This window comes from Vespa velutina, chromosome 9 (genome assembly GCF_912470025.1).
Source record: "Vespa velutina chromosome 9, iVesVel2.1, whole genome shotgun sequence".
NCBI classification, from domain to species: domain Eukaryota; kingdom Metazoa; phylum Arthropoda; class Insecta; order Hymenoptera; family Vespidae; genus Vespa; species Vespa velutina.
Window position 1 is genome coordinate 287859 of NC_062196.1, and position 54014 is coordinate 341872.

Here is a 54014-nt window from a genome sequence, read left to right on the forward strand (position 1 = left end):
GATAAAGATATTGTATAATTCTTTTGTATAATTCGTAAAAATATTATAAGTATTTTATCAATCTTACGATACGTGTAGTTGTGGTCTGTTATGTTCTAAGTTTCTTAAACGCAATATCTAAATGTTAATCGTATGTCATCATGTTAACTGGCAGATCTTCAGAATTGACGTCCGATTTCTTCTCACCATTGGATCTTGGGCAATGAAAATTACGAATTAGATTTAATCGATTTTCAAACATAATTCTACGGTTTAATCGAACGAACAATAGATTCTATTTTGATAAAAGTAGAGAAATAATTATATCGGGAAGTTTTTAAAACTAAATTTAACAATAATACATTGAAAAGTGAAATAAAATATAAATATTTTATAGACTTCACTAAACTTAATAATATCAGTAATATATTAGAATTTTTGAACAAAAGAATGCTCAAAACCAGTAAATGGTACAAGTCCGATATTCCAGTGAAAATTATCAAAGTAAATATAATATTGAATCAGTGTTACTTCCGATTCCTATAGCAATGGTATAATTAAAGGTATCATTCATGAATTTTTTTTAAACGTTGAACCAAGATATAAAATATTTGAAACGCCTCCGAACATCATGTATTATATCTTCCGAAAATCGTCAGAATCATAAATCGATTAATCTAGCGTGTAATCACTGAAGATGGAGATTTCATAAATTTTGATGAGGAAGAAGTAACGATAAGATTGCACATGAGAAAATGTTAATTTATAATAGTATGAAAACATCTAAATCAGTGCTATCGAATAATTTTAACATTAGTCGTTAGCGATTAATTGGAATTCTTCTTCGAAGAAGAAAGTGCTGTCCAAAGAAGAAAAAATAAAATTGCAAGAAAATTAAACGGTAAAAATGCTAAAATCTTTAGGTTTAACAATTGTAAAGAAATAACAATCTAATGACAATGGTCTATTCATTGAATATCGTCGAGTCTTTAAAATACGATAACCGTACAACTAATATCGAATTTCAAGCTTACAATTCGTATGTGAATTTATCGCTTAAATGATACGAATACAAAACCGAATACAATCTAATCATCTTAATATTTCAGAATTTCCTATATATCAAAGGTGAATCAATTGACAATAAGATAAAGTCAATTTCATACGATCTCTATCTTCTATGAAAAATAAACTCTTTTATTTGGCATCGCTTCAATGTTTAACAAGATACGATGTGGAATAAATGGAATTGAAATCAATCGTAGCAAAAATAACGATGGCGTTAAAAAATCTGTCACTATCTGTCACTCGACAACGATAAAAGCAAGGAGTTGAAAAAAGCAGCACGGGATCTTGATAAGACGAATTTGGTTACCATGTTCAACTATTATATATCGATAAACATGTTAATAGAATTTTTAAAGATTATAATAAATGTGTTATATTCAATACACGACACAAGCTCATATTAATAAAAATCAAAGATGATAAAAATGCACTTTTTACAAAATCAAATAAAATTAAAGATCTGAAAATCGAATTCATTAAATACAATGGAGAGTGCCATATATTATGCTCGACGAATATATGAAATTACGATATTTGAGGATTTTTCAACAAGATAAATCGATCGCGATAAGTTTTTGCCCGTGAGTTTTATACAACTATCCTCTATCTTCGAAAATACAAAATCATACTTAGACTTAAAATGTTTATTTAATATAAATTATGATAACAGAATATCCATATCCTCGGTAGTATAGTGGTTAGTATCCCCGCCTGTCACGCGGGAGACCGGGGTTCGATTCCCCGCCGGGGAGCAGGATTATTTTTTCTCTTTTTATTATTTATTTTTTATTACTTTCATATTTTTTGTTTAGTTCTATTTTCTTAGATAAATACATTTATAAATTTACATAAATTCACAGCTAAATATAAATTTCAGAATATGTACATATAGCGCATAGCTGGAAAGAAATCTTGAGGGAGGAATGAGGGTCTAATTGATCAGAATGGAAAGAAACGCTTCCTCTAATGGGTATTTTCGATTCTATCATGTTATTTACGGAGGAAGTCATACATACTAATTAGATTAGTTGACAATAGTAACGTAGGCAATAAATAAGATTTATTGAGAACAAATGAGACAGAGCGAGCGATGAATTGAACATCAAACTATTGGCGTAATCTCGAATCACAGAGAGTTAACATAACGAAAGATTAACATAACGAAACGATATTCTTGCTTTTTTTTATTTGTTCTCAATATAAACTTTAAATACATGAATATTATTACTATACTAATCGTATTATAAGAATCGAATAGTAGGGATTATAGGAGTGTGATGTGCGTATGAAATAAACTTCCAGAGTACTTCTCTTAGCCATGTACCGTTTCTTTCCAATTCTACACAGTAGGTATATTCGTATATGTGCGTATATATGTGTAGGCATATAAATAAGTATGTACATGCATAGATATGTTTGTAATATGTGTATATATGTGAATCGAATTTATAAATCGAATATATATATGTCGGGTGCACGTCATAAATATATAATCTAAAGTTAATCTAATATCATTAATACAGTTTTTACGATTGCTTTTGTGTACTTTACTGTGACTAGATGTAGTCAAAGATAACTATTTTTAGTACCTATATATAAATCGTAGCAATAAGTGAAGCTATAAAATTATCATAGTCTTACGTCTACAAGATAGTCTAAATTTATATTTTTGTTTCGTTCATAATCTTCTTTTATTACATTTGTAAATTATTGTAAAATACTTTTTGTATCTGGCAATTAATAAACGTATGATAAAAGAAAAAAATAATTAAAGAAAAAAATAATTAGTATGTCCCCCTCTCACGCTATACACCAAGGTTTGATTTCCCGCCAGGGAGTTGAAAAACAATTTTTTTTCTTCTGTTTTTTTATTTTATACACAATCATTTTTATTTTTTATGGATATAGTGATTAGTACATTATAATAATTATAATAATCTAAAAGAAAAAAGTTTGAATAGTTTTTAATGTTGCTTCTATAAAGTAAACGGACCAAAACTTATCCTAGTTTTAATTACTATAGATCTTGTAGTATGAGTGCAATTCCATTATCTTAAAAAAATATAATGGAAGAATATTGATCAATATGCTATTATTGTATCTTCTTCTATTTCCTAGGAATTCTTTGTGGTTATTGCACACTAATTTTTATACTCCGTTTTTTATTCTTTATACGCAACAGATGTATTCGGTTTTCTTGCAAACTTTAAATATACGTACGCACATATAATTGTTGCATATATAACATAGTTGCAAAGAAATAAAATAGAAAAGAAAACTTAGATTATGGAATAATTGTTTGATTTTAGAGTATACTTTATCAAGCGAACTACACTGTTGTCGCTATCATTGTAACTCCACAATTTTTTAGTAAAATTTTAACTAAATATTCTTGAAATTATGTATAATACTTAACTGTACACTTTCAAAAAATATGAAAAATGTATATTTTTACCAAAAAAGGTCATGGATTCTTTTAAACAAGATAGAAGCAATTTACATCATATATATAACGATCATATAATATCATTATGACATCACTAGACATATGAAAAATTATGCACGCATACTTTTAAAAACGAAAATTTGATTTCTTAGTGAAAAATAAAGATGATGCTTTTTATAAAAAAACTCTAAAAATAGACTTATTTGCTATGCGATCACGTTGAGAAACATTATTTATTTCTAAATAATGTTTCTTTATTATTTATTTAAAAAATTTCTTTTTTTTAAGAAAAATGACAAATAGTACGATGAAAAAGTTAAAAATAAATAGTATAAGTATTGATTCTAAAGTTTTATAGAAAAGTAAAAAGAAAATGGAGAATAGAAAAATGTTATCGAGAAAATAAAAAAAAATAAAATTTTATATATCAAATAATAAAAGGCATTAAAATAATTAAAAAGAAAAATGAAAACTTATTATAAGTCAATAACTGAATCTTTGAAATAATTGGTAAATGTGAAAACTACTCTTATTATTAAAAAGAAAAAAAAAATAAAGCACAAGACTTTCAACGACGATGATAATAACGATTGAGTTGAAGTGTTTATTTCATCACTATTCAACTTTTACGTCTATTAATGAACGAACTTTCAAATAAAATAGATTATATACGTGACCATAATCGCATAATTATAATAATTACTCTACTATATACGAAATCGTAAATAATTCATTTTTTCAAACCAATATATTTAAAGAATTTCTCGGTTGCATTTTACAAAATATATTTAAAACTTATACTGATCAATAAAACCAAAGAAATTAATAATATATATGAAGTTCATTTCAATAATAATAATCAATTGATGTTGAGTAATTCTGTATTCAATAACATTGATAATTAGGATTTGTTTAAATATAAGAACTTATTATAACGTGTAAACATCAAACTTCATAAATAAAAGAGATTATGGGAAATAAAGGATATAAGTGTAATTTCGTTATCATATCAGTCACAAAACTAGTTAGTGATATCTTTTTTTTTAATTTATATTTCTAATATGCCAACCGAATACGTGCGCTAAGATGATCTTAACGAATTCGTTGACAGATTAAAGCTCTTGATCGCATTACGAGATGCTGGGTATATAGACTATAACAATGAGATCATTTCTATTATTGAAGAGTTTATCGAAAAAAAAATAGTGAAAGAATGGTTCTTTTTTCTACCCAAAAATCATATTCATTTTTAGAACACTTATACTATCATATTTAAATAAGCATTATCTTGAAACTAATCACTTAAAATTACAAAGCTATTCACTTAAGAATATTCACTTAAGATTACAAAGAAATTATCATAACATTTTGCATAAGTGTTCTGTAAATTTGTAATTCTAAAATTAGTTTGACCATTTCGTTAATATTTAACATAAAAATATTTTTAATCAAATGTATGCCATTTTTAAGCGATCAATCTGAAATTTTAAGCAACAATTTCTACGATGATACGCAAATTGTTAATAAAACTTTGTTATATTTGGTTCAATCAATTTGTTCCTATAATCTTACAAAAAAAAATGTACACCTTAAACCTAATACATTTAGATAATGTCATAATTCATGCGGGACTTCAAATAGAATTGAAAAATTGTATTTTTCATAAAAATTATAGCGAAACAATTCTGATTCACGATTGCTTAAGACACTTTCTAGTTGTCCGTCGAATTTTTAACAGATTTGCGACTAAAGAAAAATTAATTTCTGCACTCGTAAGTTCACAGTTGATTATGAAACGAGGTGAACGTATCTCCCTCGAGCATTGATCGATTTTCCAATTGTCGATCGCACTTATTGATAATTTTGATAATAATGAAATTCCATGCATTCCTCGTATAATCAATTTAACCATTTATACGCTACGATGTACAGTACTTATTTCATAATTAAACTTTAAAAAATTTCAAATATTTATGTATGTGTATGAGTGAATGAACTACAAATATATAAAATAGAAAAAGGCATTCTAATGCCTTTTATTCACGATCCCACTTATTCACTAATGCCACTTATTCACGATCGTTTTCTCTTTAATTATAAGAAAAAATATAAGCATGATATTATTTACAAGTTAATAAAATATATGTCATTTTAAATATAAAAGTGAAAGATGAAAACTTGTAATCTGATATGTTTGCGAAACGTAAAGATAAAATTATCGCATATTGATAACAGATTTTCCAAGTGCAGATTAGTTAAATGATAACTCTCTTTCACGTATATGTGATAAACTAAAAAGCAACTGAAGTCATGGGAAACTTTCGTTCTAATCATACTCTTACGAGCGAATTAATACAAGAATACGTCGAATTATCATATTTGAGCAAATCTGAAATATATCAGTAAGTATTATTCATATACATATTTTTGGATCAATAAATAAGAACATTATTCACTTTTTTTAGCATTTTCAACCTACTTAATGATTTAACACCAGGAATCTTGCACGATAATTTACATTATCGCTTTACGAAGAAGCAAATAGATGAAATATTACCTCAAGTCCGTGTAAGTAATAATAGAATGTTGACATATCTGATTTTTATTTCATCCGATTAAAGTCAATCACTAGACGTATTCATAATGTCAATTTAAAGATATAGCAAAGCTCATATTTGTCGAATAATATAGATATAGATTTCATTCGGTTAAAAAAGAATCCTATTACTTGTTACAAATAATACAGAACTATGAAAATTTATGATACCATTATTATGATATATTCGATTGCAGATATAGGTTGAAATAACGGTTGAAAAAATAGCGGTACGTATTGTTATACGCACGCCGTTAACTCTTCTCTTACTAAAAATGATTAAGATCACTCTATAAAATTCAATTTGGATTAAGAACTCTAGGTGAACATAGCATATCTTGATATTTTTATTCAGACATATATTCATTTATAATTCGTTTCATATTAATTTCATATAATTTTAAGAAGAAACTAATAATTTTGTTTATATATTACTTGAAATTAAAGATCTTTTGTATACAACAATTTTTCATAGATCGTATAATTTAATAGTCATATAGAGAGAGCTGTCTCATATATATCTCATATATTATTTTTATATTTTAAATATAGAATATATAATTCTATATATTAGATATAAATATGAACAAAAAGATAAAGAGAATCTATAATAGATATGATAAATATATGAACAATGATTTAAAAATTCAGTCTTATTTTTTCAGCATAGTCCTTTTCGCGATTCAATATACCGGATATTTTCTTCGGAACAAGACGAATGCTTAAGTTTCGAAGACGTTTTGGACCTTTGCTCCGCCTTTTCGGAAAATTGTCCTTTGAACGTTCGTTCAGCCTGGGCATTTCTAATATTCGGTAAGAAGGCAAGAAGACATAATGTCTTTATTCGCTTACTTTAATTTTTTTAATTTCAACTTTAATTACTTTAATTTCCTCATCTTTTTCCGCAATTCGACTATTTGTCGAAAAATTATAAACGCGAATACTTTCGACCACTGTAATGTTAAGATGCGTATACATTTGTTGAGTATCATATCACCGTTGTATATCATCATTACATATCATCATTACATTTGTATCTATATAAAAACGGAAAATACAACCTATCTTTTGACCGTCTACATTAATAAGCAATAGTATTACAATATGAGAATACGTAACGAGTACAACGAGTGGATACGCACTTTTAAATGATTGCATACCTTAAAAGAAAAAAAAAAAGAAAAACAGAAAAAGCCAAACTTTTTCGTAATAGATATGATCAATATAGTTCTGTCACTCATTTATATTCATTTTATTTGCATTTATGTGTTAAGTATAATCTCAACTATGCTATATTTTAATATTAATACTAAATAGACGTTTATACTAAAATAGGCGCCAGTTTGAAAATAATTGTTCAACTTATATAAACTTTTACACAAAACATCTTCATGTATTGTTCAAGCTATATATAAAGTGTTAGTTAATGGAATCAATATGGCAATTTCATAAATTTTATTTATAATTTAAAAAAGTATTTATAGAAAATATTTATAATTAAATTGCCATCATTTTGAAAATTTTTTTGAGATTTTAAACCAAATGTTTTTACATCTTACAAAAATATTCTGCAGAATCGATTAGACTGTTTCATTAATGTTTAATATAAAATTATTTATAAAATTAAATGGACGCACTTTTGAATTTTTTCGAATAATTGGTCTGAAATATTAAAAAGCAATTTTCAAACTATATGGTACACAAACTTTATATAGTCAAAAAAATACATTTAGAAAACGTCACAATTTGTGCAAAACTTCAAGGATTGAAAAATTCTATTTCTTTCAAAAGTTATAGCAAGACAAGAATTTTTAGCGCTGATAATTACATAAGTAACTCTTGGTACCTAAAAAAAAAAATATTTGTCCGAGAGATTTTTTGTTCACCTGTAATGATGAACTTATACTATAGATATATTTATTATCTTAATCATTTAATTTCATGAAATAGGACACATTGGCGAGTCACACTTTACATTGTTTATAAACGAGAGTGTCACGCATTCGTTTTCAGACTTCGACGGCGATGATCAGCTTGCATTAGCCGATTTAATTGAAGCTATTCAAAGATTGACTGGTGTTAATGAAAATGAAGAAATCAAGAATGAAATGGATCGTGAACATGCCGAAAAAGTGGCACGTATGGTAAATGTCGATGAACTCTTATTTAGTGATATAATGAATTTCTTAAAGTTTCGCTTTTTACGATCTTAGGATATTTTGTTTAAATTCTTACATTTTAATTTTATAGATGATATCTGAAATGGATTTCTCTGAAAATGGAAGTATTTCGCCTCAAGAATTTGAACGACTCGTTGCGAGGATGCCGGACTTTGCTCACTCTTTTCGATTTAAGTTCTAATTTTAGAAGCACTTTAAATCCACTGATTTTAAGATATCAACGTATGTGTTATTTTTATATAATAAGTTAGCGCTTATATGTAATACAGTTTGAACGATCGTAAATGCCAGAAAGCACCAAATCGGGTATGCAAGGAGTTTCTATTTTTCTTTCATAAGTCAATGGAAGAATTGAAGGTATTTTGTATTTCGTATATGATGTCGGATACTTTTTTAAATACGACGGCATCAACGTTGATGCGCACTGATACTTGTACTTATTTGTTTTGAAAAAGTGTAATGGATGAAGTTTTGATGAATGATCCTTGTATTGATCACGATGAGCTTGTACCACCTTTTTATAAAAAAAAAAAATAAACATTAGTGTGAATATAACTCATAATGAAAAAGATTCGCTAAAAAAATGTAATAAAAATGATTAATTTTATAGTAAAATAATATTATATGAACAAATCAATACTGTGTATAAGTCGTCCACTTCTTTCATGAGTATCGGATCAATGGTAGAAATATTGTTCTGTGGAAATGCAAGAGAACGGAGTCGATCCTGAAAAGTCATTATAGAACTTGGTCGTGGAGTGTAGGATTTCTTTGAAACATTCCAACTATACGATGGTATCTTTATGAAAAATATTATAATAAATAAGAAATATAAGAAAATATCAATTATTGGAAAAGAAAAGTTTCTTAACTCATTAAAGATTTAATTTGAAACAATGACTACTAACAATAATTCGTGAAATCGTCCCATTTCTATAATTCCTGAAATAACCTCTTATATCAGTACCTTCCAAATCGTGTTTTGAAAGGAGTTGAGGTCCCATAAAACATGGTTTTAAAATTGGTGAATAGTATGTAGAGAGAGAATTTGACATGTTTAATTATATTTTTTATTTTCCTGAATATGAAAGAAGTGCTTATTTATCATTTTCATGTTACTTTTGAAATTTGACATGTAGTAGAATAATTGAATAATTATCATCTACAATGTGGCAATGATTAAGTCAATATTTTCAATTTCTAAAATTAATTCTTTCTCATACAATGCATTATTATATATATTATATTTATTACTATAATAAGACTATATTAAATAGTAAATATGAATAATAACATCAAAAATATATTTATATAAGTTATCTTATTTTCAACTTCGTTAATATCAGCATCTTGAATTATAACCTTTTAACTAACTTTCAGTTGTTTTGTGACTTTTCACTAAATATAATCACATAAAATCCATCTAATCTAGAAAATAATAAAGATGGCGTACTATACATATACAAACTAATACACTTGTAAATTACTATAAAATATAAATATAATTATAAAAAATAGAATATTAGATTAATTCAAGTATCATGATATATCTATAATTAAATCACTAAGTTTTTTATTGTCTCCTGTGTCAAGTTTAGGTTTCCTTGGCTTAGACAAACACTCTTTCGTTCTCTTTAATTTAGCACTTTGAATAGGACTAGGAAATTTATCATACTTCGAGTGACCTCCAAAACCATCATATGTGATTGAACCGTTTTTTACAGATTCCTATATATTACAATTTATAATAATTAATTAAAAATAATAAATTTGTAATAATTAAATACATATAAGACATAATTTCTACTAATTAAGAGTTACTGTTACACTTACAACAGAATTTTGGGAAAGTCTGGGTTTTTTCGTTAAAATAGAAAACGTAGATCTGGTAGCTTGTCGTGCAGTATATTGTTCCTTTAAAGCTAAAATACCTTTTGATTGGACTGGAATATTAGGTGAATTTATTTTGATATCCTGTAACAATATTTTACTAATTTCTACCATGACTATAAATGATTAATAGATCATGAATAATATCATAACATTACAGAATGTGTAAAATAAAAATATATTTTGATACCTCCATTATGAAATTTGTTTTTCTTTTCAGAGAGCTTTTTGTATCATTCTTGACACCCATCTGATCAGTATGTTTAACTTCTTCTTTAGATATTTTAATAGAATTCGAATAGCTCTCTTTTGTTTTCATTATATTTGATACATGTGTTTTGATATATCCATTATTTTCAATATCTTGGAGCTTATTTTGTAATACCATTTTTTCATTCTCACACGTTATTAATTCTTCTTCCAACTTTCTAAAAACACACATGTAGATTAAAATATTTATGCTAATCTAACTAATTAAATATAACATACTTTCGTTTTTCCTGCTCTTCAAGTAGATAATTACGTTCCATCGAAACTTTAGTGAGTTCCTGCTGTATGCTTTGCAATTTAGCTCTCATCTCTCTTCGTTTAGTTACACATTTAGCCATTTCTCTAAAACCAGAAAAGATTAAAAATAAGAATTTATTAATATTATAATATATTTTACAATATTTTACCTGATATACCTTTTCATTATAGATATATATGTAATAAGTGTGCTAGAATCATTTGTTTTAGAAACCATATCGTCTACTTCCTCAGCAGGAGCATCCATTAAAAGTTGTATACTTAAAACACAAATGATAAACTTCGAACTTTATTAAATTTGCAAAATATTAAAATAAATATTTTTTGAGTAGAAAAAGAAAAAACAAAACATACTTTTTTAAATCTTCAACTCTTTTCCTTAACCTAATGACTTCCTGATTAATAATATCCACTTCTGTACATTGTTGTCTAAAGTACTTTATTTGTTCTTTTAATGCATGAATGGCAGTTTCTTTCTCACGTACTTCACTTTCGGCCTTTTTGACTTCACTTCTTAACCCAGTATTTTGTTTCTCCAAATTCTCATTTTTCTCAGTATAATGCTTAATATCCTTGTCTTTAAGTAAAATTTGAAATGTAAGTTTGTCAACTTTATCTTGCAAGAAAGATGTATCCTCTACAATAGTATCATTATTAGAGAAATTAAAATAGATTCTATGTATCTTATTTTGATTTGTTTTTTCTCGACACTGCGGACATGACTTTGATCTATATAAAGAAATGTACAAATATAAGGTTATTGTAAATATATTCAACAAATAATATTTAAGTATTTATGTGATAAAAAAATTGAAAAGTACTACCTTTCTAACCACTGTATTAAACATGTAAAGTGAAAAATGTGACCACATGGTGTATAAAACACATCATCTGATGGCATTAATAAATCACTGCATATAACACAAACAATATTCATTTTAATTCCTTTGATTTAAAAAATTAATTATCTGCACACGAAGTAGACAATAATAAAAAACAATAATAAAATCAAGGGACCTTATGTACTCCAAAACAGTCAATTTTGAATGAAAATAAATAATAAAATTAATCAAATTTCATATATCTTAAATATATATCTTATTTCTACGCATTTATCTACAAGTGAATTTAAATAAACATAATATATTTACGTCTACAGTAATAAACGGTCAATTAAGCAATTCGAAAATAAATGTAACATTCTTTATCCAATGAAACTTACTAATTTAAGATATAGATGGCAATACATACGTATAAAAGATATAGAAGGCTATTTATCTTTCGTTCGAAGTATGTACACACAAGAATGGACAAAATATGAACTCAACGCAAACGATGAACCGATTCCCATCATTTGTCTATCGTATCAATGTTTAAGCTTGTTAGACCTTTTCACGTGTAAAATAACAATCGAATTCGTACGAATTAGAATAAAATAATCTAGTAGTTTAGCTGTGAATTCATGCTTTTCAGTCTCATATTTATATTTATCTTTGATCTTTTTTTGATTATTATAAATCATCATCATATGTATTCTAGGATGTACAATAGCTCTCAAATCTTTTGACGTTAAGTTTCACGCATTACTTTGTAAACGTTTATAAACACTGCTATTTTTCTCTGTTTCTCGGCTCAATTATTCTTTAATCCTTATACAGTACAGAGGTTTTTTTCGTTACAACTCGAAAATATCGGATTGATGTTGAAAAACCTATTTCTTTAAAATTAAAATTTCTTGTCAATCGCCGAAAAGTCATTTGACATTTTTGATTCTTGCCAATAAATAATTATTGCTGTATACACATACGCTTGTAAACTTCTTTTAATATAATAAATTATGATGAAATAACATCGAAAAGAATATTCAATGAATTTTAAAGAGATTGTAATATGTACTTTAAAAGAAGGACCTAGTCAATTAGAAATCGTCTGCTGTTTTAGTATATCTCGACTGGTCAGTCGAGTTATAATCATTAATATAAAGTACAAGGAAATGTTAATCATAAATCCAGTCAAGGAAAGCCTTGTAAAACAACTATAAGAATCAATAAGATTATCAAAAGTACCTCAGTCGCTGATCCCCGCAAGTCTACACGTCAAATTATTAGAGAAATACAGCAAAATTATGGAATTAAAAAAATCTATCAGTGCAAAAAATAGGAAGACTAAAATTGATTGCTAAGGGCGCCAGTCCTTCATTCCATGTAGAAGATACAATTGATCGCTTTTTTATTGGGACATTTTAAGAAAATAAATAATACATTATGTTAGAAAAAAAATGCTACAGAACTGAATATTCCAATAGGATAATGATCAAAAACATTGAGTTAAGCTAATAGAAGAATATTTTACAAAGAGGAAGATCAACATTTCGCAGTGGTTTAATCAAAATTCAAACTTAAATCTTATAGAGTACTTGTGGAAAAAATAGGATAGACATATTAGAACACAGAATTACTTAAATCAGAATAATCTTTTTAAAGCTTTGGATAAAAATCTTTTCAATGCGAATGGATAAAAATTCCACAGGATCAAATAATGAAACTTATCAGATCCATGCCCAAATGTGAGACTATATTATCGGTAAAGAAATGTACAACTAAGTATTAGTATTTCATTAACTTATAAAATAATTATGATCTATTTTCTTTATGCAATTACAGTAAAATCATTAAACATAGTAATATCAAAAGACTTATGACCTTTGATAAAGTAAATTTTTATTTATATAATATTCATTTAAATTGAATACGATATATTTTTATTATAGATATGAATTACTATATGTAAATTATAAATTATGATGCTTAATATATGTATAATGTAATAGCATTAATGTAATTTATGTTATGAATAAAAAACTATTTGTCAAAAGACTTTTGAGCGCTACTGTACATGATGTATATAAATATATTCTTTTACTTCTACTTATTAATGTATTATTTTTGTTATTATATTATATATTATTATTATTATAATAGTAGTGTAAAAGTAATAATATAAAATGGACTACTCCTATAGAGAAACCATAAAAAAATAACACTGGGAATTCTTACCTTGTAAATAATGTAGAACGATACGAATTCATATTTTATCAAAAAAATATATAATATGTAAGTATGTATTCACTAATTATTATTTTTAATAAAATAATCGATAAATGTATATGCTTTCGAACGAAACTATATTGCCACTGTGTTCTATCTAGCACAGATCATTGCAAAACACATATCTACTATCAGTGGAGAGAATAAATATAAAAAATTGGATAATAACGCATTACTACATTATCAAATAAGAAAGAATTTCTAAAAAATGTCGACTTTCAGTATAGGAAATATATAAAACTATTATGCATTTTTAATCGCTTATTAATTTAAAATATATAGTTTTACTGTTACGTTCCAAGGATTTTGAAAAATTAGAAAAGATTTTTTTTGCTTATCATATGCACATAAACTTTACTTTTCCCAGTTTTAAATATTGTTCCTATTATTCTATATTTAGATTTCACTCTTTTGTCTTTACAAATCAATTTATTATCTATGTGAAAAACTAATTACTTATTAGTTTAAAATGTACGTTATCACTTTTATATTTACTTTTATATACCGTAGTATTCAACATATATATATTATCACATGTATATATATAACTTGTTATATATATAAAAACTTCTACATATATAAATATATGTAGAAAACTACGGTATATAAAAAAAAATATAAAAGTGATAATGTACATTCTAAACTAATAAGCAATTAGTTTTTTGTGAACCTGTATTTTAATTAGGATTTAAATGTAATTGCAAAAAAAAATAAAAATTAGTTGATTATATTTATTTACGTCGATAGAATAAAAAAAAACTGATCATCCAGTCTCGAACCTACCTCATTCCTGTAGTACGAATCTAGATACTTGCCATTATACTTCATATTGATTATAGGATTTCTGCATTTCTAGTATATAATATATAAAGCGAACTACAAATTTTTCTAAAATTAAATCTTAAAATCTTAGTTCCATTGATATAAACAAATATTTCCTTATTTTTTCCATAGAATCATCTGTTCAAAGCTCATTAAAATGCTTGAGTGAATTACCGTAGCTTCTCCGTGTGAACATCCTTAAATGCATTTCATTGCGTTTGAAATAGATTAGAAAATCGGAGCATCATCAGTTTACACAACAAACAGACAATCGTCAACTTCACGGAACAAACGCACACCGTTTAAGGGTTTATGTGAAAATCAGTAGTGAGAATATGAGGAATTTTCCCTTATGCTTCAAATTTCGAAAGATGCCACGTACGAAATATTTTCTTCGCGAAAAATATCGAAAACAGCGTTTACGCGAACAATGAGTTCAGGCGTAATTCTTGACCGATTTTGATGAATAAGATTTCATTTTGAAGGTGAAAGTTTAAGCGAGAATCCGCTTTTTCGAATTTTTGAAAATGCTTTATTCTTATGCAAAAATTATTCTCGAAAAGGCACCATTCCTTGACACGATTTAAAAAGAAATAAAGCTTTTTTCAAAATTTGAAAAAGCGGAGTTCTTATTTAAAACTTCATCTTTAAAATAAAATTTTGTTCATGAAAATCGATCAAGAATTACACTTGGATTCATAGTTCGAGTAAACCATTATAAAACCAAGAATGATGAACAATACAAAAATGCATGCAAAAATGGTTGCATCTACTATTTATTTACTAACACTTATTATATATTAATTGTTATACATACAATAAATTATCAAATTAGAATCCATGCCTTTATTATTACATAAAAGATTCATGAACATAAGAAGATAAATGCTTGGAGTTAATCAACAATGACGAAATATTCTATTGTGTTTAAAGAAACATTCAGGGGTCTAATATTTACAATATATACATAGCAATTCCCAATGTTTTGAAAATAATTATAAGTATTTATTCTAAAATGTACTATTATTCAACAAATATAGAATATATTAATCGCACAGCTTCTTCCGCCAAATAGTTATTGTTTACAATTTAAAAAATCATAAATTGAATCATATACAAATTATAGAAATAATTAATTTATAATAATACAGTCATTTTATAATAATACTGAGATGGAAACTAATAAATATATCTTTATAAATATTTAAATCTTGGCCGACAGTAAAACGATTAAATAAATTAATATGTTAAAATGTTATTACAAATTTCTAATAAATTTATAGCATCATAACATGGTTTATAGCAATATAATATCATAAATATGTGCATTAAAGATATTATTTATATTTTTATTACTTGATCAAATCTGTTTTGTCTTCATTATAGATATTACTATCTATGTTGATCATGATCTAGAAGTGCATTGAAATGAAATATATTATAATTTACTCCTTTATCAAAACAATAAAAGTAGAAAGAGAGGGGGAGAGAGAGAGAGAGAGAGAGAGAGAGAGAGAGAGAGAGAGAGAGGGAGAGAGAAAGAAAGAAAGAGAGAAAGAGAGATAGAGAGAAAGAAAGAGAAAGAGAGAGAGAGAGAAAGAGGTTGGATTAATTATAAATTATGTAACCAGTGGAAAAATAAATAAACATGATCATTTCTCTGAACTAATATTTACCATGATGTTGCAGAAAATTCGTCAAATGTATCAAATGCTATAAGAAGAGAGATTAATATTAATACTTAGCCTATTTAAATCAGTATATAAACGTTGCACAAGATAAATAATGGCGGGAAAAACCGATCAAAATTGAAATATTTTATCGTACTCACAAATATGTAATATATATGAATTATATCGATATTTAAACTTTGGTATCCTTTTCAGATTCATCGGGAGTATCTAGCTTCACTATCTTTTTCTCTTCAACTTCTATATTGGTTAAGTTTGGTGAACTCCTTGCTTGTGGTATGATGATTTGCAGAGAAGTTGGGACGCTGTGAATGGTTTTCCGACGAGCCAGCAACGAAGGTCGTCTCTCATCTGTTCTCCAATGAACACCCTTCTTATCGCTAGATCCGGTTGAAGAACGTTGTCTTTGAAGAAGATAGTTAGAAAAGCTTTCTGATCTCTGTTTTATAGTTTCTCTGAAACGCTGTAGATCTATCGCTTCTAGTTGCGCATCTGAACATTCCGAAGTATCCGCTAAAACGAATCGTTCAAATTGTTTAACGTTCCTTAACTTATCCATTGTATTATCGTCCTGATCCTCTATATAACGATCGTCAACGTCTTCATGAAAAAAAGCAGAGTTATCAAAACCTTCGCGATTCTCTTGATCTTCGGCTTCGTCGGTAAATGAAATCTGTAAAGCTGGTGGGACGCATAGTATTTTAGGAGCAGTGAATGGTGCGGGCGTGTCGGGATCTCGATGACGGTTTATTCCTGATAAGTTGGTGGCACTCGGCCAAGGTTGCAGCAATATCTTGGGTGTTTTTATTGCTGCAAAGAAAGGCTTTCGATTCGACTCAATTCGTGGATTCGCATGCCTAGCAATAGCTGAAAATTTTCTCATCGCACCAGTCAAACGCCTGCGTTGTTGATCGCCTTGCTCAGCTTCGCACTGTTGTTGTTGTTGTTGTTGTTGTTGTTCTTGATTATCTAATTGAAGAACCGTTTCACTAGAGTTACTAACCATCGATGGAGTTGTTTGAGGTGACCCGCTAATCTGGCTGAAACAAACGAATCTAACTTAATAGAGTTCGTATATAAAATCTTTAAAGCTCGCCCATAAAAAAATATCTACATTTTCATCTTGCACGCAGCATGCACACATACGCACATATTAAATTAATTGAAAAAATATATATTTGATAAATTAATTAAATTAACTAATTTCAACCTTACCGCTTTTCAGTCATTGGACTATCAGTATGCGTTACTAAACTAGCACTCGACGTACGAGGTGTGTTTCTGGGTTCTTCCTCTTCTTCTAATATTCCTGGTAAGAACATTGTTTGTTTTTCTTCTGGCACCCTAAACATCGTAAAATTTTTTGCTGTCATGTTACAATAATTTTTTTTCTCTCGTGTTCAACATCAAAGAATAAACAATCGAAAACCAAAACGAAAACTCACGGCATATCTGCAACGCTGCCACGATAAGTCTTTCTCTTGTAAGCTGCTGCTGCTTCGGTGTAAGGTAAGATAAGATTTTCTGCATCAAAGTAAATATCTTTTACGAGAGGCGGACAGCGAGTCATCAAAGTATCCACGCCCAAATATGATACCTAAAGCAAACGCAAACACTCGCAAGTTTTCAACTAGACAAACTATTGATGATCGAAAAACATGACGATCTTACCTTGACATGACGATCAATAAGCCAATTCAATTCGAAATCCTCGTCATCGTCGCCAAAAGGATTTATCAATTGTTCAGCTACCTGTAGTGAATTATCAAATTAGTTTCTATATCATTTTATTATTCATATTGAACTTGCCTTTAATAAACCCATGAAGAAAAAAAATTGTAGAATCGTGAATAGAGGACAATATATGTCAACTTTTAGCTGAAATTGTTTTTGATTTCCCTCGATATATTGACGACCAACAAGTGCAACTGCAAAGAAACTGTACGTTGCTAGGGTCACGACCTGCGTGTAAACCAAAGGTATGGAAACCCAGTCATAACTCCATAAGAGTCCACATTTAGAGCGAAAATCATTGAATTCCTACAACGTATATATACATATATATGTATGTATGAAAAATTTGAAGGGGTTTGTATACTTATTTTGCTAAAAGAATTTATCGGGACTAGAATCAGAAATTGTTAATTGTTAAAGCAATTATATGAGACATTACCAAGACAAGAAACGAAGTTGAGCCGATAAGTAATCGCAAAAGTCATTAAATCGCTCATATTTAATCTTGAGAAACAAAGTCATCGTTGATGGAGCATGACGATCTTTGCGTTTCGACGAAACAAATACTCGATATTGACGCGTAGCTACGTGTAAGGAAGATTATAAATTTAAAGAAAATTTTCCTCGGACGACAATTAGATCGCACTTGATAATTTTTAAGAAATTCGTTTCTTCCCATCAATGAAATCCAAGTAAACAAACCTCCATAATTATTTTTAAACCTTGCGCATCGGGCAACCTATGGTTTCGACGTGCTTCCTTCAACAGATTGATAAACCATGTACATGGGATCCAGTAGGTATTGAATTCGAGACTTGGTACCGATTGAAATAAATCCAATTCCAAGGAAGTCATGAAACCTGTGACATATTAATTACTGAAATAATAATAGAACGCTTTTGTAGACGATATTTTACTTTACCGGAATCTACCACGTGATCGAGAGTTGGAAACCGTCTTTTTACCGCCGAACTAATGGAACGTAGTACAAGTATTAGGGAGAGATTCAAATATCTCATAAGACCTCTCCGCAACATACGACCGTATTCATCATCTCCGCTAACATAAAGTGCCACTAGATGCATAACCCTAGAAATAAATAAAGAATTATCTTTAAAAAAAATATAATAATAAAATTAAAAACATACTTATCCGGCCAAGGTATCGCATTATATTGTTTCCACCATCTATCAGCTACGTGGGACACGTAAAATCCTAGCACGAAGCTAAGAGGAATTAAGTTAATGAACGTATCACAATATATCACGAATTTCTCAAATTCCCTGTAAAAGAAATAGAGAATTTTATTCATTGCAAGTCGAAATCTGTCAAATTCAGCGCATACCTCTTTTGTAAATCGGTCAAAGCATGACGATAAATAGCCGAGAGTGATGCGAACATAATCACAAAGAGTACAAGTTCTCTGTAAATAAGCTTGTAGAGCGAACCCCTCCACATAAGCAGAAGTCTGGTAAATCCTCCGCTCGTGGAGCTGGCAACTTCGTATTGATAAGAGACGGTCATCTTTTATCCATTTAGAAAAATCTCGTTTTCCCTTTTGATTTCATATAGTTATTCAATTCCTTTACGTTGCGCTTAAATTTTAACTTTTCGGTCTATGAGTCAAAATATAATTATAAGGTATAGAATAAGTAGAAAAATTATTCATAAAGAATCGATCGCACATTATCTTACATTTCGATATGCTGACATTTGCATAGTTCGAAATCCAACCATAATCGATCGTTATGATGGAGTACAGTGCACATTAATATTTTAGTGCTTAGTAAAGTAACGTACAGTCCTGCCATTTCATAAATAAATTGTGACGTCAGGCTACCCTTTATCTGTAAATTACAAGTGAAATAGCTGTCAGTTTCTAGGAAATAAGAGGATGAAATACGACCATCGCTCATTCTACCTACCATTTGCAAATGTATCGCATTCTTTAGAAATATCGAAAAGATATAATGTAGCTACCATGCTATGACCACAAACGGTACATACTGCACCTTTAAGGAAGAATCGGAATATAAGCTTTCTTGTCGAATATAAAATGTCCTTCAATATTATTCTATTAATTCTATTATAAGATTGCATTAAGATTTTTAAAGTTGAAACAAAGTCGCACGTTCTTTCGATGAAATGAAATTAAAGCAATCCTTGTAGGTTGGCGTACACATTCATCTTATCGTAAAATAGAATTTCGAAACTCTATTGACGTTTATACGTGTAGCTCCTTCGAGTGTTGGAATCCAGAAATATCGAATTTCTAGTCATGATACTTCGAGATCATTTCGTATCTTTTAATGATTTAAATAGCCACGGTCATCTGATACGAACGACCATTGCCTAAAGATAATGAAACAATGAAATTTGTCGTTTCGCCGGCAATTTACAAGCAGATCTACATAGAAGCAGCTAGAAATAGTCGCGTCGCCCGAAGGGGTAAAATCGGTTAGAACCGGAAAGAACTAGGCCTAGGTCTTTGCGCCAGACGTATCTACGTATATGTCTCTCTATAACGACATCATTTATCCTAAAACGTGTTGCAACTACTTATTGACAAATAAGTACTTAGAAGGTGCATATACTATCTCAAGAAGCATTATAAGAACACCCAAAAGTTCATTCCACTATAGGATAATGTTATTTATTAAATAAATTTTCGTATCATTGTAATAGACAAGAATTTGAAAAATATTGATGATGAATGAATACAAGACGATGTCATATAAATATTTTCTTGAATGGCAATATTATTTGAGATGCAAATTATGTCACGAACGAGACATCGTAGTTTCAACGCCAACGCAAAACATGTTGGCGTAACTGGAAATCTTTTTTTTTCTTTTTACAGTCGCGTCGCAAATAATATTAAATATTAGGATTCGCGCCAGTATGCACCGTCGTTGATAAATATAGCATCGGTCGTCGAAGTACCCACTGTCTAGATAAACATACAATTTACAAAAGATTTCCGGACGTGGGAGTTTTGTGGAACGTGCCGTATCTCGTTCGACTATCGTCACTTATTTTAATCATTCTAATGATTTTTTGGAAACTTTCATGTTCCGTCCTTGAATCTGAATTATTCTGGTGCTCACTGATCTTCAGGCACAACATTAGAAAAGAATAATTTTCTCATCGAGTTGTCTTAAATATTTAGTAGATAGTTTAATATTAATTTACATTTTTCTTTTAAACATTTAATTAGAATAAATTGTTATATTTCTTTCCATATATCTATATACATACGATCTATTGTCTCCGAAACTTAACTACGTTCATCGTTCAAACGACTACCGAATTTATCGTCTTGGCACAAGAGACGCTAGTAGCCACAGAAAGAGGCCTTCAAATTTCTCATGTCTACTCGTAGCCTGATGCGCTCTCTTTATTATTATTATTATTATTATTATTATTATATACCTAATATATCTGTAGTCCGACAATAAATAAGTATATAAGCTATATGATTAACCAGTTTTCGCATGTATTTCTGTCACCATGTTTCGCGAATATACATACGAGTAACAGAATGTACATACGAATTATGAGAAATTTTGAATATTCATAAAAGAGGTATATAAATACACGTAAGCCTTCAAATTTAATAGTTTCGTTATCAGTCAATCGTGACGAAGACTCAGTTCCTCACGAGTTATTATCGAGTGAATGTTTTTTAAAAGATTAATATTTTTATTTTCTTGAGAAATACTATTGATGATAGTTTTAAATATTTAACAATTAATAATCTTTTTCCTTTCTCAATCAATGTAGCATTATATTAAAAAAAGCATTAAATATCTTTAATCATCAAAAAATGCAAAACTCATCGAGATGTATTCTGTTGATAGATTCATAAAAGTCAAATATCTGCGAACGAGTTGCAGCATCGAAATACAAATTTTGAGACGTAAACCTTGAAATTAAATATATTTCAAACGTATATTTAAAACGACGAATTTATGTATCCTACGTTGATTTTGACACTATCGTGGGTGTAATTAAAATCTTGATATTAATATGGCTACGTGGAAAAATATTTAAATAAAAAACGCATCCTAAATTTTTTATCGATGTTTCGCGTATACGCCGAAATCGTACGTGAGATATCGATAAACAAATTTAAATGTTATTTCTCTCGTAAAGTATTACTGTATTTTAAATGACGATCAAAAATAAAAAAATATCCGGTTTGTCAAGAAATCACCTTTCTTCGATTTATTTTAAATAATATGCACTTTCTCGAAATCTTTATAAATGAAAGAAAATATTTTTGTTGTGAAAGTGCAATGATATAAAAAAAAACATAAAAGAAAGAGAAAAAACGAATAATTCAGTAGTTATTTTAATACAAGTCCATTAGTTTTTGGAGAGAATTGCAATACAACGTCGAGAACAATCATTAACGATCGTTCATTTTTATTCATATTGTTAAAAAGAGTCAATGTGTTTAATTATGGAATTCTTACCGTTCATACCCACGTAGCAACAAAATATGTAGACATAGAATATTTTAATTGACTCCTGTTCAGTTATGTAATTGCAAATTATTTACTTTGCTATCTTCATTCAATAGCAAATTATTCTAAATTTAATATAAACTCAATCGTGAAATTGTTAAAAGATTTTATGTGTATTTCGATTTAACGATATGTTTTATATATTTTAAATACTCTTGTTTTTAGTTCTTATGTCCAGTTCCATATTCATTATACGTATTTAACATAGTTCAAAAGTATTACACAATCTTTTTCTTATCTAAATCACTATAATTTTTTAATCTCAATATAGCTAACAATTACATCTATAAAAACTTATACCGATCTATTATATCACTTGAAATCACTCGATTGTATATAAAAATTCTAAATTATAAACTTTAATATACAGTAAACAAATCGACGTTAAATTAAAATTTTCACGAATACTAGCAAACCGCAGATTAAGCATCTCGAAGAAACCTTTCTTTTCTTTGGATGCGCACCTGACACTCGTCCGTTGAGAACTGCTTCGGTAGTCAGTATCATCCCTTCGGATATGTATTAACATTGAAGCCTGCTCGATGTCGATCCAATGGAAAGTATCCAAAATCTATGAGTTCGAATGTCAAGCTCATTTCGTATATTTTGAAAAGCAGATTTCTTACTTCGAATTTTTCTTACAAGGTACGATTTCGATACGATCCTTTAATACCTTTTAAAAGCGCGAAAATATAAACATGTTTAATTATTTCATTGTAATAAAGATACATATTCAGGTTCTTTCGAATACGATCGTTACTCTAAGTTAATTTAGAAATGTAAAAATTGTATAAACATATATACACGTTCGTTTATCATGTAAATTTTATTTTTTTTATTAACAAATTAAACATAAATATAAGATTTGTGTACAGCCCCCATTTCTAACCTCATAGATACGGTTCTGCGTACTCGATCGAACTGCCATATAGCGGAAAAAACTTTAACACTACAGTATAAAGTAAGTAAAAACCTTTATCGGGTAATGCGTATAGGTTAATATAAATTGATGATTTATAAGTTTTCTGGGACTTACGAATTGAATTTTTCTCTCTCTCTCTCTCTCAATAGTAATAAATTAATATAATTATTGATATATATTGTACGTAAGATACATGAATTTGTATTTTATAAAAATTAAAATATTTGACTTATATAAATAAATTGAAAGTTGCTATGAAAGATTTGATGTGTGAATCTTCTCTTAATGTATAAAAAAGTGAAATCAAATAAACTATATCGAAGTAATAACTATTCCTTGCTTCCAGAGCTTTAAGTATGAGCGTTGACAAGTCTGTTTTACTACAAAAACAAGTAAAAGATAATTCAGAAGATTTACAAACTGAATTTCTTGATTTGAAAAATTGGGAAAAGGAAATGAAACGCAAAGACCAGGAGCTCCTCAATCAAAATAATGATCAAGTAAATGTTGTCGTACTTTATAAAATAAATAATTAAAATAATTAAAATAATTATTGGGAAATAATATTCATCTTTTATTTTATTTAAGCTTCATGATAATTATGATATTCGTTATATAGGTTCTACCTCCAATAAGAAGTAAAAAGAAAAAGATAGTACAAAAGCCTGCTACAAAAGAAGAAAAATGTAATACAAATACAAAACGAATTAAATCAAGTGATTATTCTGCTTGGGATAAATTTGATGTAGTAAGTCCTTCAATTTTTTCGTTTTTATGATTTTTATATATTTAGATAGCACATATTATATCACAACTAAATTTTATATAAAAAGAATTAAGAATTATTATTTTTATATTAAAATTAATTTTTGATTAAAATATTTTAATGAAGGAAAAAGCTTGTAAAGAAATAGATAAAACAGATTCATCTGAAGAATCTGAAGAAGAATTAAACGAAGATGCATTAACAACAAAGCATGATTTAGCCACAGAGCATAAACAAAAAGGCAATATATTCGTACAGCAAAAAAAGTGGGATAATGCCATTGCATGTTATAGCGAGGCAATAAAAATTTTTCCATATGATGCAGTTTTCTATGCAAATCGTGCTCTTTGTCATTTAAAAAAAGACAAGTATGTCGTTTTTAATTTGTATATATTTTTGAATATTATATTATTATATATATAGTATTATAATATTATACTTTATTTTATTATAGCTTATACTCTGCAGAAGCTGATTGTTCTACAGCAATACAATTGGACTCAACATATGTAAAAGCCTATCATAGAAGAGCAATTACTAGATTAGAATTAAAACAATATAAAGAAGCCAAAGAAGATTTGGAAAAAATATTGAAATTAGAGCCTTCTAACAAGGAAGCACAAGTTAAACTTACTCAAGTCAATAAAAAACTAGAAGCTAAGGTTTAATATTTATATCTATTATCTTTTTAATTGTAAATCTCCTCATATGTATATTACCCTAACTTTTTTAGCCAGTTATTATATTCGAGGAAAAAGCATTAAAAGAAACGTCAGTAGTAAAAAATATTGGTGAAAAAATGTGGAATTCTAATAATAAAATAAACAAAGAAATAAATAATAAAAAAATAGAGCAAGATGTTGTAAATAAGACAATAAAAAGCAAAACAAAATATATGCAAATTCCAAAATGGTTACCAGAAAAAGATAATGTCGAAATTGTAGAGCCTATTGTAAAACCACCTCACTTACACACAAAAGTAAGGAAATAACGTGAAATTAAAATCAATAAATTTTTAATATTTATTATTAAAATATTAAATACTTAACTATATATTATTTATAGAGATCAATGAAACGTATTGTAGTACAAGATGCAGAATTTGGAATTGCAACATGTAAAAACGAAGCTATCTTAATTAACAGTACAGATAATGTTCAGCAAACTGAATCATCTAATATGGTTGATGATAAAATTGTTATAGAGAATAACACTTTAATTAAACCTTTGGAAGTTGAAAAAAATGTACCAGTAGATCTGCCTAAAGTCCCAAAAACAGCTGTACAATTCCTTATAGATTGGCGCAGAAATAAGTCATCAGAATATCGCTATCATTACTTAAAAGTATTAACTTAACTAATTTAATGTCGCAATAATATATTCACCAATATCTTTTTATGAAATTAATAACTTTGTATTTCAGCAATTACCTTCAAATAGTTTGCCAAGAATATTTCAAGATTCCATGGAATCAGATATTTTCAGTGAAGTTTTAGATATTCTTAGAATTGAATTCATACCGCGAAAAGATTCGATACATCAGTATTTGAAAGACTTAAGTCAAGTAAAGAGATTCAGAGCACTTATCATGTTTATTAATAATGCTGAAAAAGATGGTATGTATGTTATACACATTTATTTTTAACAATATTATACAAATTTATTTTTATTTTAGGAATAAAAATTCTTCTTGAATATTGTAAAAATACTGAAAACAAATCAGAAGAAAAAATAGAAGAATTATATAAAGCATACGAAATTTAAAATCAAAAGAGTTTTAGCTATAAACAAGTTCATAAATTTAATTTGGTATAAATTTTAATGTAAATATATATTTATTACAATAGCAACACAATTAATAACATACGCTTTTATTTTATTTCTATAAATGCTATTTATTTATTCACAATTATGTTACTTTCATGTTGTATTATGTGCTATATTATACTAAATCGATTCGAAGAATATTTTTTCACGTTTTATATATATTATATTTTATATTAAAAAATCATTAACGTCGTTTGGTATATTTACAAAACGTATATTTACAAAAGTACAATCTATATTTCTATTACATACATATCTTCAATATTTATCGCAGTAATGACGAAAATGTATATGTAATGTTAAAAATTTTATATATATAATATATAAAATATATTATTATATATATATATATATATAATTATATATATAATTATACTCCAAACATTACATAAAAATTGTTTAAAATAATACCTTTTATATGTCACCATTTAATAATCTTTGTATTTTTTGGTTATTTTTTATTATTCTTGCTTTTGCTTGATAAATTTTATTTAGTTGGTCCTGAATGTTATTGTCAATTTCTTTTAATGTCATCTGCATCGGATCTATAATCTCTTGCGTACGTCTGAAAATAATAAGTAATATATAAGTAGTATATGTAAAATATTTTTTATATAATGCAATTGCAGAAATTGTACATTTGTTCCTTTTCCAATTGTTTGCTTAGTTGGTTATACTGACTTCTCCAATCATGTAATTCCTTCTGCATCATTTCAATATCTTCCTATATAAACAAAGTACACATAAAACGAACATATGTTCAAATATATTAAATAAGTTTATTAAAGTTTATAGCAATATTCTAGCATACAATTAAAATGATACCTGTAAGTAATCCAATAATTTTCCTAAAGGATTTGTTGCACGAGTTAACATCTGTATCGTACTGCGTAATTTATCAATTTCCTTAATCGCTGCTTCATGCTCGCGTTTTGTACCCGCCTCCCATGCCTAAATTCATAAGAACATCTATATTTCATAAAATCCTTTGTAAAGCGTGTAATTAACATAAACATAACTAAGAACATCCTACAATATCAACTTTCTTTGGTAAAACATCCACATTATCAGTATTGACCAATTCTCTTTGAGTTTCCAAAATTTGTGCTACAAGATGTCCATGTTCTTGAGTTAATTCATAGTCAATTTTATAATTGCTAATATTCTCTAAAGTTGTTTCAATGCTTCCTTTGTTTTCTACAATCACCATATCTTCATTATCATTGTCTTTTATATTTGCATTTTCAATTATTACACTAATATTTCCCATAGGTGTACTAAAATCAAAATATATTATTTTCTATATAAATATTGTTTTATTAATAATATATATTTGAATGTTTGGTTAATGTATATATTTACTACCTTATTTCTTCATTAAGAATCAGGTCAGTTTTTCCTTTCATTTTAGGAGCAGCGGGTCTTGCACTACTTGGCCTGGCAGTAGGTGGTCGTAACAATGTTCTTGATTTAATCATATTTTGTTCTTGTTCACTATTAAATTTATGTTTCTGTAAATTTGATGCATGAATAATTGAATTGTCATGTTCTGCTTGCTGCAAATCATCACTTATATTTCCGTATGTTGGTTCATATTCTGTTTCTAACTTTCCCTCATCTGTAGTCTCTATTGATTTTTTTCTTGTAGATATTGTTTCTGATATTTTTATTGATTCTTTAAACTCACTTCCTTGTTTTGATAGGACTCGTTTTGTTCTACTTGTAGATTCCTTTCTCTGAGTGTATTCATCTGATTTCTTGTCTGTATTTATATTTGTTGAAAGTTTGCTTGTTTTTATTTCTGTGGGAACCACGGAAGATATATGATCCTGTTTCTGTTTAGTTATAGCAGAAGAATGTTTTGTTTTTTGTATTACGGAAGATAGCTCATCTTCAAGTGGCTATATAAAATAACATTGTATTTATAATTTAACATTAAATATAGCAAAAATATTAACTAGTTTAAAAAAAGATTACCTCAGCTGGTGGAATATTTACATCATTACTCTTTTCAATATTATTCTCTTGAATTTCTTGTTCTATTATATTGCTATTTTTATTGATGCTATTTTCTTGATTATTTTCTTCTTTTATTTTTGACTCAACTTTTCCTACGCTAGAAAATTTCTTTTGTAATCCAGATGCATGTTTTTCTTTTTCAGTTGATTTTCTTGTTTGCGATACCTGCCTAGATGTCTTTTTAGCAATATCATCTTTAGATGTTTTTAATTTTGTTCCTCCTTTTGACTTCTTTTGTAAACTTTTCTTATAATGTTCAATTGCCTCTGCGCTGTTTACCTAATTTAATTATATATATATATATATATATATATATATATATATATATATATATATATATCACTACAAAATATCATCCTATAAAATTAAATCATACTTAAATATGTTTAAAAATATTTTACTTTTTTATCGAGAGCTTTTCCAATAGCTTGTAAAAGTTCATTTGTTTTAGTCGCTTCTTGTCCAGAAACTATTTTACTTGCTCTTACTGTTAGATTATTTCCAGATATTAATTCTAAAATATAATTTTATGTATAAATATAATGTTTTCAAAATATGAATAAATTTTACTAAGTTTTATAGAATAGTTTATTTCTTAGAACTTACTAACAACGTCTATAAGTTTTGTTAAATATGCTACTTTTGACTCTTTGTCTTTTATATTGTCTGAATTTAATTCTTTTTCTGTGAATAAACCTTCTAAGAAACCAGTCTCTTTTATTATCTGAAAGAAAATAATCAGTACAATTAATATAATATTTACTAACGATCAAAGAAAACATAACAAGAAAAAGACAAATTATAAAAATAAAAAAGAATTTTAATAATGATTCTAAGAACACATACAATTGATATAATATCGTGAAGAAATCTAAAGGGCGGTTTCCTCAACAATTTTTCGGTTAATGGCGGCTTTTTAAAATATTTTCCAAGTAAATCTTGCGTTTTTTTTATTACTTCTGGCTTCACATCGTCTGCCATAGCTAAATATTGTTAAATTCATACGGAAAACTGTGAAAGTATTCAAACTATTCTGCTTAAAATCTTAATAAAACTTTTGTGGATATATAGAGTTGCTTAGCAACAACCACGTGGTTAAACGTCAAATAACTAATCTTTATGGCTTCCAAGGACTCTTGTAATTTGTTCCCGTTTATTTTTATCTTTCTTTAATATTACATATTTGCAATAGTATAGAGTTTAGGAAATCATAAAATATATACAATATATGTATATTTTATATTCGTATCGAAATATATCGTAGATTTTATTGGCCAATAAATTATTATAATAATAGACAGCAATCAATAAAAAGGATCACAAATGTATATAGTTTATTTATTAAAATCCTGACATACACTTTAATAACTATCACATTTTTTGTATTATCACCATATTAAAATAAACTATGTAGTTCTTCCGGATCCGCTTTTTCATAAATTAAAAAATTTGCATGGATCATAAGGATGTAATAATAAAAGCATTCTTATAAAATATATATGTATATATATATATATATATATATATATATATATATTGTTTTATATTAAATAATTATAAGATTAATATCTATTATTAAAAATAGCATGAAATATTGCAACGACTTACAACAATTATTAATACTTTTACAATCAAACGTATTTCTATTACCGTAGTTATGCTTCTAATTATTATTACTATATATTAAATTATTATTATTTTAATTTTTCAATATCTCGTTAATAATATTCAATAAAAAGCAAATTTAAACACTCTGCCTTTTATTTCATCAAAACAAAATACGGTATATTTTATTATGTATATAATGTATGTATGCATGACATATATATTATTAGCTGATGTAACTCGATCAGCTAACCTAACTCTAATAGAATTTTAAAGATTTTATGTGTACTTGTGATGTAATGATTGTTATTCAAAAGTATAAATTTTTATTATATACATTAATGTGATTCTCTTTATTTCTTTAGAATCATGACTGTCTTTAGTTCTAATAACGAGAAAATCAAAGAAAATTTATTAGATAATAAAGTAGATGAGCAGAAAGAAAATAACATAAACGATAAAAATCAAAATAAAAAATTTGATAAGAATGCTTCTACGATAGACAATTCAGTAGATGATGCGAATTGGGGTTATGATTTATATCCTGAAAGAAGGGGAAGATATAAACCCACATTTTTTAGGAAATTAATAGGCGAAGGAAAGGAAGAGTTAACCAGACTAAAATGTGAAGGAAACGTGTACAAATGTATTAAAAATAGTATGTTCTTTATGTCTTATGTTATAATTTTTGCTTCTGTATTATTTATTATTTATTGTATTATTTGTTATAATGTCTTATATTACTTAGGCCAATTAGTACAACTTATGATGGCAGCATTAAAAAGCTCGGGATGGTAGGTAATTTTATCAATATATACATTGAATTACTATAATTATTTTTATATTTTAACGCAATATCAAAATCTAATTTCATAATCACTGCGAAATTTAATCTAAATAGTGTAATCATAAAAGTAATGAATTGTTTCAAACTATAGTGAAATTGATATGCGTCGTCATATTTCTTGTGAAATATGTGACTATTCTGTAAGAGGTGGCTATGATGCACAACTTAATCAGGTAAATATTAAAATAATATGAACATAAAATTCTATAATTCTAAAATAACATTTAGCTCTAAATAGGTAAATATAAAAAAAGTAGATGTGTTTTTTATTAATATTTTGTGACTATGTATTACAATTTTAGATTGTTGTATGCCAAAATACTGCTCGCAGTGAATCAAAAGTACAAGGTGTATTAGCTCATGAAATGATACATATGTTTGATTACTGTCGTAATAAATTGGATTTTAAGAACATCGATCATTTAGCTTGCACAGAAATAAGAGCAGCCAATCTTGTACATTGTAGTTTTATGAGTGCCATGATTCAAGGAACTGCTTCTCCATTTCATATAAAAAAAGCTCATCAAGTATGAATTATATAATTACATAGTATCAATAACTATTTACATCACAGACACATAATACATATATTTTATTATGATTAATTTAATAATAATTTACGTAGGATTGTGTAAAGAACATGGCAACAGCTTCTATAATGGGAGTACGTAAAGTAACAGAACAAGAAGCTAAAATAGCAATAGAAAAAGTTTTTCCCATGTGTTATAATGATTTAGAGCCAATTGGAAGACGTATTCGTAGAAACTCTTTGGATATTAGTAGAGCATATATGGAAGCTCCACTTTATGGATATATACATGATCATTAATAGATTATCTTCAAAGAACTTATTTTAAAAGTACACATATAAAATAAATTCAACATATAAAAAGCAACTTCCACAGTTTCTTTAATATTATTATTTCTATAAGAATATATTATATTACCAATATTGTAAATAATTATAAATATATTATGTTATTATTAAACACTTCAAATTTCAAAAATAATTTTTAACCGAAATATATCATGAAATATTATTACGGGATCATATAATATGACATAAGAATTTTAATCTTTTGAATTGAAAAAAATCTTGCTAAGTCACGACAGTTAGATAAGTTGGTTTAATTGTAAAATATTAATCATTTTATTTTATATATATTTTACATTACATTTCACAATTATTTTAATAAAGAAATTTTGTCATTTTTCCACATTGCTTATCAAACACAAAAAATTATCATGAATAATTTGTTATATATTAAAGAATAACTATTTTTGTCACAATGTTAAAATAAATACCAATAATGTAGAAAAGAGATAATTTGTTACCGGTTGCTTTTTAAAACGTTTTAATTTAGGTCCCCTTGAAGAATCGGTTATTTACAGAACTAATGTACCAGACCATTTTTTAAATATATGTATCCAAAGGTACGAAAATTACATCTTCAAAACTTGCATTTATTATTCTATATACAATTTTAGCCTTTGCGAAGAAGATGTAATTTTTATGATAATTGACGATCTATTGAACAGATTGGTTGGTTGCTACTGATGTGAAGTGGAATAATTATTATGGAAAAATTTTTTTAACCGCAATGATAAATTATGTACTATATTGAAAATATGATGAACTTGATATCATCTTTCAGACTGTCACAAATATAACTGTATCCATATCGTTAAGTTCATATACTTTTAATCCTTTTGACTGCATATAACACCTGATGGTACTTAATTAAAAAACTTCATTAGCTAAACGAAAGATTGATGAAATAGTATACATTCTTAAATCTCACTTTTCTCTGCAAGTATCGTACATTTTGTGCTCAATATTTTGTATAGTAATCTTTTGTATAATTTGTACAAATATTGCTCCTATCATGCTTCAATACATAGATATGGCCTGCAAAAAATTAAAAGTGTTAAGTTCTGAAAACTAAAATTTTTAGAGAATTTGAATATAGAGAAAATTTTAGAAAAAAAACAATGGAATGTATTTCAATCTTATAAGAAGATAGTCCATGGCAATTTCCTGGAAGCGAGAAAAATTTGGTACTGTAATTTTACTTAGTTTACAAAAGTTTTCACATGGTTTTCAATCTCTATCTTTTCGGGTATCAAATATAAAGAATTAATCTAAATGTTCCAAAACGATCTACAAATTCATTTTGTTAGCATATTTTCAAACTATGTAGTTAGTTCTTCATAGAAAATAACTTGAGTAATCAATCATTTATGTTATATTCCACACAATTTTTTCCTTCCATCTTCTTTATTCGGTTCGTAATATTTACAAACTCCTTCAATATGTAAGCAAAAGAATTCAAGTAATTTATTATGAGCAAGGCAAATATCGGTGATTTATTCCATTGACCTCTTCTTGTATATAATTGAGAAACATTAGCTGTTTTTGATTTTTGAGTTTCATTAATTAATAAGCTTTACTAGGACAATTATGACTTAAAATATAAATGGAATAACTATATTTCGTATGTATTAATAGTGAGAAAAACAATTAAAACTTATTTGATTAATTTATGTTTGATCAGTTTTTTTGTAACGGTAGATATGTTTGCTCCTATATATATCAAGAAGTAAATACCCATTTTATAGCTTTTATTGAGAAGATGGCATCGTTTTTAGTTAATATTTTAAAACAACAAAACTATTATAGATTTACGATTTCCTAAATTTTTATGCTTTAAAAAATGTCAATTTCTACTCTTTATTAGCAGATAGTCTAGAAATCAGTTTTTTTATTAAGAATATCATACATATCAATTAATTGGTTATTTAAAATATCTGACACATCATCGGCATGCTTATTTTCAAAATTTCGTAATATATAGTACTATTTGGCATAGTCTTGAATGATATGGCTATAATGAATTATGATTTTGGTTACTGGAAATGTCACACCTGAACTATTTCCATGTCTTGAGTGTATAGTAAACATCTTTTGTTGTAAAAAATTTGCTTGTCTTATGATAAGAGCACAAATATATTGTTAATCAATTTAAATACTATAAATATTGTTATATCTTAAAGAGAATCACTGATTTTAATTTTAATATATAAACTATTACTAACATACAAGTATGATAATATTACAAGATGGATTATAAAAACCTTTGATTTTAATAAATTATATTGTATTGAACTTGATATATGAATAGAAGGAAAACGGATAAATGTTTATTCGTGTTTGACATAATCGCGCTTTATGAGTACTTGACTCGGTAAGAAAAGTTACAAAAACATTAACAAGATGACGCTGTAATAGAGTTTCCCTATTGGTAGTTAAACTTATGGTGGTTAAATAGTAACTGAAAATAAATATATTTGTTTAGTATTTACGAAGATATTTTCTTTTTATTAAGTTAACTAATAGAGAAACAAGGAATAAAAAAGATTTTCTATTAACATAGCTAGAAATAACTGGAATTAAAAAAAGATTATTTTTTGAGAAGAAATTCTTTTCTAAACATATATATATACACACGCACACATATATGTGTATATGGCAAGAGAATCAAACTGAATCCTCTTCTTCATTTTCAAATTTGAAAATACATCGTTTTGTCCAACAACAAAAATGATTGAGGAAACTCACCAATCCAATTGTGCGAATGTAAGCCCAAACACTGATTCTACAACATCGCCATCTACGAATATTTGAATAAAAAATTAAACAATCTTTTCTGTTTTACTTACATCTTTCATCTTATATTGTATATGGTTTTAACAGTCCTCCGGGAAAGAGTAGAGGAAGCCTTCTTTTTGAGATATTTTTTCATAAGAACAATCATGGCGGAAGTAAGTGTTTCTGTGTAAAAATCTATTAACATCTATGTCATCGTTAATATAAAATCATTTTATAATTCTTTTTGTAAATCCTTTTATCATTATATATGTTGTAAAAGAAATATTGATATATGATAACATGGGTGGATTGTACATAGCCAATTGTTGTAAAAAAATTTCTACATATTTTAGGCAGATGAAACCCAGAAGAAAAAGAGGACCTTCAGGAAGTTTACCTTCCGAGGAGTTGATCTCGATCAACTCCTGGATATGCCAAAGTAAGTTTTCATTATCTTATAATTTATTTATGTATTTCTCATTATAAAATTATAGTTGTTTAAATATCTTATTATTGTTTTAGTGAACAACTTATGGATTTGATGCATGCACGTGCTCGTAGACGTTTTTCTCATGGTTTGAAACGTAAATCTATGGCACTTGTCAAGAAATTGCGTAAAGCAAAGAAGGAGACACCTCCTAATGAAAAACCTGAAATTGTAAAAACACACTTGCGTAACATGATTATTGTTCCAGAAATGGTAGGTTCCATTGTAGGTGTTTATAATGGAAAAACTTTCAATCAAGTGGAAATTAAACCAGAAATGATTGGTCATTATCTTGGAGAATTCTCGGTTACTTACAAACCGGTAAAACATGGAAGGCCTGGTATTGGTGCCACTCATTCTTCAAGATTTATTCCATTAAAATAATATGTATTTTTAAGATAATAAAATATTAAAATACTTATTTAATGACTTATTTTATAGAGTAGATGCTTGAACTTTTTCAATATTTTCAATTTTATGTTTTAAATTTATCATATAAATAAAGTTAATAAAATCCATTAAAGAAAAGTTAATAAGAAGGACAGAAAATGTTTTAAAATTATCATATAAATAAAGGTAATAAAATCCATTAAAGAAAAATTAATAGAAAGGACAGAAAATTCGTTGACATCGAAAGGTAGTTAAGTAAATCTAACATTCTACTCATAAAGTTTATATGTAGATACATGTACGATGCAACAAATGATTTATATTATGTTTCAGTGATGATAATTTAAGAAAGATAGTGAGAGTAAAAATAAATCTACATATATAGTATCGGTACACGACAATTATAAAAAAACATTTTTAAAAAAATAGATTTAAATGCGACAGATTCTACACAGAAATAATTATTCTTAAATATATATATTTATGTGTATTATGCACACATTATAATGAACAATAAATGAAAAATAATATGTAAGTTGAGTGTTAGTCAACAGTCTCACAGTATCCACGAAATTATTGATATAATAACACGAAAAGAAATTATAAATTAATGGATTAAGTTTCTTATACATTAGTAGAATTGAATACAGAAAAAATCTAAATTTATTAAATCAGTATATAAAAATAAATATAAAATATATCAATATAATACAGTAATATTTTATAAATTATTTTATAAATACACATATTATAGTATTTACATTATATTACTGTTTTGTTATTTTAGATTCTATAAAAAATTTGAATTCTCAGATATAATAGAATTCATTCATTGTACCCACATTGCAATTTTTACAATAACACATCTTTTACTGAGACAAAAAACCATGTTTGTTATGTGTTTGTTAATACACTAATTGGAGTGTTAATACTCTATTATGCTGATAGATCAACATGTTGGTTTGCGTGCATTTATCGGAGAAATGTCAGTAACATCATATTGATGTCACGTGCAAAACTATCGGACAAATGCCAGTGATACCACCTTGATGTCGCAGGCAAAGTTATCGGACAAATGCCGTTAGCATATTGTTTATATCGAGTATAAGACAACAATTTAGTTATAGGCTACATTCAATCATATTATTATATTTTCTAGTTTCTAATTTATAATAAAATAAATGAAACTGAACCCTCTAGAACCCCCTAGCAAAGAAAGAAGAAGAAACGATATGCAAGGTGAATACGTCGATGATTTATTCGATGTTCCAATTGAATTTCTAAAAAAAATAAAAAAAAAAAAAAAATAAAAAAACTTGATATATTCAGAAGAAAAATTAAGTGATGAAGAATTGAAGAAGTATAATAACAAATTCGAAGGGGTCTAACTTATTTCTCATACATACATAAAAAGTAGAAGATATCGCAGATTTATTTATTGGAAATGATTTCTTTGAATTTGTTAGCACGAAAAGAAATAAATATTATGTACAAAATTCCGATAGAAAAAAGCAATATAAAAAAAGTACTAAATTTTTTGATGTTACTGTACGCAAACTTGAAAAATAATTCGCTTTCTCAATTTTTATGAGAATAATTAAAAAAAAACAAGGATAAACGATTATTAGTCCAGAAATTCAAATAAATATTATCATTTATACATTTTTCTGATAACAGCAATATGTCTGATAATGCTAAGCTAGTAGTACAAATCTTCAAAGTATAATTGATGACAGATCATTTTTCAAAAAAGTTTCAAAAAATTTTTAATCCTGAGCAAAATATTTTCATCGATGAAGATACGATATCATGACGTGAACGACTAAATTTTAAAGTTTATAACCATTCAAAAATGACTAATCTTTATTCGAATGCTATGATTCTACGGGATATATTTCGTGCTTTAAAATATATTCAGGTACTGGCCAGATCTTAAGTAACATTAAAATACGGTAATAGAATTATTGAGACATTCTGTGAGAAAGTGGCATCATCTCTACTTGGACAATTATTTCAACAGGATAGAAATCGTAACGAAGTTATTTAAAAATAAAATTTGGATTCGTGAAACGATTATGTAACAAAATTGTTCCGCAGATCAAAATGCCAAATTAGTTGATGCTCGAAGAATTTGTAGAATAACCAATCGTAGAATTAAAAAATCTAAATATCTAATGGATTACAATCAATATATGAAAGGATCGAGGTAATTAGTATCTCAGTTATTATTTTATATACAGAAAAATTATAAAATGGTCAAAGAAAGTAACATTATATCTCTTCAATAATGTTTTATTTAATGCATTTAAAGTATATGAACATCATTTCAATATAAATTCTAAAAGTCTGGACTTTTATGAGTTTTCATTGAAGTTATGTTTTACACTGAAGCTTAGTTAACAGATAATTTACCAAATATGGAAGAGAATATTGAAGTTTCTATAACATTGTGATTGAATTGAAAGGCTTTTCGGACATTTAACATATTACGAATTGATACAAATTTTACAGACTGATAAACGTAAAAGAATATACCGTATGTGCTCTACAAAGAAAATAAAAAAAAACAATAAATTTGATATGTAAATCTTAAGTGATGTGTAAGTTCCAACACCTTAGAGATTGTTTTGCTTAAAAAAAAAACTATTGAGAAAAGTAATAAAAATATATCTATTATAATAAAAAAGTTTACATTTATTTACATCTTTTACATCTTCGGAATTTCGCATAAATAGGATGACAGGATCAAGAGTTATTGAAATATTCATATTTTACTACGATATATTCTAATTATAATATACACAATTGCTCGAAATGTACCGGTGATAGACATTAAAATCTATGTCGATATACCGATGGCAGACGAAAGATTTTCTATTACACGTGTAGAAATCAGTGCTAGTAAAAAAATTATATAAATTTTGTGATAAAAATATTTTTTATACAATTTTATAATAAAAATATTTCCTTTTAGTTTTATTAATTCTATTAATTAATATAAAATTCTAAATATGATTTTTTCATAATTTATTTGTTTTTTTTTTTATTATTATAAATAATATAATATATTCTTAAAAATTGCTGTTCCTGTTCTGGTTGCGTTTTGTTAGCGACTTTTATACCTGCGCTTTGAGAGTTATTTTACGATCAACTATTCAGCAGGACGGTCGGAATAATTAATACAAACGTGTCAACAATATCGTGATGCTTGCAACGTCTATGAAGACGCGCATCAACATTTTTTGGTCCTTCGAACCGAGTAAAGTTCTTAAAGCGCAAGTAAAGAAACTTGTTCTGTCTAACATGTGCAGACAAATTCTTGGACAAACTTTTAATTATTTGGACCATTACCAGAGGTCTCTGTATGTAACATGCATGTTCCGCTGCCGTGTGAATAATCCATGAAATGTAGCAAAGCAGTGAATTGACATATTGCAAATCGTTTTGTGGGAGGTTAGAGGATCTTTTCGTTCCAATTAAAGGTAATAAAGAAATATATATTAAATAAAAATATTAAAAGATAGGGGAAATTAACTGCTACAACAAACTTTGCTTTGTATAAATAAAAGAATAATTGCATGGAAGTATTTATCGATAAATAGTTTGGTTAGCATGAACTCATTATATTTTTAAGTAAATATAATATTAAATAAAAACATTAAATTAATCATTATTTAATAGTGAATTTAAGTAATTACCGTGTTTCTCTTTATTGAAACTAATAGCATAATATAAATAGTTATAAATAATATCGCACACATCTTTCTTTGTTAGTACAATTTATTTAAACAAATAATATAAATAATTTCTTTTGATTTATTTTATGTACGATATTTATATTTCATTGACTTTTGGACATAGGTATTGAAACCAAAATGGGTGTGCTTGGAAGAAATACAGAAGCAATGGAAGTAGAAGTTGCAACCACTGATACTCAAAATGGAGAAGGCGATTCAGGAGATAAGAAGGATAGTGATCTTCTTACCATTCATGATATTCGGGAGCATACACGTCAAATTGAAAAAGCTGTACAAAATAAGGAACCACGTTTTATTTTGCGTGCTTTACGTACTTTACCTAACACTCGTCGTAAATTAAATCCTATTGTATTGAGAGGGGTTATTGGTGGATTTTATACAAAGTCTGCAGCAGAACGTGAAGCACTTTTAGCTTGGGTAGACGAACCAATGGAAGTAGATGAGACTCAAGCAGCTATTCAAAGGTTTAAAAGTTCTACTGCTACTTTGCTGCCTGAAATCGATGCTTATATTCACCTACTCGTACTTGTGAGATTAATAGATACTAGAAAGTATGACGATGCAGTACAGTGTTCCGAAGCACTTATGCAAAAGATCGTAATGCAAAACCGAAGGACTATAGATTTAATAGCTGCTAAGTGTTATTTTTATCATTCACGTGCTTATGAATTAACTAATCAACTCTTTAAAATAAGAGGTTTTCTACATCTCCGATTACGTACAGCTACTTTGCGCAATGATTTTGAAGGCCAAGCTGTCCTTATTAATTGTTTATTACGGAATTATCTTCATTATAATTTATATGATCAAGCAGATAAGCTTGTACTTAAATCAACTTTTCCTGAATCTGCAAGTAATAATGAATGGGCACGATTCTTATATTATTTGGGTAGAATTAAAGCCGCAAGATTGGAATATTCTGCAGCTCATAAATATCTAGTTCAAGCAATGCGTAAAGCACCACAGACTACTGCAATTGGTTTTAGGCAAACTGTGCAAAAGTTGGCGGTTACTGTAGAGCTTTTATTGGGAGATATACCTGAGAGACAAATATTTCGGCAGGCTGCTTTGCGTCGTGCTTTGGCTCCGTATTTTCAATTGACACAAGCCGTTCGTTTAGGAAATTTACAAAGATTTGGAGAGGTATTAGAAAATTTTGGACCACAATTTAGAACAGATCATACTTTCACGTTGATCTTAAGATTGAGGCATAATGTTATTAAAACTGCTATTCGTTCGATTGGACTTTCATATTCACGAATTTCACCGGCCGATATCGCACGCAAACTTGGTTTGGATTCTGGCGTTGATGCTGAATTTATAGTAGCAAAAGCTATACGCGATGGAGTAATAGAAGCTACATTGGATCCCGAAAATGGTTATATGCGTAGTAAAGAGACTACTGATATTTATTGTACTAGAGAACCATTATTAGCATTTCATCAAAGAATAACATTTTGTTTAGACTTACATAATCAAAGTGTCAAAGCTATGCGTTATCCACCCAAATCTTATGGAAAGGATCTTGAATCTGCGGAAGAAAGAAGAGAAAGAGAACAACAAGATTTAGAATTAGCGAAAGAAATGGCAGAAGAAGACGATGATGGATTTCCTTGAATTTATTCATCATTATTAATAATATGCTTTCATTGTATCGTTCAATCAATTTGGTATATAAAACAATTTATAGTTGTGTTATAATAGTTTAATATATGGTATACAATTACATTAAACTATCATGAAATGTAATTATTTTCATATGTTAGTCTTTATTTCTCTCGTCATATGTCTTATAATTAGATCATTTTTATCACTTGTGTATCTTATTAAATCACAAGTTTAAGTTAAATAAAAGATCAAGAAATTATGAAATAAAAACATAAGGAGAAATTCATCATCAATATTTGAGCATGATAAATTAATATTCATAGCATAATTATATAAAGTGTACGACACAATGTAATCTTATTTCAAAATATATTGTTTATTAACGAAGGTTTTATTGTATTTCCTAACACGTTTTTCATTAATGAATTAAATATTTTTTTCTAAAATGAAGGATTTAGTTTATAATCGTTAAATATTTATAGTATAATTTAGTAAAAAAAATTCGAATATTTAATTTATTTTTTCAATACATTTGATTATAACAGGTAGAAATTAAGATCAAATAATCATAAAGAAATAAATCAAAAGAAATATTCGTAAATAAAAGAATTACAATATAAAAGTAAACAAGATCAATCTTTGATAGTTTATTTCAAGTTGTGCTTACTATCAATTAGCTGGCCATGTGTCGTGTAGTAAGTTGTCAAGTAAATATCGTATTAGTTATATTAGTTACGAAAGAGTATAAATTTGTTTAAATTTATTACAATAAATTTAGAAATCGGATTTTTTTTTTTATGTAAAATTGATTATTTTTCATCTATCATATATTGATTACTATTTATAGCATTTTTTACTGAGCAAATGATATTGCTTATGATATGTAAATTTTTCATATTATTTTAATACGACATACGCGCTATTAAACTAATCGCTATGTTTACTTTTTATCTTATTTCAATATTTTTAACAATTTTATAGCTTCGAATACGCGTTTAATATTTAAGTTTGATATATTATTAATACAATTCTTTATAGTTTAGTTTCGATAAGCTTTATATACTGGTCGATGATATAGGAAGCGACATTAGCCAGCCGAGCAAAATTTCGTCGATAATCAATCCAAGCAATTAAGAAAATTTTTATTACATAGATGTTTTATAATAGTTTTTTTACTATAGTTTTTAATTAAAAAAACTATTAGAATATATATTACGCATTCTTTGAAATATTTTTTTATTTCTTTTACCAACAGTAAGAATATTAAAGTAAAACGAAAGAAAAATTCGATACGAAAATGGTGTATAGATGGCATGTCTTGTGCTTGTTCATTTATTGGAATATTTTAATTTTTATATTGTGCAGTACAAAACTTTAGGAGATGTAACTTTAAAGATATATAGTTAATTTTTTGCTCCGAACAATGTATACATACGCTTACGAAAAATGGGTCCTCAAATACTAAAAGCGAATATATATATATACATATATATGTGTGTGTGTCCATACAGTATACGTATAAAATTACATTTTATTTCACACTCAATACAGGATGCATCGGAAAGTTTATTATTAAATTATATAATATTTTGTAATTTATCAGAAAAAAATTTTAATATTTTAACATCTTATTATCTTTGAACATTTTTATAATTTTATCACTTTGTAACTAAAGATGTATTACATATAATTAAAAATATAATATTTCTCAGAGAAATTGATGTAAAATTAATAAAAAATATAATATTTTAAAGAATAATTAATATAAATTATGTTATTTTATTAATTAATCGAGCATCAATCGAAGCTTTCCGGTCATGGAAAACATGAGTGTACTGGAGCGCAAGGACTAAGAAAAATCGATTAATACCGATCGGAAAGGTGAACAACAAACAATTTAACAAGAAAATTAGACGCATATTTTCGTATGTCGAGTTTAGTGAAGTTTTCGATGATTGATGAAGTATCTGTTAAGAATGTCTCAATCGATGATCAGGTTCTACCGTGCTTCATTATAAACAGCTACAGTGAGTCGACTCAACTCGGCTTTATCTCGAATCTAGAGGGTTAGCCTTGTTAGCAAGCTGAACTATGGACTATTACATTTATCGAAGTCAATCCACCGAAATCGAAAAGTGACGTACGGGCAGGCAGTGATGGATATTTTCGAAGGAAGGACCTCACACTGTCGTAGATCGACTCGAAATCTTGTCTGGTACCGATCGCGAAGAGATAAAAGAGGTATGATATTTAATTAGGTGCCTTATTAAAAACGAATATCAATGTCATGATAATGTTTCGAAGTTATTTAATCTTTAATTATGTAAGTCTGATTTAATTATGTAAGTTATAGAATAAGTATTTACATCTTGAATCCTTAAAATTTTCAAATGAGAGCTAAGTTATTAATGGATATATTACTTGTATCTGGTATCAATTAAAATTAGTGAAAAGAGGATTACAAAACATACTTTTAAATGACTTTTTTTAAGAAAGTGTATAGTTTTATTTATTTACCTCAAAAATATAACTTTGTATTTTAACGATACTAACAAGATCGTTTAACTATTCATATAGTTGTTATTTATAGATATTTATGTGAAAAAATAAAAGAAAAATGGCGGATCGTCGAAGAATCAGTCATACGATCACGCGAGCTCGTGAATCCAGAATAAGGTATGTCAGAGGGCAAGGTGGGGATCTAAGAGAAGACTCGCCAGAGGGTTGTGGAGGGGATAGAAGCGGGACCGAGATAAAGTCAGAATTATGATAGTCTCCGTTTAAGACAATTAAGGTAGAACCGGTTCACAACACGTGTTACAAGCGAGGCCCTCCCCGTATCTCCTCTTTGGGCTCATAACCCGGCGTCATGTCTTCTAACTAGGCCCCGCTTAAGCTACCCTCGACGACGGTAAAAATATTGACTCGCACAACGAGTCTTGGTAAATGGATTGTAAGGACATTGTCTTTGCCAGACGTACGTTTTATCATGGTTTAAGTTTTGTCCGGTTTTCCTTGTATTCTATTACCTACCCAAGTAGACAATATTTTATCGTTTGAGTTTTGCACGAGATGAGAAGATAGAGACGATGCCAGTTCGTCGATGTCATTTGTTACGGTCGTATCAGATTGTGGTGTATGCGCGACACGTATGCATATATGTATATATGTATTTTAACTACATATACGCTCTCACAGAAGACGCTCATAGCTTTGCCCAAAAGTCACTGTCTATCGGCGATGCACCTTTTTTCCAGGTCTCTTTCTCTTTCTCTTTTTTAGGGATGACCGATACAGAACAGTGCTTAGTTGCAACGAGTCTGTACACACAAGTACATCATTATTATTAGATTTTAGCTGAAGGATTCTCAACCGATGAATATCCTTTGATGAGAACCACTATTTCATTGAGATTTCTATTAATCACTTCGATTGTATGGTTTTGTTATCCGAGATTTCGTTATGACTACTTGTAATCACGTTTATACACAGTGTGTTGGATTTAAAGGTATATATCGGGTTGTCCGGAAAGTTCGTACCGATTTGTGGTAGGTAACGTAATGACAAAATCGGCACGAACTTTCCGGACAACCTAATATTTGACGTTCAATTGTCTTATTTTATTATTCTTATTATTATTATTATAAAGTAAATATTATAAAATATATGATTCATATCCTAATGGAAATAATACAGTGATAGTGTAGATACATCTCATATCGTGCGAGGCAAAGAAAGTTTAGAAAAAGTCAAAACATTTTTACCAGAGTAGCGTTTAGTTTTCAACGATGATTCATTATTTTTCTTTCATATTATACTCTTCTGGAATTTTTTTCGTCACGTATTTAATATATAACTGTCCAATTTTCTGAGATTATTGCTACTATAAAAATATTTCGATGTTATCTAAACTTTGCTTTAATTTTTACTTCATTATATACCTACCTATTATTTGTTATTACATATTTATACCTACAAAGAATTGGATTTCTCAGTTCTGTTGTAAAAACAGTAGACAAAACGGCAGGACGTTTTGACATCTTAATTTGTAAGTAAGTACTTATTTACGTTTCATTGTCCGACAGGTGAACAGCTAAGACAAATCGTTCGGTTACGCCATCAAGCATTAAATTCATTTATCCTTTTATTCTCCGATCTTATCGATGGTTTCTCGATGGTGGCACGTCGTAATCAAAATCTGGATTCGACAAACAGAGTTTTATAGTCTTGTGAGTACTTAAAACTTGATCACAATTTCTCTGACATGTAAATGACATGTTCTCGTGTCAAATGTAATTAAATGTGTTCAATAATTATGAAGTAAATATCTATAAAAAAAGTGGATGTAAATAAGTAATAATATATTTAATAAATAAATAAGTAATAATATATAAATAACACATTCATAGATATTAGTCATTCAAATGGTGTAAAATATTTCGTTAGATAATAATTTTCAATAATGTTTTTACATTATAACAGAATAAATACAACAATAATTAAATGTAACGGATAATGATTACAATTGTTTAAGAACAACAGGTTCATATTCATAGATAAATGAAATTACATTAATAATTTAGATGTTCCCCATTTTCTTTTCACATTCAATTGTTTCATGAACCTTAAATTTTTTATGTTAGGACAGTAGGGTTTACGTAGGCGTTTTCAACACGTAATATCTAAGAGCTTACGACGATTAGGTACCTATTTATTTTTTTTTTATGCTTTTTCTTTTCTTTTTTTCTTTTCTTCGGCACGCGAAGACGTAAGGCACGTAATAACAAAGAGAATCATCGAGATAGGAACGAACGAATATAGTTAGCTTTCACGATGAACGTTGAAACTCGTGGCAACGCCATCAATGGTACATCTACTGGCTATTTCGCTTCTCCATTGCAGGTAATTCACTCTAGCACGCATATCTCGGTTCTGAGTTGGCCAAGAGGTCGACTTTAGTTCTATGCTTTTTCTTGGATCATCAGGGATCATCCACATCCGTAGACGTTGAATTCTCCTTTTGAATTCTCTTCTTGAATTCTCTTCTTGAATTTTCTCTTACCGTTACAAAAAGAAAGAGAAAGAGAAAGAGAAAGAGAAAGAGAAAGAGAAAGAGAAAGAGAGAGAGAGAGAGAGAGAGAGAGAGAGAGAGAGAGAGAGAGAGAGAGAGAGAGAGAGAGAGAGAGTAATTTTATAGCAGCAAAATACAGCACGTAAGAAAGACATAAAATTGAATGAGATCTCGTATCAATTGTATAAGCAATACCGGAATACTTTGATCGTTACGAGAAAGTCATTCTATTCGAAATCCTGGAATCGGTGTAATACTGAGATGCTGTACATACTGCTTGAAATTATTCTTCTCAGTGATTTACATTCATCTTCTATCTCGTTGTATACAAGGTAGAGCATTTATACATATAAAAATATTTAAGTAGTTATGTTTTTTTTTTCTTCTTTATAAATGAACAAGAAAAAGATTCTTCGAAATAATTGACTTATCTGTTACTATACTTATCGTTTGTGATACTAGAATTTTTCTTTGGAAATTATATATTAATTATACATTTAAATGTCCCACCCTGTATATGTAGGTATGTAAGTGATTTTTGTGAGAGTTGATTTTTGAGAATATTTATTTGACGTTAAATTAATGATCTTTCTCTTTCTCCCTTTCTCTCTTTCTCTCTCTCTCTCTCTCTCTCTCTCTCTCTCTCACTCCTTTTCTTTCTCTCTCTTTCTCTCTCTTTCTCTCTCTAAAGTCTATTTCTCGATAAATTATCATAACGATGTAATGATAATAATAACGTCACGTTTGTTTTCCTCAGAGCTCACGGTTGTCCTTCCAAAGGGGGATAAGTAGAGCCTCTTCATCGACCTCTAATTTATCATCGCCCCCGAAACGTTTAGCTAAATTGTGCGGCCCATAAAACACGCGTTTTTCCCAAGCGTCGAGTGCTACGGGCGTATAATTAATAGCACACGTTACGAAGAACTTTTATCGGTTCTTGACGGCCGCGTTTACGACATAAAAAAACAATCTTGTAAATCTTTCGAATAGATTTTATTTCAGTCAATTCTTTTTTTCTTTTTCATATAGTTATTATAAAAAATGAAATATCTTTACCAGAATAATTTAAAAGAAAAAAGGAAAAAAAAGCAAATAAATTTTTTCTTTTTTTAAACAATTTTTATTGATTACGAAACTTTGTAAAATGAAAGAGAATTTCGCAAATAAGGGTCAAATCAGTGCTGTTTAAATGTAACAAAAAGCGAAGAACAATGATGGCAAAAGAAGAAATGAAGGTAAACGTAGATTTGCTGGCCCGCCCTATTTGCTTCGGACTATTGGAAGATGTGGGAGCAGTTTGTTTAGACGTAGGTATGGACAACCTATAATTATCGCAGGAAGAATGGAAGGCAGGATCGAATATATATCATGGAAAAGAAAACGAAATCGGACAAAACAATGTGTACCATCGTCTATAGTCCTTAATTTCTCAAGCGGTTGTGGTATCAGTTCGAAGACATTTCGTGCCAAAAGCTTTGTTAATGTTACAGAATAATATTGTATAGATATATACTTATGTATATTTATTTTTTATTAACAATCTAGATTTTTTAATGTGTATTTTGAATAAACGAAAGGATTAGGTACATATTCTTTAAAGATTAAACAAAATTTGCTATCATTAATTATGATGTATGAAAATATATCATGCAACTATTAGAAGTTTATGTAGAATGCTAATTGTTTTTTTCATTTTTTAAGTTGCGAAATAATAGTACCATCTATGTAGATAATATCAGTGCGTTCATAGACTACATGTCTATATATAGACGAATTCGCATTTGAGCGAACTAAATTCGCAGACTCAGCGAATTCTGCTTTCGGCTACTTTGTAGTTTTGCCTACCTGGAGTTTACGAAACGATCGGACTATTCATTAATGGCCTGCTATTAGAGACTCGTGTATGATTACGTGCCATTCCTTTTAATAGCCGGTTCTACGGCTCACTTTTATTTCGATCTAATCTTCTTCCTTTCTGGATGCTCGAGGATCCTGACGTTTAGAGCCTCTATTAACTCTCGTCTTCGTCCTTCGTCAAAAGGTTTCATGACAGCTCGTGAGTTACGTTTAACGATACTCTCTCGTGATTGATTTGAAAGTATTTTTTAACAAGAATATATCCTTCTGGATGATCACATGATACTTTCTCGCTTGTCTAAAATGTCGAATTCCAAATTATTATACAGATATATTTAGATTTATTTTAATTTTTATAAAAATTGTTTGCAGTTGATTACAAGAATTCAAAAATATTTTTAATTTGAAGCTTCACGTTTTTTCATACAGTGAATTCAAACCGGTTTTCGAAGTTTTACTTTTAACGTATTTTATATACGAATAAGTTAAACGTAGATATCTACTTGCGAATTTTTATGGCGAATATCTCGTAGAATTTTCTTCTTCTTCTTCTTCATTTCTAGAAACGTAGGAAGATTTAGGATAGAAGCTGCGTCCCTGGCAATCGATGAAACTGCGTGCCGTTCGTAATCCGGAGTAACTATTAATTTATTCCCTACCGACAGAATCCTAAGTATGGTGTAAACGTGCTCCGAGTTATAAGGTCCGCTATGTACGAGGGGCGATCGGCCGATACGATAGCGAAAGAAAGAAAGAAAGAAAGAAAGAAAGAAAGAAAGAAAGAAAGAGAAAGAGAGAGAGGGAGAGGAAGAGAGAAAGAAAGAGAGAAAGAGACAGAGAGAACGAAGCACCGCGAGTGGCAAAATGAAAGAGAGAAAGATCGAAAGAGAAAAAGCGAATAGTCGATGGTTGAGCGATGGATGGTAAGACAAAAAGAGCAAAAGAAAGAGAGAGAGGGATGGAGAGAGAGAGAGAGAGCGAGAGAGAGATGAAGTGAGGGGAATAAGGGACAAGTAGTGGAGGTACATCGAGTAGTGTGTTGTATACGTTGATTGCAGGGTACCGCACGGTGTTTGCTTTATAAATCGTGCCCTGATCCATGAGAATGAGACAAGAAGATGAGGGAAATGAAGAAGGAGGAGGAGCTGGTAAAGGAAGAGAGAAAAGAGAGGAAAGAGAGAAGGAGAGAGAGAGAGAGCGAGGGAGGGATGGGGTAGAAAAATTCGTATCTGATTCTAAGAAGCAAGCTGCTCTCCTTGTCGTTGTATTCTCTTCGTATTATTCTTTTTGGGCTATTAAATAAGAAGGAACTCAACGATACCTTATTTGACTTGATACGATTAAAAATAGGTAAGTACCTATACTTCTCAAATTTCGCGGCAACTCGGATATCGAGAAATTTAATGCCATAATTCGAAAACGCGCGGACAACGCGAGAAAATTTAAAAGATCGCAATAAATAACCTATAAAAGCTTTCGTCGTCTCGATCGTTATTTAGGTGGACTCGAGATCGACTTTTAAACCGTAGGGAAGAATATATTCGATAAAATTTAAAGTCAGTGGATGTGGCATGAAAGGTAGGTATGTATCGATCTCCAATGGTCGAAGATATAAAATTGATACTACCTCATAAAGATATCATTTTCCTTAGAATCATATGCTCGATTGCTTGACTTTACGAGGTGATTTGCGTATGCGAATCAAATTTTATCGGTCTATCTAGCGTCAGTGTAGGTCTTTCTTGGTTGACTGCCACTGGTCCTCGTGGTACCGCCCCCTTGTTTGAGAAATCAAGAGACGAGGCATGCCTCTACAACATGCTTCTATCTCTCTCTCTCTCTCTTTCTCTCTCTCTCTCTGTCTTTCTTTCTCTTTCTTCATCTCACGTCTCACGTTGAGGCAGCTTCTTCTTTTCCTTCTTCAACCTCACTCATCTTTTCTTTTTCGTTTACCTTTACGAAGCTCCAGAGAAGCTGATCGAGCCGATCCGTTCGAGCCCTTTTCTGTCTGTCTGTCTCTCTCTCTCTCTCTCTCTCTCTCTTTCTCTCTCTTTCTTATTTCTTCCCCTTCTTGTTTTCTCTTCTCGTCCCTTCGATGGAAGGTGGTGCTGGTTCACGAAGTGGCTAGTAGTTAGCACTCCATTACACATGGTTACCTGTCATCAGAGCACGGGAGCCACGCGATTTGCTCCCCGAGCTCGAGTTCTGGGCCCCATGGGTATTCATGGCGCGTAAGTAACGCGTTTCGCGAACACCATGACCCCGAAGTAGATAGGTATATACGAAAACGGCAGACGTGACCATCGAAGCGCCGATCGATTATAATCGCTCGTGAATATCATCTTGCTTTTCTCGAGATTATAAAGGAGAGAGAAAGAGAGAGAGAGAGAGAGAGAGAGAGAGAGAGAGAGAGAGAGAGAGAGAGATTGTAAGGGAGCCATCGAGATGTACGTGATTTCTTGTCTGACGATATCAGATTTTTTATCGTAGTTGAACGATTACGTAAAGTGGAATGATCTTGAGAATGAGCGAGGAAAATCTTGAGATAAGTGAACTTTCTTATTTTGCGTTTTTTTATTTCTTATTTTTTCAATCAATATTATAGTCCAGAACTGACATCAGACTTTGTAAATAAAAAACTACGGACAGTTATATAGAGCAGACTATATAATTATTCATGGTAGTAAATAATATAATCTTCATAGCGTTTCTTATGAAATACAAGTTATGTTAATCGATTGTTAAATTTCTTTTTGTAGTTGAACAAACGTTTACAAATACTTATGTAACTATTCAGTGTCCTCATAATAAAAAAATGAATTTTATAATATTTATTGTATATATATATATGAATTTTATAAATATTTAGAAAACATTTTAGTTAGTTGAGGAAACGCATTAGTTTTTGTTAATTTTTCATATACATCCTTTTTCGTACATATGTAGATACAATATGTGTATATCAATTAGTTACTTTTTCTGGTAATAATCATATATTAAAATTTCAGCCCAATGACCTTAGTTAGAAAGGTCTCTGACCGATGGCAGAACACGGCGATGATGATCGACGGTTTCACGATCGCTCGCCCACCTCGAGCTTCCGTCTTCTTCCCGAGTTGCCGCGGCAACCCATCATCGTCGTCCACGATCGGTATTCCTTCATGGAAAAAAATTTGAGTGCGAACACAGCCGATCAATTTGCCCTAAAGAGCCGTTAATTTTCGGTCGATGCACTTTTATTCTTGGTTACTCGTTTGAAAATCATATTGACGATCTGTGAGAGAGTGAGTGTGAGAAAGAAGGAGATAGAAAGAAAGATGAGAAAAAGATCAGAGAGAGAGAGAGAGAAAGAGAGAGGGAGAAAGATCGGAGGAGGTCCTTGGCTGTATAAGGCAGGGGCTGGTCCTCTTTAATGAGCCATAATGGTCCAGCAAGTATGCGTAATCGTCGATGATGGCCAGGAGCACGATCGGTTCGCATTTTCCTTTAGGCACCTCCTGTTTTGTATATGTATTCCTTGTAAGTAGGTAGGTACTTATATATAAAGATACAGGTATAAATACACTTATAAAGATATACCTGCGGGTCTGTGTAAGAATATAAATATTTTCAAGTAATTTTAAGAAATTAATCGTGCTTGCTGAGGTTCGACACTTTTCATTTTAAATTCTCAAGAGGCACGATTTTTCAAAAAGATTTTTCTCTATCCTCTTCAGTTCACATTTGAGAGAAAGGGAGAGAGAGAGAGAAAGAGAGAGAGAGAGAGAGAGAGAGAGAGAGAGAGAGAGAGAGAGACAGTGTGTAAAATGAATGCTCTTGCGACGATCACGAAGCGCCTCCTCGTTTGTCCTGAGCTCGTTTAAACTTTACGTACCGCGTGCAAATCCGTGCCACGAGCTCGTTTATGTTGGCCCTTCCTTCACCCCTCTTTCTCTCTCTCTTTACCTGACCGTCGGTGTTCGGTTTAGCGAATCAATTTAATCGGGCCGTTGGTCGTTCCAAGAAAATCATCGCCGGTGACCGGTTATTTAAGATACGGAGATCGCGAATAGTCAGTGGTTCTCATCTTCTAATTTCTTAAATTTAATCTTTCTCGTTAACTTTCAGATAGGCATCTTAAAAAATTAAAGAATATATATATATATATATATATATATATATATATGCAGGATCAAAGGTAATTGCTATTTAATAATATCTTTATCTTATTTTATTTTTTTCTTATTTGTTTAAATATTTTCTCTTTTATTTTTTATTTTTATATTATTACATATATTTCTATTCAATTCTATGCTATCACCATTATACATTTTGGATGTCAAAAGATCCTTGCAAGTGTTCATAACCGTTTATAATTTTTTTTGTTCAAATGTATAGCTAGGTATATTTCACTAGAAACGAAGAAAAGAAGGAGAAAAAGATGAAAGGACCGTCCAGTTTTCTTCGACACTAGGCTTTGGTCCTTTCTCAACGGGACACCAAAATAGTCTTGTGCTTCCATTATATCGGCATTACGAACTTATTATAATTGTAACGCCGTAATCGATACGCACCGTGGCGAACTCTCCCAGCATTCATAGTGAGAACAATATATGGATATATATATGTTACCTATAGCAAGAAAGGGGAGTTTCGAGAGTACAAAAACCTTTCTCGTTTTTCGAGTCACAACGATTGTTCCTTGATTGGCGAATAAACGGGCTGATTAAGTGTCACGTAATTCGATCTATGGTCTGGAGAACACTTTTCAATTTGTCGCGGTATTATAATCGAATGCTAAAAAAACTATAGGTATGCTTTCTATACGACCTAATCTACCATTTTGAATTTAATTGAACGTTAGTTATAGTTGTATAGTTTTCACTTTTCTTTTTTTCGAATTTATGTTCTTGTTTTTTGATATCTATTGTTTATGAAAAAAGTATATTTACAAGTATATTTACGAAAGATAGTACACGACATTATTTTGTAACTAATTATTATTATTTCTTAATAATAGAATATGATAAAAATCTTAGAGTTAATGTAAAGTATAAACGTCAATATTAAGATAATTAATGTTATTATAATGTTAGTGTAAAAATGTTATTAAGATAATATCAGGAAATATTTATACAAGTAGCTATATAAGAAAATTGAAAGTGTTGTGTGCGAAGCGAAAGAAGAATTGGTATGGGAAGTAAAATTTTCAAGAAACGTCAGAAAGAATCACGCATCGCTTTCAATCGTCATACCGTCGCGACGCTTCGACTTAAAATCGGCGCGTGGCGCAAACAAACGGTCTCGTTAATCCATGCTTCGAACGTGAACATACTTTCTCGATCGATCAGAAATCCTTTCGTAAAAAAGTGTCGAAAAATGTACGACTGTGGTTGAACAATGCATCCCCCTATTTCAATTTCAATGGGCTTTCTGTTGAAACTTTTTTATGTTCGAACTTAACGACATTATTCAGAAAAAATGATTGCCAGTCGATTAGTCACGCGAAACGTTCGTTTGAAATGGTGTTGAGAAATGATGAGGGTAGGACTGACTAGTTCTTTCGATAACATACAAAATACACGATTTCTTTTATTTTTCGACCGTTTATGCGAAAAGTGGCGAAGCCAAATGTGATCTCGAATAAAACGAAACTGTACAGGAAACGTTTTTGAGACGTATTGAAAGACAAGGAAGGGGACAGAGGGAGGGAGAGAGAGAGAGAGAGAGAGAGAGAGAGAGAGAGAGAGAGAGAGCGAGACTGATAGATAGATAGAAAGACGGAGAGATAGAGCAAGAAGTAGACTGAAGAAGAGAAAGAGACAAGATACGAGAAGAAGCAAAGGAAGAAGCCGTTAAAAGAAGAAAATAAAAGAAGAGAAGAGAGAATGAAACGGGCGTGCTCGCTGCTTGCGCATTGGTGCAGCGTCGCGCGCGATGTGTACACAGTCGCCATGTTGAACATCCCCTCTTCGCATATACACGTGGCCGAGGGCACCTACACACCTGCTCTCTCACTCGTTCGAGAGAGACGGTGCTGATGCCGGCGAGGCAGCCTCCTCGGTAGGGCGAGAAAGCAAACTTCAGCAGCTCCGCCATGTGGGCTGGTTTCTTGCATGGAAAGGGTAGGGCTCGTTCGCGTGCGAACGAGAGAAGGGAGAGAGAAGCCGAGCCTCCATCAAGTCCAAATGAAGGCCGCGACACCTACGGGGAATCAGATTAAGAATAACGTCATATGTTTTACGTGTGTATCATGAAATCGAGTATGCTGCTGAGAGTAGATATCAGCTTTTGAGTGAATTAATATTTTTTTAAATTTCTTTTAGTGCAATCTACCTATATGATAATGTGATAAGAAATATATTTTAGATCATAATCAAGTATATGCACTAATATCTATATGTTATATGTTTAATTGAAAAAAATACTGTTCTATCTTTTACTCTATTTCATTGAAAACAAATTTCGTTTCGATGAAATATAAGTATTAATTTTAAAAATTTTATTACTTATAAGTGATATTGATAATCCGTCAGTTTTTTTTTTACTTGTGATAATTAATACGAATCTTACGAGATAATATTAAACGTAGCTATGTGTTTAGTTGATGGTTATCTATCTATCGTTCTAATGCGAGCATCCGTTCTGTCGTAACGCCT

At 29.0% G+C, this 54014-nt stretch overlaps 8 protein-coding genes, 1 long non-coding RNA gene and 1 other non-coding gene across 27 annotated transcripts; 6 read left to right on the plus strand and 4 right to left on the minus strand.

Annotated features, from left to right (window-relative positions):
• Nucleotides 1-1727: 1727 nt before the first annotated feature.
• On the plus strand, nucleotides 1728-1799 carry Trnad-guc. The gene has a single exon. It is a non-coding gene; the product is annotated as a tRNA-Asp (tRNA).
• A 3954-nt stretch (nucleotides 1800-5753) lies between these two features.
• On the plus strand, nucleotides 5754-8906 carry LOC124951639 (calcium and integrin-binding protein 1-like). Its single transcript, XM_047500349.1, has 5 exons — nucleotides 5754-5895; nucleotides 5959-6061; nucleotides 6755-6902; nucleotides 8103-8233; nucleotides 8340-8906. Exons 1-5 carry the CDS (start codon nucleotides 5804-5806, stop codon nucleotides 8448-8450), a joined length of 585 nt encoding a protein of 194 aa, XP_047356305.1. The 5' UTR covers nucleotides 5754-5803; the 3' UTR covers nucleotides 8451-8906.
• A 665-nt stretch (nucleotides 8907-9571) lies between these two features.
• LOC124951638 (E3 ubiquitin-protein ligase TRAIP-like) lies at nucleotides 9572-13796 on the minus strand. Of its 5 annotated transcripts, none has more exons than XM_047500346.1 (8): nucleotides 13744-13796; nucleotides 11512-11598; nucleotides 11042-11416; nucleotides 10846-10947; nucleotides 10649-10771; nucleotides 10350-10587; nucleotides 10103-10243; nucleotides 9572-9997 (listed from the first exon to the last, which is right to left on the minus strand). In XM_047500346.1, the coding sequence occupies exons 1-8, from the start codon at nucleotides 13773-13775 to the stop codon at nucleotides 9809-9811; spliced, it is 1287 nt and encodes a 428-aa protein (XP_047356302.1). In that variant the 5' UTR covers nucleotides 13776-13796; the 3' UTR covers nucleotides 9572-9808. The 5 variants fall into 5 exon arrangements, with proteins under 5 accessions (XP_047356302.1, XP_047356300.1, XP_047356304.1 ...); XM_047500344.1 differs by having other exon boundaries at nucleotides 10837-10947; XM_047500348.1 differs by lacking the exon at nucleotides 13744-13796 and adding an exon at nucleotides 11839-11856 and having other exon boundaries at nucleotides 10837-10947.
• Nucleotides 13797-15392: 1596 nt separating this feature from the next.
• Nucleotides 15393-23136, minus strand: LOC124951523 (bestrophin-4-like). 7 transcript variants are annotated; one of them, XR_007101626.1, is made up of 14 exons: nucleotides 22520-23079; nucleotides 19967-20053; nucleotides 19737-19888; nucleotides 19387-19657; nucleotides 19190-19324; nucleotides 18964-19130; nucleotides 18744-18901; nucleotides 18117-18347; nucleotides 17979-18059; nucleotides 17753-17904; nucleotides 17523-17651; nucleotides 16448-17347; nucleotides 16293-16329; nucleotides 15401-16028 (listed from the first exon to the last, which is right to left on the minus strand). XR_007101626.1 is itself a non-coding variant. In XM_047500043.1 (13 exons), the coding sequence occupies exons 4-13, from the start codon at nucleotides 19563-19565 to the stop codon at nucleotides 16480-16482; spliced, it is 2022 nt and encodes a 673-aa protein (XP_047355999.1). In that variant the 5' UTR covers nucleotides 19566-19657; nucleotides 19737-19888; nucleotides 19967-20053; nucleotides 22520-23079; the 3' UTR covers nucleotides 15393-16479. The 7 variants fall into 7 exon arrangements, 6 of the variants coding, with proteins under 6 accessions (XP_047355999.1, XP_047355994.1, XP_047355997.1 ...); XM_047500043.1 differs by having other exon boundaries at nucleotides 15393-17117; nucleotides 17196-17347; XM_047500038.1 differs by adding an exon at nucleotides 20173-20393 and having other exon boundaries at nucleotides 15395-17347.
• Nucleotides 17166-26293, plus strand: LOC124951525 (RNA polymerase II-associated protein 3). 6 transcript variants are annotated; one of them, XM_047500048.1, is made up of 11 exons: nucleotides 17166-17375; nucleotides 17533-17619; nucleotides 17720-17816; nucleotides 23839-23992; nucleotides 24112-24240; nucleotides 24385-24626; nucleotides 24713-24920; nucleotides 24992-25237; nucleotides 25324-25602; nucleotides 25682-25874; nucleotides 25934-26291. In XM_047500048.1, the coding sequence occupies exons 4-11, from the start codon at nucleotides 23849-23851 to the stop codon at nucleotides 26020-26022; spliced, it is 1530 nt and encodes a 509-aa protein (XP_047356004.1). In that variant the 5' UTR covers nucleotides 17166-17375; nucleotides 17533-17619; nucleotides 17720-17816; nucleotides 23839-23848; the 3' UTR covers nucleotides 26023-26291. The 6 variants fall into 6 exon arrangements, with proteins under 6 accessions (XP_047356004.1, XP_047356006.1, XP_047356005.1 ...); XM_047500050.1 differs by lacking the exons at nucleotides 17166-17375; nucleotides 17533-17619; nucleotides 17720-17816 and adding exons at nucleotides 21562-21626; nucleotides 22982-23215; nucleotides 23467-23531; XM_047500049.1 differs by lacking the exons at nucleotides 17166-17375; nucleotides 17533-17619; nucleotides 17720-17816 and adding an exon at nucleotides 23453-23531.
• Nucleotides 26294-26464: 171 nt separating this feature from the next.
• On the minus strand, nucleotides 26465-29499 carry LOC124951524 (TRAF3-interacting protein 1). The gene is made up of 9 exons (XM_047500045.1): nucleotides 28951-29499; nucleotides 28711-28828; nucleotides 28506-28618; nucleotides 28063-28383; nucleotides 27451-27986; nucleotides 27119-27362; nucleotides 26911-27036; nucleotides 26724-26809; nucleotides 26465-26650 (listed from the first exon to the last, which is right to left on the minus strand). Exons 1-9 carry the CDS (start codon nucleotides 29083-29085, stop codon nucleotides 26500-26502), a joined length of 1830 nt encoding a protein of 609 aa, XP_047356001.1. The 5' UTR covers nucleotides 29086-29499; the 3' UTR covers nucleotides 26465-26499.
• Nucleotides 29500-29756: 257 nt separating this feature from the next.
• LOC124951623 (mitochondrial inner membrane protease ATP23 homolog) lies at nucleotides 29757-31903 on the plus strand. Of its 2 annotated transcripts, XM_047500312.1 has the most exons (6): nucleotides 29757-29887; nucleotides 30075-30367; nucleotides 30458-30503; nucleotides 30648-30729; nucleotides 30859-31083; nucleotides 31182-31902. In XM_047500312.1, the coding sequence occupies exons 2-6, from the start codon at nucleotides 30079-30081 to the stop codon at nucleotides 31383-31385; spliced, it is 846 nt and encodes a 281-aa protein (XP_047356268.1). In that variant the 5' UTR covers nucleotides 29757-29887; nucleotides 30075-30078; the 3' UTR covers nucleotides 31386-31902. The 2 variants fall into 2 exon arrangements, with proteins under 2 accessions (XP_047356268.1, XP_047356269.1); XM_047500313.1 differs by lacking the exon at nucleotides 29757-29887 and having other exon boundaries at nucleotides 31182-31903.
• LOC124951624 lies at nucleotides 31080-33792 on the minus strand. 2 transcript variants are annotated; one of them, XR_007101655.1, is made up of 2 exons: nucleotides 33482-33792; nucleotides 31080-32465 (listed from the first exon to the last, which is right to left on the minus strand). It is a non-coding gene; the product is annotated as an uncharacterized LOC124951624 (long non-coding RNA). The 2 variants fall into 2 exon arrangements; XR_007101656.1 differs by having other exon boundaries at nucleotides 33337-33788.
• Nucleotides 33793-34275: 483 nt separating this feature from the next.
• Nucleotides 34276-35113, plus strand: LOC124951598 (40S ribosomal protein S15). Its single transcript, XM_047500237.1, has 3 exons — nucleotides 34276-34378; nucleotides 34559-34644; nucleotides 34728-35113. Exons 1-3 carry the CDS (start codon nucleotides 34298-34300, stop codon nucleotides 35074-35076), a joined length of 516 nt encoding a protein of 171 aa, XP_047356193.1. The 5' UTR covers nucleotides 34276-34297; the 3' UTR covers nucleotides 35077-35113.
• A 3311-nt stretch (nucleotides 35114-38424) lies between these two features.
• LOC124951597 (probable 26S proteasome non-ATPase regulatory subunit 3) lies at nucleotides 38425-40835 on the plus strand. Its single transcript, XM_047500236.1, has 2 exons — nucleotides 38425-38564; nucleotides 38944-40835. Exon 2 carries the CDS (start codon nucleotides 38958-38960, stop codon nucleotides 40455-40457), a length of 1500 nt encoding a protein of 499 aa, XP_047356192.1. The 5' UTR covers nucleotides 38425-38564; nucleotides 38944-38957; the 3' UTR covers nucleotides 40458-40835.
• The last annotated feature ends 13179 nt before the right edge of the window (nucleotides 40836-54014 follow it).

Coding starts and splice junctions, on each gene's coding strand:
- LOC124951524 (XM_047500045.1), bottom strand. CDS start 29,085: ATGGCAGACGATGTGAAGCCAGAAGTAATAAAAAAAACGCAAGATTTA. Junction 28,384..28,505: donor GAAAAGCTCTCGATAAAAAA/GTAAAATATTTT, acceptor TAATTAAATTAG/GTAAACAGCGCAGAGGCAAT. Junction 26,651..26,723: donor CAATTGGAAAAGGAACAAAT/GTACAATTTCTG, acceptor TATTATTTTCAG/ACGTACGCAAGAGATTATAG.
- LOC124951598 (XM_047500237.1), top strand. CDS start 34,298: ATGGTTTTAACAGTCCTCCGGGAAAGAGTAGAGGAAGCCTTCTTTTTG. Junction 34,379..34,558: donor TAAGAACAATCATGGCGGAA/GTAAGTGTTTCT, acceptor TACATATTTTAG/GCAGATGAAACCCAGAAGAA. Junction 34,645..34,727: donor CAACTCCTGGATATGCCAAA/GTAAGTTTTCAT, acceptor TTATTGTTTTAG/TGAACAACTTATGGATTTGA.
- LOC124951623 (XM_047500312.1), top strand. CDS start 30,079: ATGACTGTCTTTAGTTCTAATAACGAGAAAATCAAAGAAAATTTATTA. Junction 30,730..30,858: donor ATGATGCACAACTTAATCAG/GTAAATATTAAA, acceptor TTACAATTTTAG/ATTGTTGTATGCCAAAATAC. Junction 31,084..31,181: donor ATATAAAAAAAGCTCATCAA/GTATGAATTATA, acceptor TAATTTACGTAG/GATTGTGTAAAGAACATGGC.
- LOC124951639 (XM_047500349.1), top strand. CDS start 5,804: ATGGGAAACTTTCGTTCTAATCATACTCTTACGAGCGAATTAATACAA. Junction 6,062..6,754: donor AAATATTACCTCAAGTCCGT/GTAAGTAATAAT, acceptor TTATTTTTTCAG/CATAGTCCTTTTCGCGATTC. Junction 6,903..8,102: donor CTGGGCATTTCTAATATTCG/GTAAGAAGGCAA, acceptor ATTCGTTTTCAG/ACTTCGACGGCGATGATCAG.
- LOC124951597 (XM_047500236.1), top strand. CDS start 38,958: ATGGGTGTGCTTGGAAGAAATACAGAAGCAATGGAAGTAGAAGTTGCA.
- LOC124951523 (XM_047500040.1), bottom strand. CDS start 19,565: ATGACCGTCTCTTATCAATACGAAGTTGCCAGCTCCACGAGCGGAGGA. Junction 19,131..19,189: donor GCGATACCTTGGCCGGATAA/GTATGTTTTTAA, acceptor ATTTATTTCTAG/GGTTATGCATCTAGTGGCAC. Junction 18,348..18,743: donor GTTTAAAAATAATTATGGAG/GTTTGTTTACTT, acceptor TATACGTTGTAG/GAATTCAATGATTTTCGCTC.
- LOC124951525 (XM_047500046.1), top strand. Junction 24,241..24,384: donor CTTGGGATAAATTTGATGTA/GTAAGTCCTTCA, acceptor ATTTTAATGAAG/GAAAAAGCTTGTAAAGAAAT. Junction 24,627..24,712: donor TGTCATTTAAAAAAAGACAA/GTATGTCGTTTT, acceptor ATTTTATTATAG/CTTATACTCTGCAGAAGCTG.
- LOC124951638 (XM_047500344.1), bottom strand. CDS start 13,775: ATGAATTCGTATCGTTCTACATTATTTACAAG. Junction 10,772..10,836: donor ATAATGAAAAGGTATATCAG/GTAAAATATTGT, acceptor TTCTGGTTTTAG/AGAAATGGCTAAATGTGTAA. Junction 9,998..10,102: donor GACTTTCCCAAAATTCTGTT/GTAAGTGTAACA, acceptor TGTAATATATAG/GAATCTGTAAAAAACGGTTC.